The 63,666-nt window shown below is 39.3% G+C and overlaps 1 protein-coding gene across 3 annotated transcripts; it reads left to right on the top strand.

The window, feature by feature from the left end:
* The first annotated feature begins 15,940 nt into the window (after positions 1–15,940).
* On the top strand, positions 15,941–59,827 carry WARS2 (tryptophanyl tRNA synthetase 2, mitochondrial). 3 transcript variants are annotated; one of them, XM_090149875.1, is made up of 7 exons: positions 15,961–16,082; positions 31,583–31,796; positions 35,760–36,017; positions 48,931–49,011; positions 50,705–50,790; positions 53,201–53,319; positions 55,254–59,827. In XM_090149875.1, exons 2-7 carry the CDS (start codon positions 31,794–31,796, stop codon positions 55,700–55,702), a joined length of 996 nt encoding a protein of 331 aa, XP_090006001.1. In that variant the 5' UTR covers positions 15,961–16,082; positions 31,583–31,793; the 3' UTR covers positions 55,703–59,827. The 3 variants fall into 3 exon arrangements, with proteins under 3 accessions (XP_031468861.2, XP_090006001.1, XP_090006008.1); XM_031613001.2 differs by lacking the exon at positions 31,583–31,796 and having other exon boundaries at positions 15,941–16,082; XM_090149882.1 differs by lacking the exons at positions 15,961–16,082; positions 31,583–31,796 and adding an exon at positions 16,103–16,340.
* Positions 59,828–63,666: the final 3,839 nt, after the last annotated feature.

Consider the following 63,666-nt stretch of genomic DNA (forward strand, 5'->3'; position numbering starts at 1 on the left):
GGAAATTTTCAGAATAGGGAAAGAAAAAAGGAGTATCCTTAGATCTTAACATCATTACCCATTAAGGTCAGAGAAAAATGAAAAAAAGATAACATTAATTCACATGGAGCAGTAGTTGAGAAACACTATTTGATTGTATTTCTAAAATAATTTCTTGAAGATATACTATGTTCCTTAGAAATTTCACATATGTAGATTACAGCACAGCATGTATAAATTGCTTTTCTTTCCCAGATCCTTTAGAAAAGGTCCTTGGATTCACAGAAATCTGTGAATCAGATGTTGAAAATCACTGAATGAGGACACCACACTTAATTGGGAAAGATGAGAAAAACAGTGGATTAAAGATACAGAAAAGAAAGTTAAGGTGTCCCAGTTGTGTAACAGTTTGGTAATCACCAGGTTTACCTTCACATCAGGGTTTGCTTGTTTCTATGTGTGTGATCTTACTTATTTACTCAGAGAAATTGCATAGTACTTGTTAGCCCTCAGGTGTGGACTAGAGGGTCCAGTAATTCCCTCTTCAGGCATGGGAGTCCATTGGAATGGTGACAACTGGGATCAGTTTTTACTTGTTTGTAACACACTTCATTTTGTTACAACTAAAGCTAGGAAAGGCTGTATGATAAAATACTTGGAGGCTATTTTGGGCCTTTTACTCCTAGAACTCATGCACATAAAAGGCGATGTGCATGTGTGAGAACCTTTAAGGTGCTACATGCAAGGACTCTTGCAAGGACAGATCTGCTTGCACATTACTTGACATTAGACATTCTTAGCAGCTGGCAGTCATAGCCAGGAAAATTCATTTTCCTTGAACACTGAGTACTCAACCCTTCACCCTATTTACTGGAAAGGCCACAATAAGGAAAATAGGCTATGGTTACAGGAGCTTTCTGGAGAGAACAAAAGCATGTGGCTCTCCACAAACAGATCACCAAGATAGTAAATGTCCAGCAGTGTAGAAGGAAATCTCCAGAGTCTTTAGACAGCTGTACTGTGATTATTAATGAAAAGGAGAGGAATTTTTTCAAAGTGAAAATATGCCCAGATCTGTCCCTGTCCATTAAAGAAGTAGGAGGTATGAGCATCAGTTTTTAATGAAGCAGAGTCTGAAAGGAATTTCACATATGTTAGGTGATGTAAGAAGCATTCTGTCACAGAACAAAAGTGTTTTAACCATGCCTCACTACATGAATCAAATTATTAGAAATACAATAAGAATCCAAACGTGGAAGATATCTCATCATTGAAGTTTATTAAAACAAAGCATGCATTGACAATCAAGAAGTGGACAAAATTAGCCGATGCTTAGGTTCTCATTTATATGCATTTGTGTTTGCATGGACAGCATATTTCTAGACTAAATTTGTCAAAGAGCATCCTTTTATTGAAACTTCTTAGCATCTCAGTGTTTCACCAATGAAGATCAGTGTGATTCATTTATCCATGCTGCAAGTATGATGCTTTAAAAGCGAGTAAAGGATCCACTGCTTATGATCTTGACTGCAAACATTTCAGGATCTTGTACTCCAGCATGTTGCATCCTCTAGGAACACCCATTTCTCATTTACTGGACTCAAAATTAGATAGTCCATCTTAAGGGAAAAAAAAAAAAAAAGCAAAGTGCAGATGTCAGAGAAACAATTTGCCCAGTTTAATTATGGACATTTACTTCTTCATTCTGACAAAAGATGAAGTATCCAATATATTGATTGTACTGTCACTATAGGAGACTTCCCTGTCTGATTAAAAGCACAAGTGATTATACAAGTTGCAACAGAAGCCTCCAGCAGGGTCTTAAAATCTCTGGAGAACAGTATTAGGAATCAAAAATACTGAAGACATGAACTCTGGCTTGAATGGAAGCTGTGCAGTGTTGCAGCACAGCATTCCCATGAATAGCTGGTTGTAGATGTGCCTTACATTCACTCATGCAAACAACTGGAAGCTCTCCCAGAACACAATATTAGCATGGGGCAAAAAACAAAAGCAAAAACAAAACAAAACAAAACCTAATGAAAGAATTTATGGAAGGTGAAAATGGAGGGTGAGCACAGCACAGAGATACATTTCTCTTTCATACAGACCCCCAGTGGCCACACAGTGTTCATACCCAGCATCTGACCCAGACTTACAGCCTTATCCAGTTCTCAGAGGGAAGACTGAACACCAAAGCTCTGTTATTGCTGCAGCTCTGATGGATGTGTTACAGTATGTCACCAGCAGCCTGACAGTCCTGTTCCCTACAGGCATCCCATCTTCCAGCACCTGAAGGGTGAAAGGCAGCTGCCATTCACCCCAACAGCAGCTGGAGAAGCCACAGCAAAAGAGTGTGTAAAGACACTCTGTGTAAAGAGTGTCAGAAGTGAAAGCCTCAGGGGCGAAGAGGGAAAGAAAATGACGTCACTGTAATGGAAGCCTTTTCTACTTGTCTGTCTGTCTGTCAGCAAGGACTTCTGAGTCAATAAATATCAGTCAGAATGCACAATTCCTGCTGACCTGCAGTCCCCCCTTCATCTCTGGAGAAAATAAACATGGGTTGTGGGTGCTGAGCAGCTCTGCCTTCTTCAGAGCTCCCATTGTATTTGTGTTTGTGGTGTTTCAGCCAGCAGCACCAGGCAGCATTCATTTGGTAGTCCCAGGAACTTGGAGGAATTCCCCGGTTATTATGAGATTATCCCTTCACTGCAAAATAAACGATTCTTCACCAATTCCATCTCAGGGTTGTTCTCTCACAGATGTCTGGGAGTCAGGAGGGGTCAGGACAGGAGGGACTTGACTTGATGTATAAATCCTCCCCGTGCAAGCTGCAGTTCCCAGAACAATGCCCTTCACTGTCCAAAGCATCCATAGAGCAGCACCAGGAGCTGCCTCTGGAAAATCCAAACCCTACATGCCTAGAAACAACTCAAAATCAGATGCAGAAGGGAGTTCCCTGTCACTCGTGTCAAGAACAGAAACATCAGATGCCACACCCCAGCGTTCCTGGTAGAAAGCATTCTGCTTTGTGTTTCCCTCCCTCCCTTATTCCCAATATAAATATAGAGCAATATGTCCTTGCTATCAGTAGCTGTAGTTGCTGAAGTGCTGATAACAAAAGAGCCAGCATCCCCTATGCTTGCTATTTGCTTAGGGAAACAGAGACACAGAAATGTCTTTGCTGCTCAATTTACTATGATGATTATATGTAGTCTGACCACCAAAAGGGGGATGTGATGTACTTCATCCATAAGCTTCACAGGTACTTGATGACAGTGGAGTGACTCAAATTCTTCTGTATTGTATTCCACTTTCATCAATGGTGATAGATGGTGATGGTGATAGATCCTTCCAGCTCTGTTCTCTAGGACTGTGGTGCTGCTTGCTGCTAGCCCCATTCCCAGTTTCTAGTTTCAGATTTTCTCTATTTTGTTCTTTTGGGCTTAAAGCACACTAAAACAACAGCCATTTTTACACAATGCCTGGAAAACATCTAATAAATTGTGACTCTCCATCAGCAACTTATTCAAGATTATTTTCTCCTTCTTCCCCCCACTCTCTCCAAATACTTCGTTAAATGCATAAAAGATTTAGAGATATTTTTATCTTGAGGTTCTGGATTATTTACTTGCTTCTTCAGGCTTCAAGAAATAATTACTACTGACAATTTCTGACATCAGAGAACAGAGGGAATTTTCTTCAGAAAAGAAAAGGTTGTACAAATATTCTAGCAAGCTTCAGGTCACTTGTCTTCTGAACTACTTGAAGTCATTCTGAAAGCTATGGTTCCTCAAAGTTTGCAGAATTTGATTTCTGTGTTTTCATACAGAGCACTGTTTTTTACAAGGCAGTCTTACCAGCCTGAGAAACCATTTAAGCATAATGCCACAAGCCTGAAGATGGGTTAGTATGAAGGTGAGACGTGCTTCACCAAATGTTGGACAGAGGCCCAACAGGTCACAAGGGTGGAGAAGATGTGCACGAGACTGTGTGGCATAAGGTGTTCAAAAGGAACTTTTTGGAGGAAAGCGCAGGACAACAATCACAGGTGCTAAGATCTACATCAGGGGACGCAGTCTGTGCAGCTTTGTGGTCAGAGACTCTGATTCCCACAGCTCTGGAGCCCAGTCATGCTCTAGAAATCACAGTTAATGTTTTAGAAATCTTTTGGCAGTTGCAGCTATAGAAGTAACTGTGAGAACGTAAACCAAGAGTAAACCATTGTAGCAATGAAGAGCTACCTTAGAGCTGGAAACAATAGTTCTCACTCCACCTTCTCCAAGCATTTCAGTCACAGCCTCATGAACTCATTTATTCTGCAGCAGTGGAATTTGGCACTTTCCCAAAATGTGAAAATTCGGTATTTTATTAATAGCTGTGGTGAAGTATCCATTATCAGTTTTTTAGCTTGCAATCCAGAACAACATAAAGCCAGAGACCAGGCTCTTCACGGCAGGTGAGGCAGTCCTGACACATGGCAACAGCAAGGCTGAGAACTGTGATCTGATAAGATGTTGAAGCCATCTACAAGATAACTCCTTTCTGGGCACATACCAGAAAAAGAATGTGCTGGACTATGCTTCTTGAAACAATACCTCATTAAGCAGGGCCCTGACAATAGAGATAGATTGCCTGGAGACATTGTGGGGCCAAAAAAAGATAAAAGCTTTCTTAAAAGAATCGTTGAAAATATTCACTGCCATATTGGGATTATGTCTATTTTCAGCAGTGATGGACCGCAGCTGCACATGTTTGTGTGAAGAAAGGAAGACAAGAATGAAAGGATGTTTTTTATACCATTACAGTTTGGCCCCATCTCACTATACCATACACAGAAGCTGGCTCAGCAAAGGCTGTGTTCTTTTGAATCCTCTTAGTTTGGAGAGAGCTAAGGTAAACAGTTGTTAATTAATTTCATTTAAGCCATTAATGAGATTCTGATTCTAACTTGCTTCACAGGATAGGTTCTGGCCCATATGCTGTCCCAGGTCTATGTATTCTATAAGTAATACTATGTTAAGAAAATATTAACTTGCAAAGTGAAATATTCAGATGTTAAGGATCATCAGCAATAAGTCAGACCTTATTTCTGGCCTGTCTGTGAGCTACCTTACAGTCTTTAATTACATATTCACATAACAGTTTTCCACTGGATCAGTGCTGCAGATACTTTACATTTGAGATCTTTTTTTCTACTTGTAGGTGGTTCACGTATTACTGCACATCAACCAAGCTCTGCTCTGAAGCCTGCATCACTAATTATCTGTGGATTGTTTTCCTGTAATATTCAATTTTGAAATTGCCGACTTGAATTACCTACAGCATGGTCTACTTTAGGTAATAAGCATCTGAGGTCCCTCCTCTGTCATGTTTCCAGTCCTAACCGTAAACCCTTCCTTAAATATAGGACTGTCCCAGTGTCCTTTTTCCCAGTGTTTTAGTCCCAGTTCCTTACCTTAGCAGTCTTCTCCCATGCTCTGTCAGATGAACACTGAAAACAGAGAAGATGCAGCAGTGCTGTTCATTTCCTGTGACCTGAAACCAGACCATGTACTCCATTGTTCTGGTAGGAGAGAAGACTGTATTTCACTCCTGGATTTGAGAATACAAAGCCATCCTTCAGGGAATGTGCATTTCTAACATCTTTCTGCAAAGCAAATATTTCTGAGGCTCATAACTTGAGTAAACGCAGGGAAATCTTCACAGAAATAAGCAAGCACATCTTCCTGACATCAGAGGGATCCCCGCCCCAACTGCTGATGAAAAACCATGTCTTTCGTCAAAATTAGGTAGGGATTATGAACTCCTTCTAATACCCCTTCAAGGATTTTATTTTGTACATGAGAATAAAGTCTCCCTAATTTTTCTTTGAAAACTTGATTAATTATTCTTCTTCCCTTCCTCAAAGGAAGGGAAAAAGAAGGATGCAAGGCATAGACATTAATCCCTGACATGGGAAATTTCAGTCTAGCTACTTCAAACGTAACAAAGTTCAAACTTAACTGAAACCAAGCTATTATAATAATGTCACACAAATTATCAACATACGTAATTATAAACGTTTACTTTTATGTAACAATTTCCTCAAAACCTTTTATTCCTGCTAAATGGAAAACAAAACTCTGTTTTCCTACTATAATGACTAAAAAGTGCAGAAAAATCTTGCAAATATTTAGTAAAAAAAAAACTTGTTAATAATTCTTGCTGTCACACTGAAAATGTTTGGCTCTGAGCAACCTCTTCCGCTGAGTTCCCACAGCCAGCCCACAGTCATTATAAATGCAAATTTTTTTCCTTCTTGTCCCAATTTACATGACATGGATAAAAGCAGTCAAAGGAGGGATTTGATTTTGTATAGAAGCATTTAAAGGCTATAAGACTAAGCATACCTATGCAATGTTCAGGTTTTCTTCAAGGAGCCTCACTCAGACATAAATTTAGTATCAGGAAAGCCAGGTTGAAGGTAACAGGTATTTGCTGGAACTGCTCAGCAGCAAAGAAACAGAAATTTGCTTCCATGTAAACATTAAAACCAGACCAGTCAGAACAGTACTGCAGGTTGCCCAATACAAATTACCAGGGGAACATGAAAAAATCCAACCTATCAGCCTGAAGGCTTGCCTTCCTCTCCTCCTGCCAAAGCACCACTGTCACTTTCTCTCCACTCCCTGCCCTGCCACCATGGCACACTTCAGTCTCTACCTAGGGTGGGCAGTAGGCCTGGGGTGGTGCACCGAGTCCTGGCTGGGTCTGTGCTATGTGGTCTTACGTAGAAAATAGTCTGGAGTACAACAGGAAACCATCATTAAATGTGGCAAAGAATTGAGTGACCAGTAGAGAACTAGTAAAATCATAGAATCATAAAATAATTTGAGTTGGAAAGGATCTTTAAGGATCACCAAGTGCAACTCCCCTACAGTAAACAGGGACACCTACAGCTAGATTAGGCTGCTCAGAGCCCCATCTAGCCCAACCTTGGATATCCAGGGAGATGGTGCATCCACCACCTCTCTTGAGTATCCTCTTCCAGTGATTCACTACCGTTATCGTAAAAAAATTTTTTTTCTTATGTCCAGTCGAAATCTCCCCTAATGATTTAAAACCATTTCCCTTTGTCCTATCACAGTAGGCCCTGCTAAAGAGTCTGTCCCCTTCTTTCTTGTAGCACTGTTTAGATTCTTATAGTGTTCTATGCCTTGGATCATTTTTGTGGCCCACCTCTAGACATGCTCAAACAGGTTTATTTCTCTCTCATACTGAGTACTTCACCTTTGGACACAGTACTTCAGGTGAGTTCTCACCAGCTCAGAGTAGAGGGGCGGTAACACCTCCCTCAACCTGCTGACTATGCTTCTTTTGATACTGACCAGGATATGGCTGGCTTTCTGGGTTACAGTGGCACATGGCTGGCTCATGTTCTACTTACCATCCATTTGCACCCCTAAGTCCTTTATGGCAGGGCTGTGCTCTATCCTTACATCCCCCAGCTTGTTCTGAAAGCAGGGGTTGCCATGACCCAGGTGCAAGACCTTGCACTTGGATTTATGTAATCTCATAAGGTTCACCTAGGCCAACTGCTTGAGCCTGTCTAGGTCTCTCTGGATGGCATCCTATCCCCCAGGTGTGTCAACACCACACAGCTTGGCATCAACTGCAAAGTTGCTGAGGGCACACTCAATCTCACTGTTGATGCTACTGATGAAGATATTTAAGAGCATCAGTCCTAGTACTGACCCTTGAGGGACACCACTTGTCACTGAGCTCCATCTGGACAATGAGCCATTGACCACCACTCTCTGGGTACAAACTCACAACCAGTTCCTTGTCCATCTAACAATCTATATGTAAAATCCATCTCTTTCCAACTTGGGAAAAAGGATATCGGGAGGGACTGTGTCCAAGGTCTTACTGAAGTCCAGACAGTTAATAACAGTGGCTCTTACCTTGCTTATGTATGTCCCTGACTCTTGTGACACTGTAGTCAGGGTGAGCTCTGACTCATATTTGGATCAATCCTAACATCAGTGTTGAGGTCTGATTAGGAAACTGAATTTCTTTCTCCTCAAAAAGGGAAGAGAAGAAGGTCGTTTTTCTGACCTGAGTAAGGTGCTTTGAAAGGAGAGCCCAAGGCACTTTGATAGAGGAGCTGGCAGATGTGCTGCTTTGGTGGTACCTGTTTTGTGGATAAACAAATGACCTCAGTTTCCAAGGCTGTCAATCTGGAGTCATCAAACATCAGCACCAAATTAATAAAAATGTATTTAAAAAGTGAATAAAAAACATGTAAGGAGTGCTAAGTAGCCAGCAATCTGAAGCTTGAAGACCAAGATCGGATGGTGGAGAGGGAGCAGGGGGTCTCTTTCTCACCTATGTAATGATTATACGAGCCCCATAAGGACATAGTTAAATCAAGTATTAAGAAGACTGCACTTAAGAGGGGGAAAATATGTCAATCACACTTTGCCTTTGACAAAAGGAAATTCCTTGAAACTGAGAATGGGGAGAGAGAGGGAGGGAGAGTGTCTCGTCATGTGGGTGGCCAGGAAACTGGAGGCCAGAAAAGTATGAGAGAGAGAAGGGTAAGAGACAGGGGGAGGAAAAAAAACCCACCAGACTGAATTCTAATCCAAATGCTGTGAGGCGTTCACACCAGGCCTTGTGAGAATATTAACAAGGTTACAGGAGAGGGGCCTTTAGCCTCGGGAATTATTAGCGAATATGGAATTATATTTGCACAAACACAACCAGATGCAAGTAGCTAAATGCTCTGCAGATGTGAAAGAAGACGGAGTGTGTTCCAAATGGGCAGCAGCTTCATGTGTTTTAACCCTCCATCATGATGCCCTGTGGCCTGCCTGAGAGGGCTAATTTTTTGAAATGGCAACGGTACAGGAGAGACAGGCTCTTCCATTTCATCACAAATTCAAACAAGGGTATACCTTAGGGATTCCTCTCTTCCAGACCCACAAGCATCTCCCAGCTATCAAACTGAAGAATACGTACTTGATACATACTTTTTATCTCTCTGTGCTTTATCTGAGAGATTCATTTCCTCCAAGTTTTCATTTTTCTTCCATTTTGCCATTTCTTTTTCCAAAATCTCTCTTCATCCTCCCTCTCTGTTTTTCCTCATTGTTCTGTTTTCTGCGTTATCATGGCCTGAGCAGTCAGCCAGTACTCAAAACATAGCAGGCTGTTTCCATTAGAATGAGAAATTGATTACAAGGGCCAGGTATTTCTTTGAAGTAATCCTGTTTTACTACAAACAAAGTCCCACTTCTTCAAATACAGTAAGATGGAAAAAGAATCCAGTGCTTTGCTCATGATCCAGTTCTGCTTGCAGTCTGCATTTTGCACTAAATGCTTTCTTTCAAGGCCACTGTGTATTCACTTCATTTCTTGTATCATGATTTTTGTTTTGCTCCCAGTTTTCTCCTGCTTTTCACTGTTTTAGTCACTCTAATTAATTCACTCAGTGTTCACTTTGGGCTTTTTTATTATTAATTTATTATTAAACACATGGACACCTGCTTGTTCCCTCATCTAGCTGGCATGTAAGGCAGTAAGCACACCTAGCAACCTCTCCGGGATTGATGGCTGATCCTAATTCAGAAAGCTCAGCTCCCAGCAACACACTTTTTGGTGTATTGATCTAGTATACCTCAGTGTTTCACTTGAGAATGCAGCTTCATCATTCCAGATGAATAACTTGTTCTAAATAAATCTCCACTCTGAAAAGGAGAGAATATATACTGAATCTTTAAATATAAATTTTATCAGTTTAAATACAAAACAACTGAAATAGCCATAGTTCTTAAGTACATAAAGATCTTCAGTGTAACTATGGCAGGGTTAAGTCTTGTGTTCAAGAGGAAATTTCCTACTATGAAGAATAATGGAAGAAAAAGGCTACTATAAAATTATGAAACTAGGGAGAAATGGATGCGTGTGTAGGTGGGATTTTCACAGATTGCAGTTTGACTTGGTTGAGTATGTTTTTAATGACTTTAATGACTTTAAGAGTTCGAACTTCTATGAAATAGCATCTTGCCTATTTCTGTGAATCATAATGCTAATGCTTTTTTTTTCTTCCGCTGTGTGTAATCGCATTTTCCCTCCCAGCAAGGCCTGGAGGCTACTCAGAGGCCAAGGCCCTCCCTCAACATGGCTGCCACTCCCCAGTGCTGCGGACAGGCGGCAAGCGGCAGTAAGCCTCAGCTGGTGGCCACACTGAGAAGGCTTTTTCCCATTGTTCCCAACAGAGTCTGTGTTTTATGAAGCCTCACAGAATAGCCAGTCACCATCTCCCCCAAGGGCAATGGCAGTTTTTGTTTCACGGAGAACAATGAATGATGATGGGCAGCCTAAGAACAATTCTGCATGTGGAAAAAACAACAACAAAAATAACAGTGAGTGTGGCCATTCATAATAAGCATCTGTGAGGAAACAGCCTATTGTGCCAGACTATGGAGAAGCTGAAAGGGAGGTGGGAGGCAGCATGCTTGTTTGCCACAGTGAATGGGAGGCCAGGAGCACCGTCCTTGGAGGAGAGATGGAGAGGAAAAATGGGCACGTGCTGAAGGATGGCTCCAGGTTCACAGCACTGTGGGCAAAATACTGTTCTCTTGCTCAAAGGAGGAGGGACAATGGCCCTTCAACTCTGAAATGGAGAAATGGTGAACAGCTAAAGCAGAGGGCTCAGGGAAAATGTGTGGGGAGCTGAACAGCCACTGCCACTGTCACGAAGAGTACAGAAAAACAAGGGACATGGAACAAGGTTGCTTGGTTGAGCTACCTTCCTCCCTCAGCAGTGGAGGGGACAGAACATCAGGGATTCAGTGTGCAGAAAGAAAGGAGTGCTAGGGTCTGTCTATATCTATCTATCTTGCTAGCTAGCTATCTGTCTGTCTGTCAATCTCAGACAATGTTTTTGTTGCTCTGGTGAAACAAAGCAGCTTCCCATGGAAGTATCTCAAAAACCATAGGTGTTCTGTATTCCCCAGGCAGAAGCAAAATAGTCAGTGCATAACCATAGATGTCTGTATAAACAGTAATATATATATATATATATATTTTTTTTTTTTTAAGTAATTTTGAAAATCTTTACCTGGGGATATTATTTGATGTTACCCAGTTGAATTTATTTGTTTTTCAGAGATACTCTAACAACTTTGTCTTTTATGTACTTCAGTCTTTTTAGAATCTCAAAATACACTTGGCCATGCCACATCTACATTTTGATATTTTGGTATCTCACCACAGTCTAATTTTAATAATAATCAGTAAAGTGTATATTGAGCAGTACATTAAATGGATGCCAAATCACTAACAGTTTAACAGGTGTTAAGTCTCTTAGTTAAGTAATTAGTATTTTTATTAACAACATGGAAGAAAAGATGAGAACACAGTTAGTAAAGTTTGCAGATGATGCACAGCTCAGTTGAATGATAAACAGTACTGAGAAAGAGCCAGCTATACACAGATGGATTCTTTTGTAAGAAAGGGAACTATCAAGAAGCGTGTCTAAACATCATGTGCAAGTCACACACCTGAAAACAAAAAATTGTAAGTCACTTACAGGTTGGAATATTGTGGAAACCACTCACACAGAAAGTGGTAGACATGCCAGAAGAAACTGAGCTCTCAGTGCAGTGGAGAAGGCAAGGCTGTTCTCAAGATATACACACACTACTTATTATTCCAGCAATCTTCCTGCAAATTTTCTTAGCAACACCTCCTTTTTTTTTCCTAATGCAGATCATTGGAAGCAGGCAAATTAGTATGATCATATTATATTATATTGTACTGTATTATATTGAGTATTGTAATAGTATTGTGAAACATTTTGGTACTTAATACGAAGAGGTTGAAAAGCTGCAAAGATTAGGGAGCTACAAATAACTTAAAATATGTAATGCCTATTTTATGATGACAGTTATGAAAAAAATAGTCTATGCTACTTGCTTAAGAAAAAAGATATATTTCTTAATTATAATTGGAGAGAATTTCTGAAAGGACAAAGTGTTTCAGCTTAAAAAGCAATAAAGTTCCACGATCTAAAACTGAAAAGTGAAATTACACCAACTCAGATTGTTGGAAGTAGGGCATAAAGTTTAGAAATGGGAACAATTTATAGAAATGTATGGTAAGTTTCACATCAGTGACTTTTAAGAAGTATCTGATGCTAATGACTCCTGATTTAAATGTGAATTCGGTGATCAGATCTCTTCATATCCTACTCTCCCAATATCTTTATTCCAGAATCAGTTTAAGGGACTAATTTCATTTTCTTTGTAGCATCTTATTAAACTTTTGGATAGACATATTAAAACACAGGAGAATTACACTAATAATATGCTCTAGAGAAAGCAAGAGATATGTTATGCTAATCACCATTCTTAAAATAACAGCTTGGAGTTTCTCTTATCTGGAGAAGTGGAGTTACAAAGGAGCTTCAGACTGTGTGAATTCCATCCTTTTTCTACAATTTCCAAGGCTGACTAATTAAAAGATTCTTTTTTAATAGGTAATTAACTAACTTTGCCATATTGGTTTGAAGCTTTTAAGTATGCTTAATTTCTCTACTAATTCTAGTAATAATAGTTGCAGTATTAAGAGTCTTTTAATATATTCCCAAGTATGAAAATATCAATCACCATTAGCTGGGTATATCTGAAGGATGTTTTGCAGATTCAGGAAGTGACCAGGAGAGATAAGACCAATAACATTACGCGAAAAAAACACCAGACCATGAAGACATGTTTCTACTTCAGAAATCCTACTCCTTACCAGCAAAATCTCCACAGGGCCCAAGAACATTATGACTAAATAACCATTTCAGAGAATGATTTTATTAAACTGTTTCCCAGGTTTGTTACTGTTTTGCATACAATTGACCAGTTCTCTAAGTACAGTGGGGTAAGGAAATTCAGGAATCTAGTAAAATATAATCTGGGTAGTATTTGCATTGAATGAATATTGGTATACAAAGGTTTTGACAGGAGAGCATTTATGTATGAGATAGGAAGGTCTTGTGGCACTATCTAAACCAATAAATTTCCTTTTTTCCAAGGCTAAATTCCTACAGGAATATCAGGTAATATGAGAGCATACTGTATATTCTGGCCCCCTGTGGATCTTGCAACATCTTTTCTAGTCTTGTGTTCTTTCAAAGCAGACAGATATGGATGATACATTAGCACTAGTTTTTCCTTTGTGAAGTTCGTTGACACAGACTTTTTTTCTTCCTGTGGATTTAATTTAATTTATGGAGGACAAGAGCATTCCTTTTCCATTTCTAATAACGGTTCCTAAGAACACTATCTAGACAAGCAATATTTGCATACAAAACTGAGTATCACATTCAGAAGACATGAGTTATTAAAAGCACTGCTTACATTAAAATATGTTAAGCATTCAGTTTTTCTCTCAGATGTAAAATAAGATAGATCTCTGCTGGGAACGATGACAGAAGGTCTCCTCAGACATCCAGGCTGGATTAACCATCAGAAACAATAGCAGATTTGGGTTTTCTATTTACTGTAGTAAACCAACCTTGTCTATAAACTCCTTATTGCTGCAAACTAAAGGTGTGTGTCTGGGGAGGGCAAGCTTTTCCCCTTGATGTTCCAGGGCATGGAAATACAATCCTTTTTCAGACACAGATGTTTGCAATAGAAAACTTTCACTCTGCTCTTCTGTTTTTAATCTGCTCATGACAGGAAACACAGATTCAAAATGAATGTAAAGAACACAGCCACCACAACTGACAATAATACAAAAGAACATGTAGGAAAGATTTCTTTTTCCCAGTATATCATAGGGAGAAAAGGTTTACAGATTTCAGAAGATTCTAGGTGTTTTTGTTTCCAAGTGGCTACCAGTACAATGTTTTTCCATTAACTTCACAGAAAATAGTTCGTGATGTTATGACACTATCAGCAGATTCAGCACACGAAGGATAATATCTTTTCATTCTCTCTGCCAGATCTTCAGCGCGTTCAAATGGCTGTCCAGCTAAAGCTTTGTTGAGCAGGCAGATTTATAAAAATGGACAAACTCTTCCATAGCATATGAAAAATGAAAACGGTAAGAGTAGTGGATTCATTGAGGCTTTCCAAAATTTCAAAGATGTGCTTTGAAACCACACCAGCCTACATGTCTGAAGTGAAGGGGGTTTTTTTGCATAGAAATGTGAAGAGAGGGGCTGGACTCCTTGTGCTTTTTATTTGCCTGTTCCAACTTCACCTCTGATTCTGTATTCTCTGGATTCCACCCTATCTGGTCTCCCATCTCTGTCATTTCAGGTTTGTCAAAATGTCCTTTTCTTGCTTTTTTTGTTCATGACATATCTTTCTAGCATCCTTTGTTTAAAAAAAAAGAATGCAAATCACATTATGCAATGCACGATTTTGCATACAGCAATTTCTGCAATCTCATTTATCACCCTGTACATCATACGCTTGAACAAGGTATGTTGTGAACATTCCCCATTTTAGACAGTACCAGAGAAATACAATAGTAAAGTACAATTCGCCTAGCATCACACAAGAACTCTAGGACAAGTGGCAGGGAATAAATTTTGATTTTTGAAATGTATTCATTTTCTTTAATCACTCTTCCCCTTTACAGTCAGCTGCCACTGCCACCAAACAACTTCTAATTTCTACATTAAACAAGAGAAAGAGGCTGTGGACAAAAACCTTAGAAGGACTACACACATCCCTAAGTTTAGCAAGGCTGAATCCTGTGTAAAGCACTGCCTCTTAAAAGCTTTATGAAATATATTTTATTACCTACAGCCCTACTACGGGGTCCCTCCAAAAAATGTAGACTCTGTGTTCTGCTGATAGCACTATCATGCATTTTACTAATCACTCAGGCATATCCCTAAGTCATCTTTTGAATCTTTTGATGGCAATTTTCTTCGAGGTTTTTCCTCAATTTTTCAGTATTTTTTCCTAACCAAGGACACCCAAACTGAACTTTTTATCTACTGTTCAATACTCCAGTAGTGAGACAAATAACTTAATTCATCATTTCAGAAACAGGATTGCAGTAGATATAATTATTTGTCCAACACAAATTCTAGGTCTTTCAGCAAAGACTTCCAAGTAGTATTTCAGGCTTGGTTGAAGAGGAAAAAAAAAACAACTACCTGAATTCATGTTTTTACTCCAGTTTTTTTCCAGTTTTTATTCAGTTTTTTTAAAACATATTTTTGTTTTAACATACTCTGATTATCAGAATAAACTGAGTGATGGCCAAGTTTCTGCTGTTATTTACAAGTACTTGTGTCAAGGGCAGATTTCAAATATGAATTATTCAGTGTATTCTAGATCACCACTGACACTACTGAGTAGGGTAGAGCAAGGGCTGTGGTAGAAGTTCACCACAGACGTCCACTTAAGTGTCTCCCAATTCAAATTTGACCAGTATCTTTGGAAAGCTGTCAGCTAATCAACGCTTAGTATGTTAAATGTGTGCTTTTCTGGTAAGTTTAATTAGAATGCTCTGTGGTACTAATTCAAAGATACTGAAAAAGCCTGAGAAGTATTGCCTTTGTACAGCTACACATATTAACTCAAATTCATATCTATGATCTGTACTTTCATTCTTCAGTCTGTTACCACTGAAACCCACAGAGCTTTATTCTTCATCACTCTGCCTGAAACCAACGTCTGGTGCCTTGGTTGATAACAACATTAGAACATTTCTATTTAGGCGGTGCTGCAAAGCTTTCTCCTTGGTAATCACACTCTTGCAAAAGCAGATTTTTGACGTTTTACGTTCTAGTACCGTATCGGGAAATAAACCTAAGTTACGACCCAACGCGAGGTAAAGATACCGCTTTAAAACGTAAAAAGCCTATTAACCGCCCGCAGCGCTCCTGCACCGCTCCTGCACCGCCCCTCCCGCCGCCCTGCCCACAAACCGCTTCTCCAGGCCTGCGCATGCGTACTCCGCACAGGCACCACACTAGGACACATGCGCCGACATTTCCGCGCTTCAGGCCCGATTCACCCCCGCCCCTTCCCGCCTTCGCCATGGCGACACCGGGCGGCGTGATCCGGGCCCTGCACCGCGGGACCCTCGCACAGGTAACAGCCTGCCGCCCTGTCCGCAGCCCGCGCCGCGCGGAGCATTCCCGGCCTCTCAGGCTGTGCGTGAGCACGCAGCGCGGACCATCCGCCGCCAGCCCAGCTTGCGGCCGGCCCTCCCTACTAGCGGCTGTGCGCATGCGCGGGGGCTGATGGGCGGTGCGGCGTCTTCCGGCAGCCCGCCTCCAGCCGGCTGCTGCGGAGCGTTTGGGTCTCTACGGGGCCAGGAGCCCAAGGGCGCGGGATTTAGGTTTAGATGTAAGAAAAAAGCTTTTTACAATAGGTGCGGTGAGGCACTGGGACGGGTTGCCCAGAGAGCTGATGGATGTCCCGTCGTTGGAGTCACTCAGGGTTGGGCTGTAGTCTGAGCAACGTGACGTAGCTGTGGGCGTCCCCGTTCATTGCAGGGGACTTAGGCTAGGTGATCCTTAAAGGCCCCTTCCAATTCACGTGGTTCTATGACTGTGCTTAAGTTGCTTCACGTATTTTGAGCGTAACCATAAGGAATTTTCTTCTTCCTCCTGTATTAACTTGGTATATAAGAGTTACTGATTTATCTGGGAAAGGAGCAGTCAATTACATTGATTTGCATTTGGAGAGATTCCCTAAGCAGTATTCCAGATATACAGGAACGCACCCGATGAGCATGTAATTTGGAGGCATCCTCCTTCACGAAGTTTGCTTTCTACGAGCTATTTGCTTCAGCAGCCTGATTCTTTATGCATCTTGACATCTGACATGAAAACGAGTGGAAGAATTAATGTATTAAAATAATCTCGTGGGTAATACTAATGTTGCCTCATCTCAGGGAATATTTGTTTTCTCTATCTGGACACTTGCCTTTTTCATGAAAATCACTATCCAAATCCTGACTGATATTCTGTGTTTCTGAAATGAAACACTTCATCTAGAATAGATGTCAGGGCAGATGCATTTCAGGTTGCTTGTGAGGAGAAGTAGGAAAAGTGGAAGATGAAATACGACTTTCATTTTCTCATTGTTGATGTCTCTGTGACCTTGTAGAAACTCTGTATATCACTCTCAATCATAAAATTGTAATTCTGAAAACTTCAAGTGAAAAACACAGTAATACACAAAAAGGTTGTGTATATGTTGGTAGGTCTGAGTAAGTTACAAGTTGCAGGGCTTATGAATGATTTCAGAACTAGGAATTTTAAGGTTATACTTACAAAATGAGAGTGCATTTCAGTTGCTTATCAACACAGTTAAAGGCGTGCAAATGCCCTTGACTTCCCTATTTTATATAAGAGTATTTTATTTTATTTTTACTCCTATTTTGTAAAGGAGTAGTCTGAGGAGGCAGAATGGGATGGAAAGGAGAACCTGATATCCCATAGAAAACTTTCATAAGTAGTATTTCACTTAGTAACTGAAGACTTCCTGTGGTTTACTGGAGGTTAGTATGAGTGAGAAATAAGGTTTTCACATATATTTTAGATTTTTGTTGTTTCAAAAGTAGTTTATGTGCAAGACTACTCTGAAGTCTTGACATGGGATGCTCAATAAGCTTGTTGGCTGTTTCCATTCCTTTAGGTGTTTTGATTTTACATAAATCTTCCTAGGTTTGTAACACTGAAAGTTTTGAATAGGGTGTCCCTGTAATTTGCCAAAGCAAGCAAATGCAGATCTTGCAAAGATGCTTCAAATGATTCTTCATTTTTAGAACAGGAAACTCCAAAGTTGCATGAAAAGTAGTAAAAAGGCTTATATATCTTTCCAACTACTGGTGGTAGCTCTTTAGGATTCACTCAGTATCCTAGCAGATAACCTCTCCTGCTGTCATTCCTCTAGCAAAGGCTTCTACATAGTAGACAGATGTGCTCAGACCAGACTTGGCTTTGTGATAGCTAACCTCTCTGACTTGAATTTCTTCTAGTGCTCTAAGTAGCTCATCAGGATTTTTACCACCTGTTTACAGTTATCTAATTTACACGTGGTTTGTGTGTGAGAATGTACTTCCTTCGTATTATCATTTAAATCTTTTAATTTAAAAGCCAAGAAGCTCAAAGTTAGTATTGTATTACTATTTGTTCCCGGACACTCCCTCAAACAGCAGCGGAACTTTAAGTTGTTATTCTGCTTTCAAATTTGCAAGTCCAATATGCCCTGGGCTTTTGTCATTTTCTTCTCACTATAAGTGCCCTCTTATGGCTATCTGGAATGAATTGCACTCCATTATGAAGAAAGAAAAACTGTCTTCCTAATTTATGCTCTTCCTATTGCCAGACTTTGGTGCAGTTCAACTATTGACAGCTTGGAATGCATCATATATTTGCTGTGTGCTAATGAAGAATATTTAAATTTGATGCTGGAAATGCATTTGTCGTCAAGTTTCAGCAGTATGTACTTATTGTCGCCCTTAAAAATTTGATGTTTTAAACATTTGGCAGTCCTGTCATGGTTATTAGAACAATTTCTCTGATTTCTGCTGTGTTTCACTGGAGTGTGCAGTCCATCAGGCTAGATTTATCTGGCTGTAGAAAAAGTTCTCTACCTAGTGTTCTATTTATTTCTACTACAGAACTAGAATAAGCAACTAGTATATGTACCTAAGAAGAAAATACCATTTGTTGGAAAGATTCATTATATTTTGAGTATCTTGAATTCTAAGACCTTTTCAAATTCCTTGATTTATTCTTCATCAATAGGAAGTCATTTCATCAAGTTTGTTTCTTTGATGAGGCACTCCTGAAAATAGTAACTAATAGGTACAGTCAGTCAGTCAGGTGCTGGTGTATGACCAGATAACACATGAATTAGCAGAGATTTAGTTTGCTGTCAGCAAAGCTCTAGTTGTTGCTATCAATGTAAGTGTATATTGCCAAATTGCATCAAATCAAAAGAAATGGCCATTGATCAAATCTAAAAAGATCTTTAGACCTTCATTCCTAACCATAATGGCTACTGATGAAAAAATCTAAGTATATGAATGAGGTAAACATATGAACTGTATGCATATTTAGGTTAAATGGGAAGAAAATCTCGCTTGTCAGCATCACTACCAATGCCTGTAGCTAAGTGCCACGCATTTTTGTACAGGTGTGAACTTAAGCTATTGAACAGCTAGCTATCTCTTCCCTGTACCCCACAATGGCCTTCTAATTTAGTCAGTGATAAGTCCAGTAAGCATAGTACGTGACCCCTTCATATACTGGGGCCATTTGACATTTTGATCCACATTAATCTTGCTACAGAGTGTGTTTGAAACATCCAGTTTACTGCTGATGTTAACAAAGTTGAAGAGTTATATGGTCTTGCTTCTGCTTATAGGTTCTCATGCATCACTAGCTTCCATTCCAGGCTCGCAGCTGGAATCACAGAATGGTTTGGATTGGAAAGGACCTTAAGAGCCCATCCAGTTCCACTTCCCTGCTACTCATTAGATTGGGTTGCTCAAGGCCCTCATCCAACCTGACCTTGAATGGCTTGGGAGTGGGACAGCACAAGATTCTCTAGGCAGCCTATTCCAGTGCCTCTCCACCTTCTAGTGAAACCTACTTTTAGATGTTATTTGCCTTCCTGGAGGTGTCTGGAGCTTTTGGCACCATTTTTCTTTTCTAGTAGCAAGGCAGTCATTACTGCTAATGTTACTGTAAGAATACTGCAATACCTCTATGACCTTTCACATTGAGAGCATCATTTAAAGGAAATAGAAACATTTCATTTTGCTGTTTTTTCTCCTACCCTGGTCTTCCTTCTTTTATAGGTAAGCTTTCCCTGGCCCTCACACGTGACCTCTTACTATGGCAATATCATTACTTCTGAGTTGTATGCCTAATGTGGCTTGAGGCTAAAGTTAGACTGTCAGTCTGGAATGCTTTGTTGTTAACAAATCCATGTTTGCTATTGTTTTTTGACTGTTTTTGAGCCTGTTTTTGAGCCTGCACGTTGTTCTTTTTTTCTCTGTATTTATATTCTGGAGAATTACAAATTGATGTTAAGTAGAATACCTCCCAGGCTGCTTTTCTTCTCTTGTTATCTTGGAGACAGAAATGTTTGTCCTTTTTTGGTCTACTGATACTTTACTAGCCATTTGTGAACTTCAGCAGTTCTGACCATTATTCTTAGTAATTTAAGAAGAGAACTTCAGACTAGTTGCTGCGATGAAATATGATTCATTTTTTGATGAAGTATTGTTCCTTCTTTATTCAGGCTGCTTGATCACACCATTATTACTATACTTGTTGTGTTGATGATCGGTCACGTTTCAGATTTTTTTAATGAAGATGATGGTGAAAAAGGCATTGAAGATTTAAAAAAAAAACCTGGAGGATTGTTTTGGAGACAACCACTGAAATGCCTTTTTTCAGATTGCAAATTTAATCTTTAACATTTTTATCCATAGTACCGTATGGGTTATGGAGAAAGGCAGTAACTGAAATTACCACATGCTCCATAAGGACCTAAAAGGTTGAATTTAAAACTGTATTGGGATAGAGCATAATTTTTAGTATCATTCAGATTCTTTCTGAGTTAAACGTAAACTGTTTAAAGGCATTCCCATCTTGAATTTGTTGCTGTCACTCATCCATTGAGGAAAGTAGTCCCCAGATGCATGTAACAAGCTGTACTTGTACACAGGTTGCTGCAGCAGATCAGCTTCAGAACAGCCTTTGAAGAAGTCGTACTCAGGTTGATGGATGAGTGGAGGGTTGAAGTGCCCACTTTGGATTTGTGGTTGTGACAGTCCCTGGCGTAGCATCTGTTTCTTTTGGAAGCCTGGAGGCAGTAAAGTGCTTTTGACTCAGAAAAAGAGTAGTAAACACCCACACTGTATCCTGGAGTCCAGTATGAGGTTGTTCAATATGTTCTGATCTATGTGATTTTTTGAAAGATCTAAGAGACCTGAGAAATGCCTTCCAAATAGGAGTAGCTTCTATGTGGATAGATGCACAGAAATTGCTACTTTTTTTTTTTCAGTCTTATTTCCCATCTTCCTGAGTTGTGATCTGTTGACTATTGCTGATGGGCATAGATATTTGAAGTTCATTTCCTCCTGAAACCTGGATTTAGCAACATGTTTAATCCAGGGGCTGAAACCTTTAGCATCTCCTATCATGTTTGGAAAGGAAGTCTTTCCTAATCATTTGTTTTAATTTTAATCACTAGGTAAGTTGTAATGAGTCTTCTAGGAAAACCGACTTACCTTTCAGATAGTATTGGAGGTGTTCTGTACGCTAGAGCGAAACATTGAGGTTGCATGCTGTTTTCAGAGGTGAAAGGAAGTTAATATTCAGTGAGCATTTATTGAGTCTTCACTAGATTTGAGAGAACTCAGATTTCCACACAAAGCTATTAGGAATTCCTATTGTAGAGAGACTTTTCCTAATTTGCCCTGCTTAATGCTTTGTCTGTAGTAGATTTTGGCTACTGTTACAGCTGCACAGGAGAGAGCCCCCCCAATGTAGACAAAAATGAAGGATCTTTGAGGAGTGAACCAGCCCTATTCATTTCCAGAATAGAATTCTAGCAACAAAGTCTGGCAAATGTAGAATGTTTTAGCAGGAAACAGCCCTTTATTCTTGCGTCTTGGCAGAGCTTGGGTTGAGTCCCACCATTCTTTCCCCCTCTGGCTCTTGCTTTGAGTCTCTTGTTTTTTTTTTTTCTCTTGAGAGACTTCTGTTTTTATTAGCTTGTTTTTGCAGAGTGACTTTAATGAAAGATGCTGCACTGGTAGTCCTGGATGTTGAAGTTGTGCATAAATTTTTCTGGTGTATATTGGACAAATGTTTTGTGAATTATACAGTCTGTGGTGGATCACTTCTGTCTCTAGATCGCAAACAGGGGATCTTATTTTATTGCTATTTCTTTGATGTATTGGATTTTCATTTACTAATAGGGCAAGTGCTGTTCTAGACCTTCAACAATTACTTTTTCCATGACACAAGTTGCAGTTTATCTTAGTACTCTAGGGTTAGATGAACAAACATTTTGTGAACTCAAATTACGGCAGAATCAGAAGCTGAAGAAAACTCCAAAACATGAAGTCAGTTAAATCACTTTAGATCATTGGGGTTTTTGTTTGTTTGTTTGTTTGTTTGTTTGTTTTTTAGTTCTGCTGAGGTTGTAAGCAGTGAATTGAAATTGTTTTCTTTCTCATTATTTGAGCCGTTGACTGTCAGTAATTTTAACAATGCCATTCCTGGAGTCCCTAGCTCAGACAAACTGTGTAGCAGATTTTATCATTTTATGTTATATCAAGCAAATATATGAATCCACTGGACACGCTTCAATGCAGTTTTGCCTCTGAAATTATCCACCTTGAGCATATGATGCAGTTCTACCTGCGATGGGAAGGAGGGATGTGAGCCATATATATGGTCCTACTAGAAATAAAATGTCTCTTTTTAACTTCTAACTTCAAGGGTTTTTTGAATTGTGGAAGCAAGCCCTAGCAAAGCCTGGAGCTGTTCACAAGCAGTGCAGAGTTTCTGCATGATGTCTGAATAAAGAGTTAGTGTTAGATGCAAGGACTCCTGAGAGAGGTTTCCTCATATTTTGTAGATTGCAGAAGGGTTATGTTGGATGAACTACGAGTATGATGATGATTTCTTTGTAACCAAGCAGAAGAAAACTCAGTTATTCTCCCTTTGTATTTAGATGGCACTTTCATAATTGAACAAGTTAGAAATGTTTAATTACCTTCTTTACAGATAAGGAGTTTGGAGCCATGCAGTACAAGTTAGAAGGTGACTTCAGTGCTTCTCACTGAGCTTTCAAAAAGGAGTAATCCCACCTAGCTGTGTGTCAATTATTTAGTTCCTGTACAAAAAGTTCCCAAGGCTAGGTAGTGATAAGTTTCCATTTCTGAGACTCAGAGCTCCTGTATAACTCTTCTAATTCCCAAAAGTATTCAGAAGATTCAGAAACAAGAGTGAGATGAGGTTGTATCTGTACTCCCACTCTGTCAGTTGGAGTATTAATATCTGATTCTGAACCCAATCAGTGCAATGTTCTCACTATTGCTTCTGGTCACATACTGCTTGTGACAATCAAACATTGTTGTACCTTGGTTTTCGCAGTGTTATTCTCACAGTCCAGTTGCTTGACTGTTGATCTCACTTGGAAGGTTGTTGGCCAGCCTTCAGAAAATTTGAGTTTCTAGTATCTTCACAACTTCTCCTTTTGCTGGGTGTGTAGTTTCACATTTGCCATGTAGCTGTGCCTTGGAAGCAATACTTCAACGTTTTCATGTTAGTAAGACTCAGACTTCCAAGTGATTCACACAAGTATTTCTGATGCTTTTTTCATGCTTGTAGATACTCTGACCTTTGGCAGCAAGATTGCTAAAATGGCCTGGTTTGAGCTTATACAACAGCAGATACAGTTCTTTCAGGGATTCTTCCTTAATCCTAGAAGGTCTCATGGGCATTCTCTTTTCTGCTTACCAGCATTGCTTGTTACATTAACATCAGCAAAGAATTACAGGGAGTTACAAACTTCTGATGACAGAACCACATTATTCTATCCTTCCTAAATATAATCTTTTTATAGCCACATCAAAGTTCCTTTCAAAGGTGGTCTTTGACTTCTGCTTGAATTGGGTTATCCATTTACAAATATTTTTCTTGAAATCACATACTTGCCAAGATGTGGAAAGACTTTAGTTAATAGGCATCCATAGGGTGCTTTCCTTTTGCATGGAAGAACAAAACAGTTTCAGACATTTCAAAGCCTCTTTGTTGCTTATGCAAGGGGAATGAAGGGTCCAGCCCTCTGAATTCCTAACCGAATCTCATTTTGCATCTCTGCTGGCAACAAATTAGCCCATGTAATTGCTACCACCGAGAATGCGTATGCTTTCTGCTCTCTACACATTTATACTGTTGTTTTCTTTGTTCTGTTTTAAGAATATGTCTACATTTGACATCTTTGTGGAGTTAAAGCAATGTCAGCACTTTGTGTATTCATCAAGCAGTAAGCCAGGTCAGAGCAACCAAAGGTAGCATCTCTCTTCAGAGCATCTTTTTTATGGCCATGAAACATTGGTTGTAAGTCTGTAGGAGAATACATACAAGAACTCAAAGAAGAATGGATAGCTTCAGTACAAACAGTCTACTTCACTAACAGTGATGTATGAAGAATAAATTTGAATTGGAGAGTTGGCAATTTGTCTGGTTTCCTATGGGCCAGCTTGAGTAATACAGTTTAAGTCAACGAGGGAGATAACATCTTTAAAACAAGGGAGTGTCACACAGAGCTAGGGATATTCTCATTTGATGTTTCTGGGCTCATGGTGCATCACAAGCTGGATTGTGACTATAGTATGCTGCAGCATGTGCTGCAGCTATTCTCATCTCAAAGGCCGTGTTATGCAAACTTCTATGTGCTATTGTACTGCTACAAGTCTTTATTTGTATTGCTTTTGTTTCACATTCTTTAAATGGTTCATGACCAAGGGCAGACTGTTTTTTAAACAGCATTTGATTGTACTAGTGACAAAAAATGCTACTGCACGTTGGATATCAGTCCTTCAAGAACTTCTTGTAAGCAAAGAATATGCTCTATATACTGAAATTTTCAGCAGTTCTAAATTCAATAGATGCTTGCCTGCTTGTTCAAGCATAGGCAGTAGCAATCCAGATACTGCGTGCATCCTATTTTCAATCCAAGCTTAAATTCCTTAGGAAGAGAATACAGCTTCAACTGAGCACTTAATCTCCAGGATCAGCATTAGTGTCTTAGCTGAAGTATCCAGATGAGCTTCTATGTTCCTGGACACAGGAATGTGCTTTGGCTGCATGCTCTTTGAGGGCTAAACCTGAGAATGAACGAACCTCCCTGGTTTTGATCTCTTCGTCCATTCTTCATTTCTTGTTTGTCCTTTCTGCAGCCAAACTTGATGAGCTTTGGACCAAGCTCCACTCATAAAAAATCAGTTTAAATGAAGTCTCAGAATACTACCTTTCTCACTTCAGAAAATATATTTTTTTTTAATGCTGTCAAAGTCCTTGGTAAGAGTGATCATTAAGTCTAAAGTAGTTAAATTGATAAAGTTCTCTTAAGCATAGGCAAGGAAGGCCATTTATGGCATTTTCTTCGTGCATTTGTGCACCATTATGGAATTGACTGAGACTCCCATTTTGTAAGGCTGCTCACTAGTCATCTGGTGGTTTTAAAACCTTGTTTTTCAGCCAGTGACCATAATGTGGAAGTTTTTAAGCATGTGAAATGAAGACAACTTTTTCCTGCTGTAGGTAATTGCCTAATAAAATAATGGAGATGAAATTAACAGCTCTTTGAGTTTCTAGGTCAATATTCTCAAGAAACATAGAGATTCCAAACAAAAAATATTTTTTAAAAAGTATCCCTCTAGTTGTAAGTTGACAGTCTATTTGTATTTCATAGGGCAATCTTGGTAGCATGCAGACTCCTCATTCAAGCAAAATATGTAAGAGATATAACACACTCAATTTCAGCTGGAGGTCAGAGGAGGAAGAACAGTGATCATATGTTTTTAAGCCATTTGGATACTACTGTGATCAAAAACATAAAACTTCTCAGTTTTCTCTGAGAGGGAAGCATTTAGTTATGGGGATCTTCTTTAGCTTTTTTATACTGTTTTTTATACTTAAATTTGCACTGTTTGATTTATTAAAAGCAGATCAATGTTTCATATATCTAATAGCCTATATTTGTAAATACAATATGACCTTACATTTTGATCTTGATGCCTGCCTCTTGTGGAAAATCAAGTGCTAGTTCTTCACTGGTTATCAGTTTTATTCTATTAAAGCAGTGCACATACAGCTATCTATTAGACTACAAGCAGTAAATGATAACTGGTATTTGGCAGCTTTCAACAATACACATTGTTTTTTCAAAGCATTTCAGTGTTTAGCTGCTACTTGTGACAAGGCCTTAATTCTCGAATTTTGTTAAATAAGAGTAGAAAGACTTAAAACTTGAACTACCATGATATTGCCATGATTAGCCTATCTAAGTAGAACTCCCTGCCTCATTGGTCGTCTAACTTCAACGTTCACCATCCCTATATAAAATAATAGACTCAGAAGACTGGAAGAGACCCACCTAGAAATGATCTGGGGATTCTCCTGTATCAAAATAAAAATGAGCTGCCCCTACGTCTTTATCAACATATCTCATGTAATATTGTCTTACAAAGATTTCACTACTGCAGGCAGTCAGAACTTTTGTAAACACTCTTGTGAAATGTTTTCTTATATTTAAATAGATATAGGCTTTTTTACATCTGGTCTGAATCATTCTTACTGCAACTTAAGCTCATTTTTTCTGATCCTATTAACCATGATCCCGAAAGTAATATGTTTAAGACTACGTATTTAGGGCCTGTTTAAGATCTTGTCTATCTTTGCTCTTCCTTCCATTGGAGTAAACCTCAGTTCTTATAAGCTTTCCTCCTTAGTCTTATTTTTGAGATCTCTCATTAGACTTGGTCACACTGATGTGGCCTTTTTTTATCACTCTTTTGAAATGCAGACTCAAATCTTGTCCCGCTTGTCCAGCAGCTGGGGATTAGGGACAGGTTCTGCACCAGAGGGTGGTGGGCATGGAACAGGCTGCCCAGGGCAGTTGGCACGGCCCTGAGCTGTTGGAATTCAAGGAGCATTTGGATACTGCTCTCAGACATAGGGTTTGTGTTTTGCTGGTCCTCTGTGAAGCCAGGAGTTGGACTCCATGATCCTTGTGGGTCCCTTCTAACTTGGGATGTGCTATGACTCTATATTGAATAAATGGTTTTAAGGCTGATAGGCTGCTGCCTGTCGTAAACCATTTAAGCCAGTCTGCAGCTCTGTGCCTGTCTGTTCAAACCAGACAGTGCAGGAGCAGTGCTCTCTAACTGTGCCCTTCCAGAGTCTGCCTCTACTTTAAACTGGTGCAGTGGAATGCTATCCTTCTAGTAGGAGAGTCATAGGCCACAGCTGAAAGAAAATAGACAAAGAAATAGGACTCTAATCAAGCACTGTCCTTGCCAAGGGAGACTTTGAGGGTGAGATTGGTGACAGCAGTTGGTGATGTAACCAACATACACTGAGCCAAGCGCTCATAGAACTTTGCAGTTCTGCCAATGACAGACTCCATTTCTCACCCTCAGACCTCCGTGGCCAGCTCTTCTGTTCCGTAGGCTCAGCATCCCCCAGCTGGAGTTTGCATCACCTGCTCAACTCTGTGCTGGAGGAGAGGCTCTGTGAGTGCCCTGGGCCCAGGGGTACCTGCTGTGGAGAGGCGGTAGGAGCTGTGCTGCGGGCAGTCAGTCCTTGTGTCTGCCAGTACAGCTGCTGTGAGCACGTTGAGTGGCACGTGGGGCTCATAAAGGCAAATGGGAGAATACGGCTGTGGGACGCAGCGTACCACATGAAAGGATCTCTTTGCTTAGTCATCTTTAACGAGGCAGCATGAGAGGGCAGCCTAACCCCAGCACAGTCATGCGGCAGTCTTTTGCTAGCCCTAGAGGGCAGAGTTAAATTTATGGAGTGGGGTTAGTATATGCTGTAAATGTTTCTCCATTAAATGTGTTTCTCATTTTAAGTATAAATATTAAAATCTTACTTGTGTTTAAATATAAATACGTTTGACATTCATGAAAAGGGTACCAGGCAGTGCTCTTTAAATCTTAAATTTGTTTGGTTTCTGTGCAGTGAGCTAATCCCTTTTTAGAAGATACATATCTGAAAACTTGCCCTGGCATAAATATGTTTTCTTTCTGATTTAGCGTTAGCTCTTTAATCCCTAATTTTAAGAATTAAGCATGATGAAATGGCATTTGTACCAGATGAATTTGATGTATTGCATTAAGAGATCGAGATAAATACATTTTAACGGCTTCTGCACCACGCTTGTGGAGAAGTAATTGCTTAAGAGGCAATAAACGAAGAAAAGCTTGTAGTATGTAGTGGTTGTAAGGTTCCCTTTTTAATTTTTTTTTTCTATCTCTAATAACATTAACACTTAAATAGACCCAATTAGGTTTTAAAATATATGTTTTAGCTAGTAAAATCTGACTCTTCTGGGTCTCCTGCTTTTTGCTGCCTAATAGCTGGCTGTAGACAGGTTGTTGCTACGCCAAGATTAACAGGCCAGCGTATCGCTTCAGAAACGAGAGCTTTGAAGTTGCAAAGTATTAATGAGAGAGATAAAAAATCCTAGACAGATGCAAGAGTTGCAGTAGTTGGGAACTTGTGTCAGCCAAAGAATTTCTTTTGTCTCCGAGGCTGAGGCAAGCTTTTCATTTTTCTTTCTTTTCCTCCCTTTTTGATCCCTGTTGGGAGGATCTTCATGTTTGAAATTTCCAAATACCTAATTTGTGTGTTTAACTTGAGTCTGTGTTTACTTAATACTGCTCTTTCTTCCCTCTGACTTTCACGTTTGCTTTTCCTCTGCCAACTTTGAACTTGCTGCAGCTCAGGAGAATGAGAGCTAAATGAACCGCCGCAGATAAAACTGTAACAAGAAGAGCAACGTCTGCGAATGATCCTTTGCTGTTTCCTGAGTCGTTCCAGCCTCATTAATCAGTGCTCGCACTGAGGCGGCTGTGCGGTGTGTTATGTCGCCGGCACAGCAGCTTCTCCGTCCCTTTCCCCCACCCCCTGCGTGCCAACACAGTGGGGAAAACTAGAGAGGGAAGCCATCAATCTTGCCTGTCGTTCGTGTCAGCAGTGATTCTCCTCTTGACTTCCTGTTCTTGCCGTCCTGCCCACCACCTGTGTTTAGAATTAGCTCGGATGCTGTGGGCTGTGCTTGGCTCTTCACCTGTTCTGCCCCGACGGCATGGCTATCAAAATAAAGGAGGGGGCTAAATGCTATAGCATGTGAATGGACATCATTCACAGCAGGGTGGGTTGCAGAGGGATTTCTGCTGCAGCTGTTGTTGTATTATAGCTATTGTAATGCTGCCATTGTCTTCTGTGATAGTGAAGTTTATAGGTCTGAAATCTCTTGCTTCTTTTTCAGCCCAAAGGTGAGCATGTGAGCAAAACTTTTTTTTTAATTAAACTAAATGGAAAATATTTGTTAAATACATTATATAGCTGCAGAGGTGTATCTCCCATCAGTTGGTTTCCTGGGTTAGAACTGTGAGTAGAGACTAAAGAAATCAATTACTTAGAAGCTTTGTTCTTACCTTCAGTTACCTAGGGAATAGAATTAGCAGAAGATTCTTGAGGAGTTGATTTGTATCTCTCTGTATCTGGCCAGTGGGAGGTCTTGAAAATGTCCAACTCCCCCCTCACTGAGTACCAGTAGACTGAAAAGCTGGGATGTATTGCCTCCATCATTCTAGGTTGGAATTAATGTCATAATTTTATGGTCTGTTGTATTTCCCTATACTGAATGAAAAGGGAAATGCAGTCGTATTGGCAGCCTTCTCCTATCTCCTTGAATGGATGCTAGCTTTTTCAGTTTTTAAACATAAGTAAAAGATGAAAGTAGTGTGAGCTTTCCTTATCATTGTAGCTGTGTCCTATCTGATGTCATTTCAAGCGTGTGATGGCAATATTTATGTGGAGTTATAAAGAAGCGGGTCTTAATCTCTGTGAATGCTTTTATTGATTTTATTACATAACTCCTTTGAGAAGCAGACGAACTGTGTTATGACTGATTTTACAACATATGTGAGAAGCAATTATCTGTTGACCACGCCAGATAGGTATATCTAACTTCAGTCCAGTTCTCTTTGAATTCCTCAAGCTAAACATGACAGATATAGCCAGGATACTAAGAACTGGCTTACCAAAATTTTGTTTATCTGCTTGAATCTTTTCAGTATCATTCTCAGCATTTTCAGAGGTTTGTTTTCTTCTTTTGAGTGGGTGCAGTTTGAGGCTTCCCAATCACTAGTTCCCTTGCTAAATCGCCAGATTCTGTGTCCATGCTTTTTGTCTTCTAGTATGATAACAGTTCATATTTGCCTGGGTCTTATCCTGAGCAATTAAAAAATAATAATAATAAATTCTTCCTGGTGCAGAATCTTTAAAATAATAATAATAATAAAAATTAATAAAATTAGTAACTTCCTTTAATTTTAAAAGAGATAGAGGTGGCTTCTTATACTAATAAACAAAAGAAGAATTGCCCTTTTAAGCGTTGTAGATGTGGTGCTGAGCTCATGGAAAGAACCCTTTATAGTTATGGTCAATCACAGAATGAAATGTTTGCAGCGATGAGCTCTTTTGTTGCTTTCCACTGGATTTTTAGTTTGGTAAAAACAGCTTTAGGTTTTGGTTAGTTGTATATTTTCATAACTTTTAAGCTCTTTTCAGAGTCTGTAATGTTTAATTCAAGAGAGATGTTTCCACAGATTCTTTTAAAGAGACTACAAAGTATTTAAATGTAAAATTCTAAGTTTGTAAGTTTCACGTGGACAGTTTAACTTTTTAAAAGATATTCTGTAACTGTCATATTGTCTAGATATCACATACACATATATCTGAATAACACAAATTTGGATTGTACAGATGTCTAAATTAGAGGCTATTAACCAAGTAAATTTGAGTCAGCTGAAAGTCATGGAGTGAAATAGAGAAACTTTTTGTCAATTTTCTTCTACAGCTGCAAATAGTTTAAGGAGCATATGACATCCTGCTCTGGAGGTTGCAAAATGCTTTTAAACACAATTGGAAAAGCAATGTGTGCAGCTACTAGCATCCAAAGCACTGCATGGCTGTGCTGAGAGGTTGTAATGCTGGGCTGCTTGAAGAGTTTGGAAGTGTCTCTGTGGGCTCATCAAGAGAGGCCTGTCTCTGCTTTCTGAGGTGTGCAACTCAGCCTGGAGAAGGAAAAGGGGATTTACTAGAATTGTAGAAGGGATTTTGCTGAGTTCTCTAGTTCTGGCATGTTTGTCTGATACATGCAGGGAATGAGGGTGGATTTGACGGCCAAAGTGAGGCCTTGACTCCTTACTGCGGCGTGGCTTACTGAGAAAAGCTGAGCTTTGGCCCAAGACAGGAGGACTGGAGTTTGAAACAACTGTCTTTTCCAGTATGGCCTTTTGCTTTCAAAGTAGGTGTGGGGCATTTGGGTCAGCATGCGCTGGGACAGGAACACAACCCTTAGTCCTGGTAGTTCAGGAGCATTTCCATGTTGCCAATTTTCCAATAAGAGGAACAGCAGTGTTCATTCCCTAGTGAAGAGGTAAGAGAACACGTGAACTTTAACAAGTTTTAGGCCAAACTTATTTTAGAAATGCTGCTAGGAAAATCACTGCAGTGTTTTGGAGTTGCCATGCGGAAGTCTTACGGAGAGAAAACAAGTAATACATGTTAAAACACTTGTGGATACCATGCTTTTGACAGGAGTGTGGATTTATATAAAGCATTAAATGGTGTAGGTGCACACACCATACAGAGTTAAACACAGGACCAGCAGCTCACATTGTGCTCACTACGTATGTCTACAGATATCTGAATGAGTGAGTGTCTATGGGCTGAAACTTCATGTCTTGTGACTTTCGCTCTGCCCCTTGGGAAGTCTTCACTCCTTTTGTTTTCATCCCTTTCCAGCTTCAGTGCATGCAGCTCCCATCTCCTGGCATAGCAGCTCTGCTGAACAACATTCCAGTGCTGTGATTTCATGGTACCAGGCAGCCCTCCCCTGCCATGCTGCTCTGCTGCCTGCTGCTTCTCATGGGGTGAACAAACAGTGAATGAAACTCTTTCCAAAGGAGCAATGTTCTCTGTATATTTTTAGTGCTAGAAATTCAAGATTCATTTAATGGTGGGTATTTTTGTATTTTTTAATATAGACTTCTGCTAATGCAATTTGCTGAACATCTCATGTTTTATGTTGTTGAAGAGAATCAAAGGAGTTAAAGATGAAAGACTTCTAGTCAACTGGTCCCTCAGCTGGGAGCCAGTGTGGATTTGTTCTTTGTAGTGATTTGCTAGTGCAGCCTAGCTCAGTTTTTATTATTGGATTTACTTGTTTCTGTAAGTTCCATACTTTAAGTTAAGAAATTGCTGAGCTTTGACTTGCTATAATGCTGCTACTGTTTGATTCTCACACTTGACTGATTATTTATTGCCCATACACTGAACAAACCTTTTATAAGTGGTTGTTTACCATTTGAACACAGAGGCACCATTAAAGATGCTGTGCTTGAGTTCACAGGTAGACTGTTTCCTGGGTAGACAGAAAACTTTGTTCTCTGTTTATTTTAAATTGCGTCCATTTTACATTGTGCATGGATGTTTTCTTTCCAACTTTTAGTGTGTCAGCAAATATTAACTTATAGTTTTACCCATCCTTAGTTAGCTCATCGTCACCCTCCAAATATTTTGAGTTAAGGTAGAACTTGAACGTGCAAGGCATACTGAGACACCAATGTTTTAGATTTGCTTAGTGAAAAATGATTTCAGACTGTCTGTTAAAATGTCTCTGTTGCATTTGTACCATCCATTTGAGAATATTATACTCCACGCAGGGGACAGTTTTGCCAATACAACTGATACGTTTGTAGTGACTTAATCTACAAAGTGGGCAGTGATCTGGGAAGATCCTGACCATGTTTTGGGAAGCATATGTTGCGGGCACTGAGGCAACAAGAGCTCAGAGACTGAAAGGCTTTGGGCCTGAGGAGGTTTGTGGGTAGAGCTGTCCTCCACAGTTTTAAAGTGCCAGCTGTGTTTGAGTCAAGGCACTGGCACATAAGCAGACCTGTGCGGAGTGCATCCCAGCTTTCTGGTACAACAGACACTTACCCCAAGGGGTAGAGTTGTTTGTGCTCTAGAGCAGCATGAGCTTCAGAGTCCCAAGGGAAATGAAGCAATAAGAAGGGGACATTTCACATGATACTGTCTTTGTCTATGCTACAGTCAAAAGATGTGCACGTTTCTGCACCATCTTTTAACACAGTCATCTAAATGTACTTTATTTGGTGCATGTCCACAGTAGATTTCTACAATAAAGTTTCTTCAGTATTCTAACAGTGCATCTTGGAATCATCCTTTGTAAAGTCAATGTGTTCAAAGCAGTAGTAGCCTCCTTACTCAGTGCCTCCTTACTGTCTTGATGTGCTGTGCATTTGGGCAGCAGGGCATGGGAAAGAGAGCAGGAGAATAAAATACTAGGAGAACATGGGAGGTTCAAGGCTATGTGGAGAAGAGAATGAGAGGGGCTGTGGGCAGCTGTAGCTTGTGTAGAATAGTGTGGTTAAACAGGCATATAAATGTGGAAAGCAAGCAGTACTGTAGATAGAACGGAAAGAGGGAGGGAGCATCAAGATTTGAGCTGAATGAGTGGGGACAGGAACATGAGAATAGGAAATGTGCTCTGAGAAACAGCTAGTTGTTCCGAGATCCCTGTGGGTCCAGAACACTATCTCAGTAATCATCTGTTTATATCTTGTGTTCTTTTCTGACCTCTTATTCTCTTAGTGAAGAACTGGAATATGGGAAGCAAAAGACAAATTTTATGCCTGTTTAATACCTGTTGCATTGCTTCACAACTGCTCTATATCCTTAACATCATAGGATATGTTGTTTTACCCATCCTTAGTTAGCTCATCGTCACCCTCCAAATATTTTGAGTTAAGGTAGAACTTGAATGTGCAAGGTATACTGAGACACCAATGTTTTAGATTTGCTTAGTGAAAAATGATTTCAGACTGTCTGTTAAAATGTCTCTGTTGCATTTGTACCATCTGAACACTAGTGAATCTTGAGTTTCTGGTAAGTTTCATTTCATTTATGCATGTTGGTTTCTTGCTCTAGGTGAGCATCTGGCCTCACTTGGCCAAGAAGAAGTTACCTGCAGTCCTTGGGCCAGGTCATAGCTTCTGCCAATGGTGATAAATGTGCTGCTCTGGGTTCCTAAGTAAACAAGAAGTGTAAGGATTGCATATTTTGTAGTGTGGAGAAAAGGAGTATGGTGGTCAAGGACCGCAACACAAGAGCTGGGAGTTAGAATTGCTGTTGGAGGAAATAGTGTGATTTTTTTCACTGCACTGACTACCTGACAGCTACAAGGCTGGAGGTCCTCCAAGAGTACCTAGAAACTGACTTAGAAATACACCTAGAAGTCAAGCTGTTATTTGGGATGGTGTGGGAAGGTTATTGCCTGGATTTAAATGTGTGGGCACTTATGAGAGAAATTAGCATGGCTGCCAGCCCAAACTTCCTCTTACCTGTCAGCACAAACACTAATACATTGGATAAGAAAACTGTCTTGATTTGAAAAATTGGCTTACTTTTAAAGCAGGGAGAAATTTTCAGCAAATTCTGAAGGAAATTGACCAGGCTTTTCTGAACTATAAATCATGTTTTTAAAAAGTTCTACTTTGCAACACTTTCTCAGTCATTTTTCTTGAGTCTGTCTGAGTCAAAAAGAATTAAGGGAATGCAATCAATTTGGAGTCCTGTTTTTAATAGTTAAAAATACTGATACTTGTCCTTAACTCTTACTGCCATTTTATGTGGTTTCATGGTTGAATTACTACTTTTTTTTTCTCTTGTCACTCCCCCAAATCCCCTGGCCAATACATTTATAACAGATCCACAGGATTGGAAACAGATTATATCAATAAATAAATAATCTATTTTTTAATAGATGTTTCTTATAAAATTAATCAGGAAAAAAATGATGCAGCCAGAAGTACAATGAAATTGATGTTCCCATTGCACACCTGAGTCTGACAATTCGTATTGTACAGCTTTGTAACTGGGACTGCCTGTTGAGGTTGCTGAGACCCTCATGTATAAGTTGAGCAGTCTTGCATACTCTTATAACTTGGCACGTTGCAAGCATTCTCTTATAAAACATTGCAGAATAACTTTCTGAATATGGTGGAATTCTTTGGAAAGGTCAGGAGGTAATTGATCATACACTGACAGCTTAGGGCTCTGAGAAATGGTCAGATGGAGTGCAAAGATGCAGGAAAACAAACTTTCCAAGATGGTAACTGTCATTTAGCCAAGCGATACGTTTTTTTTTTTTAAAGCTTTTTAATCTCTGTTCACAACCTCAGCTTCGTAATCTTTTTTTCTTAATTTCTTTCTTTCTTTTTTTCTGTGAACTCCCTTCAGATTTTTTTGTTCATTTTTTACTGGTACTGGTGTATTCATGTGATCCTAAGCCATGGTAATGTTTCTTTACAGAACCCTTTAGAAACTCACCTGCTGCCAAGATGGTTAGTTTCAAGACTTTGATGGTCTTGACTTCTGAGTCAAGAAGTAGTTTTCTTTAAGGAACCACTCCAGACATTCTTTGTAGCTAGCATAAGGTTGCAGTGTTCATGGGAGTTAAGATGGCAATCAACTTGGATATTATATATGTTTATGATAAAAATGTTCTCTTTGTTATGATCTTAAGTATCAGTATCAGAGTGGACAGTGTATTAAAGAGAAATGCAAAACAAAAAAAAAGTGAAAAAAGGATGAATATACCACTTGATTTCTGAAACCTAGTATTCACCAATCTTGTTTATAGCTGTGTTTGTTTGCATATATAGTCTGATTTCTTAAAATTGTGCTAGTTGTCCATCTCTGGGGTAAGATAGAGTATTTTGACTGACTTATTGCTCTTACTTTTATGCATCCCTAGATAGGACTTTCTAGTACATTGGGAAGCAGAAAGAAGGGACAAGTGTAAGCAAGGCTTTATTAATGAGTTAAAATATAAAAGAGCCTTTAAATATGTATATATATTTATGCTTCTGTTAATTTTACCACTACTTTCTAACAGAATGTGGTAATGGATCGGATTTTCTCTGGTATCCAGCCAACTGGGACACCTCATCTTGGTAACTACCTTGGAGCTATTCAGAACTGGGTGAATCTGCAGGAAAAGTACAATTCAGTGTTATACAGCATTATGGACCTGCACTCTCTCACCATGCCCAAGGAGCCAGCTGTCCTTCGACAAAACGTACTGGACACCACTGCTGCCATCCTTGCCTGTGGGATTGACCCAAGGAAGTGCTTCCTGTTCCGACAGTCACTGGTTAGTGCTCGTTATGTTAAAACTGTTTCTGATTAAGTGGCTTTCCAGATATGTTAATGAATGAACATAGCATGATTACCAAATTCCTCTTTCTTGTCTGCGTTCATGGTCCTAGAAAATGTTAGCTGAAACTATGATCAGGAAGTCTATTTGGAGAGAAGTATGTTTTAAATTTCTCAGTCAAAGTATGATGCTTGTGCTTGTGTGATGGATACCAGGTGCCCACCACAGCGTTCTCTCATTCCTCTTCCTCCCAGCTGCTGCTACACAACACTGAGTTTTCTCCTTTCTTAAGTCTGCTTGTCTAGAGACACACACAGTGTCACTTATGGCTCAGCTTTCGATATTTTGCTCAAGTTCCTTTTGGAGCAACTGGAGCTGGCTCTGATCTGATGTGGGGCAGCTACAGGGCTTGGCTAATAGAGGCCATCCCTGCAGCCCCACTGACACCAAAACTGTGCCATGTAAAACCAGTACAACACATTATGAATAACACACTGAAAAGACCAGTTAAGCATTAATTTAGCTCCATAGGTTTCACTTTGGTCACAAAAGGTTAATGCTTAAATGCATAAATATAATCTGTACAACCGTCAGGGCAAGTAAAACACTCTTCTGTTTTTATACTGGCATTTACCACTCAATCTGCTAGCAGCACAATATCTACTATGAGTGGTTGGCATGGAATGCTTTGTGTCAGTTCCACATCATAAACTGTAGGAAGTTGAGTTGCTTTTTTCCCCCCACTTTTGATGTAACCTCCTTTTCATACGCATCTTTTTTTCAACCTGATCTAGGTAATTCCTGGTGAAATACTTGCTTCTTCATCTAATCACCCCATGGAGTACTGAACTTACGTTCTTTCTTGGTACATGTCAGCTTAATCTATCACATGCTGCGTTTTCCTGGAACATAACTTAATTTCTTGCCCTGTTAACTTTCCGTAAACTGGCAAACTTCTGCAGTTTCCCACAGAGGCAGGCAAGTCATAGCTTCTGCTGTGCTGAAGACATCTTTAAACAGACATCCAACTTGCAATAGTACTGCAAAGGTGATGTCTGAATTTTATCAATGAGAGATGAAACCCAGCCATTCCATTTCTCCTTTGAACATGGTTCTTTACCAACAGTTTTCTGATGTTGTTAAAGTGCAAATGATAATCATGACTCCATCTCCTTGATGGATTTTGAATTGATGAAGACAGGTTCACTTCCTGCTTTGCCTTTTCCTTTGTATTAGAAAATAAATCCCAGTACATTAACACAGAATTCCAATAGAGATATGATTAATTCAACCTTTGTTCAAATCTGTTTGTCACTTTAAATTAAAAGTTTGAGTTTTAACTTGTCTATAATCTGTCTTAATCTCATCCACTTTGATGCTGACATTAACTGGAATTTCAGTATGAGTTACAAGCCAGTAAATAGTACAGTAAAACCAGTCTGGATTGTTTTTTCTTTTTTCTTTTTTTTTTTTTGAAAGCAGCTGAACAATTCCTTTAGTTATTGAACTAACTGATCAGTAACTAAATACACAATTGAGGACTGTACAATGTGAAAGTGAGAAGAGAAATGATTTGCAGATTGTGGTTAGAGAGGAATGAAAAAAGGTTTATAAAACTGAAGATGGTATGGAGAAAATAAGTAAGGAAAAACCTTTTTATCCACTGAGGCATATAAACTAACATATCAAACTGAAGTTATAAATACAATAATGAACAGGTGTCAAAATAAGTGAACATCTACTCAATTCAGCACAAGCATAAAAATATTGCATTTCTTGAAGCATGTAATTGGGCTGTGGGACTTCTTGGCACAGGACACAGTGCAGTCTGAAATGTATTCAGGAAAGGACTGAATGAATTAACTTGAAAAATCTGTTGGGCTCTGTTACGTACCTGAAGTGCTACTTCTATAGAAAGTGCCACCAAAGTTGATCCTGTTTTATGTGTTGGTTGGTCTTTGTTAAATGTACTACTGTTTGTCCAGATATGTTTTTTCTTGTTATGTAATGCTTCAGATTAAATATTTGCTTTCTTATGGTTTGATGTTTTGAACCATGTTCTTATTAGTACCACGAGTGTCTCAGTACAGCTTTCAGAAGTGGCTGATTTTTGCAGATTTTTGTAACCTTTCTGTCATACTGCAAACAGCGAGACTATGGCCAGTTGTTCATGAATCCAGACCATTCTGTTAGGTTCAGGCTGCAGTGAAGGTGTCTTCCCAAAAACAACTCTTGAAGCTGTATGAGGGGGTCAGGTATACACAGAGATGTGTGTTACAATTGCATTAACAGGACGAGACATGGCTCTGGAAGCAATTAAAAGGAATATCTGCATGTAGCTGCTGATGCGAGGAAAGGAGACAGGAACGTTGCTGATGTGATAATTGCATTAGTATGATAAAGAAATAGTAAGTTATGGAATGACATAATACTAAAATGATTATTCTGCTGCATAAAGTTGTGAGATAGGTTGTAGCTATTGCTAATTAAGAGTTTATTGCTTGACTTTTTGATTAGTAATTACTACTTTAAAAACAAGGAAAGAAAAATGATCTCTCTTTTTCAGCAGCTGTAGCAGTCCCTAAAGATGGTCTAAAAAAGACCCAGTTTTGTTAACAAGTATTTGGCCTAGGTGTAAAAACAAAATGACCAAAACTGACATGGCTGTGCTTTCAGAGGACAGCAAAAAGAAAAAAAAAAAAAAAAGAAAGAAACACGTCTGCAAATAGAGAGCTGCTTAACATGATTGGCAGTGTGGCTTTCTGTTTTATCAGTTCAATTCAGTATCAAAAAGAGTTCTCAGTAGATTAGCTGGCCACAGTTCTTGCTGTACTTTCTGTTCTATCTTGAAAATTGCACTTCTGTAGATCACAAAGTGCTACCACAGTTACTTCTGATTAAAACTTGAGTTCATTTTTCAATAAGCCCCATGCAATTATGTGATTATGAAATGCATACTTGGTTTTAATCACTAAAACAAGCTACAAGTAATGACTGGAAGCGCCGTTTTTTATTAGCATTAAGAGCAGAATGAAAATCTTGCACTGCAAAAATATGGCAGTAAGGGCAAGCTTCTATTAAGAGAATTGATCATACAGTTACTATTGCAAATTATCCTGCATCCTTTTATGTTCTCTGGATCAAACTGGACAGGAATGGTCTATTGCTTCTGAAGAGAGTTTTTTGTTTTAGCTTACTCTTTCTTTTCTTTCTCTTGCTTCTTTTGTTGCTTCCCAGGAATATGTTTGCCATATGTGGAAAAAAATATTGATTATCTTGCTTCTCCATAAGCTTGTGCATTTGGTAAGGTTGCACTGTCAGTAGCCTTTTATTTACAGCATAGTTTGTGCAGATCAAATCTCTAATCCAGAGCTATCTGAAATATCTCTAAAGTTTTTCTGTATTTTATCATAATTTCCAACCCAAGCAGGAGGCAAAAGGCTGAACAATATTAAACACAAATTGACTATTGGGGAAAAAATAGTATAAGGAGAAGAGAGAGCTCTCAATTTTACAGCAGATCTGAAAGGTACTGCTATGGTGAGGTAACAGATTACTTCTGAGCCCCAGAACTGATTTCTGTAATGTCCATGCTTTGCAAGTAAGTAAGAGGAATGATCAGCTGATTTTTATATTACTTTGAAGGCATATGGCATCTGTTCTTGTTTGTCATGTATACAGCTCAGTTATCTCCAAATGAAAATTAGCTTCAGGATTTTGTAAATTACTGTTTTTCATGACATACATAAACAGAAACTAAATGGCTGTCTGAATATTGGTCTATGTATACGTACATATCTGTTCCCTAAATGCCTCCTACATTTTATGCTAATTTGATCTCCATCTTTTGGAAGCAGTGGCTAGAATGAACAGGTGATGAGAACTTGAAAGTACTTAGAAACTATAAAGATGATGGTGAATATTTAGGAATGTGTTTGGAGCTGTGCTATCTGTGAAAAGTTATAAGCTAGCACATCTAGTTGAAATGTCAAAGAAAACATAATTGTGGCATATGTTGAACACTAGAATGGCCTCCCAGTGAGCAAAGCATCTTCATTATTGTTGTTGGATTTTTTTGTTAATTACATTTTCCTAGGTGGGAAGACAAGTCATGGAAGAGGGACAATTTCTGTAAAAATTAAATTGCATATTTCAAAATTACAAATTTTGATTCGGACCACTGCTGCCAGATATATGAAAGCCTCTTTCCTCTTTAAGAAAGCAATGTCAGGATAAATATTGAGTAGCTGCCTTTGCCTACCAGGCATGGAAGAGAAGTAACAGAATAATGACTTATGCAACATATCCCAAGAATACTATAAAAAAAGAAGAAATTTATTCCTTAAATTGTACCATAACTGATAAAAGCTGTAACAGTCTTCTTTCATAAAACATAGAATGTTTTAATAAAAACAAAAAGCATAGTGAGGGGAAGAAAAAAAGAAGACAGTAAGCAATCTGCACACATGGTAAGGTTGTATGGTATAATCCATTTACTCTGATTTCTGGTGGATACCATACACATTTAAGTTCTTACCCATAACCATCTTGTGTCTCATCTGCTTCACAGTCAAAACAATTTTAGAAACTGCTGTTGCTTTAATGTGGTCTCAGACTATTCTTCCTGTCCACCTACCTATCCTCATCAGCACGTGCTAAATATCCCAAGGGAAGCTAAAATTCCATCAGAGTTGATTTAGCAGGCAGAAGTTGATATGCTGCCCTAGTGCTTCTCTGAGAAGTCCTTTGAGTTTCTAGACAACGTAACATTCAATTTCTGGGCGGAAAATTGCAGTTTTGGATGGGGTGATTTATTTTTCTAGTATAACAAACTGAGTATTCTTGCAATATGCAAGCAAATTGAAATAGTAACTCTGGGAGGTGGGAATTTGCCAATTTGTCTTAGCCTGAACTCCAAAAGTCAAAATATGGCAGTTTAAATGTGTGCGCTAACTGTTGTACTGCTATTATTTTCCAGAAACATCCATCTGCTTTGTATTGTGGGCAGAGATTGAGTGGATTCAGGATACCTCTTGTCCAATTTTCAGAAAGGCTTAAAAGCTTCCATTGCATCACAGTTTATAAATTCATTAAAGTCCATTTAGTTTAGCATAATCCATTGAAAACTTCCTGTCATAAGAGGATGTATGTAACTAATTTAGAAAATTATTCTGCTTCTCTCATTCCTCCATTTTCTCCTCCATAGGACTGGGCTAGACATAACTAGAGCTCAGTGGAAAGAAATCATAGTTCAGTTAATTTTTTTTATTTTTTTTTTAAATCTTCTTCTACCTCTCTTCTCTCTTAGTTTACCTGGTTTATTTCGTGGAATCATAGAATTGCTCAGATTGCAAGTCTATCTGCAACCTCACCATACTACCCTAACTCTAACAACCCTCTGCTAAATCATGTCCCTGAACACCACCACTGCATCCAAGTAGTTTTTAGCCACCTTGCTCTTGCCTATTCCAGTGCTTAACCATCCTTTCTGTAAACAAGTGTTTCCTGATATCCAACCTAAACTTACCCTGGTGCAGCTTGAGGCCATTTCCCCTCGTCCTGTCACCAGTGAGACCAACCCCGCTCTTGCTGTAAGCACCTTTCAGATATTGGTAAAGAGCAGCCTCTGCTTCCTTTTCCCCAGGCTAAACATTCCTAGTTCCTTCAGTCACTCCTCATAGGGCATATTCTCCTAGCCCTCCAGAAGCCTTATTGCCCTTCTTTGGACCTGCTGCAGCACCTCAATGTCTTTTCTGTATTGAGGTGCCCAAAACTGAACACAGTACTTGAGGTGACGCCTGAGTGCTGGGTACAGGGGCAGGATTACTTCCCTAGTGCTGCTCACCACTCCATTCCTGATACAAGCCAGGGTACCACTGGCCTTCTTGGCCATCTGGGCACACTGCTGGCTCATATTCAGCTGACTGTCCATCCGTACGCCAAGGTTCCTTTCCATCAGGCAGCTTTCCAGCCACTCGTCCCCAAGCCTGTAGGGCTGCCTGGGGTTGTTGTGACCAAAATGCAGGACCTGACACTTGGCCCTATTGAAACTCATACAGTTTACCTTGGCCCATTGATGCAGTCTATCCAGGTCCATAATGTAGCTGTTTATACATTCCTGTCTCCACCAGTTTTATAGACACACCAAACTGATTACTCAGACAGCATTGCTGGTTCAACTAAGAAGATGTTTCTAAAAACAGATTTGTTTGGTAATGGACAAAGTGAGGAAAAAGGTTTTCTGAGCCAAGTAATTGTGTTCTGTCTGATTTTATAGCTGACTCCAGTGGGGATATTCTTTGTCAGATATTTGGGACAGGAGAACCAGATCTTACTTATATCAATTTTAACCAAATATAAAGGAGGATAAGTTATTAAATCGGTCGAAAGTAACAATGACAGCCGTGACAACTAATTGATTTACCAATAATAACTAATCACCTCTCCCTCACAGTTTAGTATATTGTTTAGCTTTTCTTCTTTAAGACATCTGTTGCCTGTGTAACTGTGAATTTATTCTACCCTATAATTATTTCTTTGAACGGAAATTTGGGATGCCATGTCATGTTTTTTATCATCTAAGTTTCTCAGTGGGTGCTTCAGCTGCTGTGTGCCTTTGATTCAAGAGCAGCCTAATTTGTCTTTTTCATGGCTCCATTATGCTCCTTAACTGTACAATATAAACGTGCATTACCAAGTATCTTGAACGTACTGCTCTCAGTGCTAGGCATTAATAAAATCTTATCTCTTCTTCTTGAAAAACAAATGTGGGGAGCACTTCCTTATAAAAGACCTCTTTAATTTTTTGGGAGCACTAACTGGTATGTTATGGAGTGATAAAAATTCTTAAAAATATTTCCTTTCTTTTGAAGTTTATGTCATGTTCTGTCCTCTGTCCACACTTCTTTTAGTACACAGATATCCAGATTACCTCCCCAGACCTATTTGTTTGTCTTCTGCACTGTCAAAAAGACATCTTTGAAGCTCAGTGCAAATTTCAAATATAGCTTTTAGTGAAGTTACACTGTTGCAGTGTAACAGATATGCAGCAATTTTGAAGTCCCTTTCAAAGAAGGGCATAGGTTGAAACTTAGTGAAATCTGTATTCAAAATGAAACAACGAATCTCTCTTTGCAGGAAGGCACTTAAGCTTCTGACACACAACTTTCTGATGCCCACACTCCACAATGAATAAAAGCTAAGCAGGAATTGAGAAGCTGCAGTAATGCACTTGGACCTTCTCCAGAATTAGGTGAAAATTAGAAGGGAAGTGCTTGTTAAGAGCTTTTGTAGTTACATCTTTTAGCCAGATTCTCTGGATTTCACTGTAAGTAGTGAATCATCTTCTGGAACGGTCCTTCTTACCTATTCTTCTGCTGAGTGTCCTCATTTGTACCTCATTGACAAACACTCAGTGGTGGGTAGCCAATGAAGAGTCACAGGAGACTTTAGGAGACTGTGCTGGTAACTCACCTGGGCCTGAATGGAAATTAAATGATCACATGGAGTGGAGAGTATTTACCAACTTCTAGAGTTTTTTCAAGGAACAGAAAAAAAATAGCAAATAACAGTCTATAAAGCCAAGAAGCTATAAAGATGCAACAGGAAACTGAGGCAAGTACAGTGCCCAATAGGATTACCTTATGAGCTTTTCTTCACTCCTGAATCACCACACTCCTAAGCAAAACTACCAGACAAAAGCATAAGATGAAAAAAAACCACAAACATATAAATCACCTTGGATTGATGAACAGTAGATTTTATTCTTTTACACAATGAAGGCTACATTATCAAGTTGAAGTATGTCACTTAATTGCCAGCTAAGTTCTGCAGTACTGTTCCAAAACTGAAAAATAAAATAGAGATGTTTTTGGCATTAACAGTGAAATGTCAGCTAAAAACTGCAACTCTGCTGTTAATGAAAGCTCGGCAACAAAACAGAAAGCATCCAGAAAAGGCAAGTTATTTGCAAGAGTTGTTAGTGCTATTAATTAGACTATATCTAGCATTTGAACAACACAATCACACTATCCTTTGATGAAAAAGCCATACTCTAGAGGTAGAAGGCTGCCCATGCAAAAACACAGGCTACATCCCGTCGAGACATTATTTTGTCTACTGCCATCCTACCAACATCCACTTCTGACATCATGGGACAACATCAGAAAATAGAAGGCACTGCTTTCGAGGCAGCCCACGTAACAGCTACCCTTGCCTGCATTTTTGCATGGCTCAGACTGGTAGGTGTAAGGGCAGCATCAGTTGCAGACACACTGCTCACAGGCTCAGCAGCGGCCTCCTGTCCCTGTGCTACCATGGCACTCACCCACAGAGAGCAGGCAGGCAGAGGGATCAGGCACTTCGGGTAGCTCCAGCTGCACACCCGCACACCTGGTGCTCCCATCATTCCGTGGACCAGACTTGCTTCACGCAGTGCCTGCTCTGTGTTCAGCACATTTGGCAAAACCTACAGGGCAGGGATTGTGGAAATGAAGACTCCCTGAAGGCAAGCCCCGCTCTTGGGAATAAGAAGAGCAAGGGTAGCTGTTACGTGGGCTGCCTCGAAAGCAGCGCCTTCTATTTTCTGACGTTGACCCATGATGTCAGAAGTGGATGTTGGTAGGATGGCAGTAGACATACTTCTCACAAATGTACATAATCTCTTTCTGGACCTTGTGATACTGCCCGCTCCACAACATCAGCCTTCTGCTCTGCAAACTGAAGCATTCTAGCTTTATGTCTTTCCTTTCAAGGAAGCTGCTCTATCCTTTTACCATGCTAAATTCCCTTTTTTGAATCACCTCACATTCACCGCATCCTTCTTGAGGAGTACACACTAAACCTCTACTCTGTATTCATGGCTCAGATTGGTAGGTGTAAGGGCAGCACCAGTTGCAGGCACGCTGCTCACAGGCAATATCACATGGTTCAAAATGTCATTATATACATTTATCAGAAGAGTGGATACTAGTAGGACTGAGCCAGGTATAATAGCTTCTGATATTTCCAGCTAATATGGATGCTAGTGAAGTGTGAGGGGAAGGCTCTTCAGGAAGTGATGGTCTGTAAAGCACAAATGTTGCTGTGCTCTGCTGTAATCCAGTATGGTATTTCTTATATTCCTGTGTTTCCATTGCTTAATGAAGTCCTTCACTCAGAATTTTAAATTGAATTAGGGGTAGCAGGAGGCTAACTGAGTTTGTCCAAGAAAGTTGTTTGTCATAATTGTAATGCATTGCTATTATTTTGTGCCAGAAAGGAAGGGTTAGCTGGGCCTTTAATTTACTCATATCATATACATATTCACTTCTTCCAGTTTCTTGGTATACAGAGTTATCCAAATCAAACTGGTTGTAGTTCAGTGGCTCGAGTAACCACGTTTAAACTGATGCACAGTGACTGACCAAACACACCAATTACCTGCCCCTCTTGCCAAGTAAAACACAGCAACTTAAACCATGATTTAGCCTGACAAATGATTTGTTGTTTAAGCCTAATACCTCTTGATTCACAGACTGACACACATTCAGTTACTGCAATTTGGGTGATGAATGTTTGCCCATTAGGCTTCAGTACTTAATTTTTTTCCAGCTGAAATCTTTTCCCTTCTGAGCACTCTTCTGTGTTTTCTCCCCTTTTATTAGACTTTTTCTTCACGGTAATCAGCACGCTTCTAGCCTTGCTTAGGAAAGGACTGTGTTGTGTTTAAAGATTGTAAGTGAATATAACTTGCTTGAACACAGAACTGCAGATTTGACTGAACAAATGTTACTTAGATCACTTGGTGTTTTGGTAACTTGTGTAATGTCAAAGCCACTAATGCAATGAAATACACATGCAGTTTTGGCTGTGGAAGCAACAACTGCCAGAGAGGGATCAATGACAGCATAGATTTTAAAGGGAGTCCTTGTCAACACAAGTGCAACAGAGCACCATCTCCTCTCCATCCGTGACTAGAAGAAAGGAATCAGAAACCACTTTGAACCAGATGGTGATTCCTTCTAAAAGAAGTGGAGGTCTGAGGTTAGTATTTCCAGTTCAGCACAGTTTACTTCTTTGTGAAATACACATTTGGTGCATCTTGATGCACTTTATCTTGTACACAGAAAATAGCAAGTCTTATAAGCATGGGGAAATTCATATTAAAAAAATCACTGAGCTTTTGTCTTGATGTCAGATAGCTTTATGCAACATTGGCAACCAAAATAGTCTAATGACTGTTAGCCAGGAAATGACTAAATATAAGATGTGACAACAAAGGAATTGCCATTAATAATGCTAATTTTTACTTGTTAGCAAACACTTCTTACTGTCTTCCATCTGGAGCAAGCATGATGACTTGAACATTTTTGAGGCCGTTCACATGCTCTTAAACATCCAAACCTGGCAATAGGAGAGAATAGATCATGTAAGCAAAGGAGCAGAATATAGACCACCTTGTTCTTTTGATGATTATGTCATATGTAGCTAATTAGCAACAGAACAAAAGGGCGAAAAGTAAATTGAAAAACAGAATGTACATCAGCAATGCTTGCCTGTTTCACTAACTTGAAATGAATATTGGAAAAGCTGAATAGTGTACATCAAGGTTATTTCATGGCACATTTCTTGTCTTGCCCTGTAAAAAGTCTTCCTCATATCAGGAAGAGGGGAATATCCCTCTGTCTAATTAAAATTCATTTGTTGTGGCGTTTTCTCCAGAATGAATGTTAAATGAAGAGCTTGTTATACAGAATTACATTAGATCATCTTCTTCTCTCATCTTTTCATCAAAGAATTTTAGAATGGCCTCAAAGATTATTATGTTTCAGCCTTGCAGAAAGTGGAGGCCTGAGGCCTGATCCTTCACTTTCATTTTCAGATGAGCATTCATTTTGGCAGGACTGCAGAACTGCCAAGCCAATCTCTGTCATATCTGAAAAGTCATGGCTGTCAGGTGAAGTCCTTCATGACTGGAAAAAGGGAAACATCACTCCCGTTCTCAAGAAAAGGAGAAAGGGAAACTGCCTGGGAAACTAGAAGCTCTTGAGTAATGTGGGGAACTGCAGGCACATGTCTATACATGGGAAGACCATGGTGATGGTCTTTGATGATTTGGAAGCTAAGTTAAAGCACTTATAAAACAAGGAGGTGATCTGTGACAGCCAGCACAGCTTCACCAAGGGCAGACAGTGCTTCACCAACCTTGTGGCTTTCTATGACAGCATTGGTGGACAAGAGAAGAGCAGCTGAAGCTGTCTAACTGTATTTCTGCAAAACCTTTGATATGGTCCCACACCACATCCTTATCTCAAAATTGAAGAGATGTGGATTTGAAGGCTGGACTGTTTGGTGGATAAAGAATTGGATGTTGCAGCCACTGGACTGTGATCAGTGGTTCTGTGTCCAGGTGGAGGTGAGTGATAGGTAGGTTCCATCTTGCTATCAATACTCTCCAACATCTTGATCAGTGACATAGACAGTGGGATGGAGTACACCCTCAGCAGGTTTGCAGATGACACCAAGCTGACACAGTGGAAGGAAGAAGGCAGTTGACACAGTAGAAGGAAGGGATGCCATCCAGAGGGACCTCAACAAGCTTGAAAAGTGGGCCCACATGAACCTACTGAGATTCAACAAGGCCAAGTACAAGATGTTGCTCTTGGGTCAGGGCAGTCCCAGATATGTGTACAGACTGAGAGCAGAACACATGGAGAGCAGCCCTGTAGAAAGGGCTTGGGGGTCCTGGTGAAACAAAAGCTTGTCATGAGCCGGCAGAGCGTACTTGCATCCTGGAAAGCCAACTATATCCTGGACTGCATGAAAAGAGGGATGGCCAGCAGGGAGAGGAAGATGATTGTCCCCCTGTACTCTGCCTTTGTGAGGGCTTGCCTGCAGTACACTGCATGTAGACCTGGAGCCTCCAGCACAAGAAAGATGTAGAGGTGTTGGAGCGGGTCCAGAGAAGGGCCACGGAGATGATCAGAAGGCTGGAGCACCTGTCCTGTGAGGAAAGCCTGTTGGAGATGGGTTTGTTAAGCTTGGAGAAGAGAAGGCTCTGGGGAGGCCTCATTGCAGTCTTGCAATACTTGAGGGTTTGTTTGTTTGCTTATTTGTTTTAACCAGGTCTGATAGTAACAGGAGAGATGGAATAACTTTATACTAAAAGAGAGGAGATTTTGGTTAGGTATCAGGAAGAAATTCTTTACCCAGAGGGCAGTGAGGCACTGGCATAAGCTACATAAGGAAGCTATGAATGCCCCATCCCCGGAGGTGTTAGAGGCCATGTTGATTGTGGCCCTGGGCAGCCTGGTCTAGTGAGTGGCAACCTTTCTGTGGTAGGAGGGTTGGATCTACATGTTAGACTTGCTTATCTGATATTATAATTTCAGACATGCTGAAGTATAACATAGTTCAGTTAGAGACATGGAGGTCTGAGTTTAAATGGGGCTTCTGGGCCCATCGTTGGAGGGCATTACTGAGACTAGGCAGGACAAGTAAGGGAAGCAAGTACAAGCAGGACTGTGGTGCAGAAGAAATTTAGTTTGGGTGACTTTTGGCTTTTACAGTAAATATGGACTGGAAATGAGAAAAAGACTTTGATTATCTGAAGATGTGAGGAAGCTGTGGCACAGTGACTGACATGCAGCTAATTTTTATGCAAGTTCAACGCTGTTACTATTGTTCAAGCAATTTATTTCTTTATTATAATGTGAGTTGTCAGGATCTAGAGCCTTGCTCTGCTGCTCAGTCTGCGCTGCATCCAAAACTTTCAGTTAGTTTCTCACTGCTGGCCTTACTATAGAATATATATATACATATCCACACAAATAAATGATTTTCTGATCTCAGGTATTATCTGTATTGGTTTAGAGAAAACAGACATAAAAAACGCAGAAGTTTAAAATATGTTCTGACTTTGTGCTTTCAGGTTCCTGAGCACACAGAACTTGCCTGGATTCTTGGATGCTTAACTAATGTGCCACGGTTACTACGTTTGCCCCAGTGGAAGGTATGAACAGTTTAGTAAGTTAAAATAAAGTATATGAGAATTCAATACAATTGTTGTCTTTGAAATACTTGTTATTTGTTGAGTATAAACTGTATCTTTGTTATCCTTGGTTTAGGGTTAAGAATTCATACAACAGTAAAAAGAAGAAAATACATTTTCTTGGGCAGAAACTACTTGCAGTAGCTGTACCCAAATGGGAAGAATTATTTAATTCATTTTATTAAACTGATTTTCTTAACATGTTTGGAGTTATTTTGATCCCTGTATGCATAAAACTACAAGCTTCGAAACTTCGAGCCATGCTGATTAAGGAGTTCCATAAAAGGAAGTGGCTGTTCTGTAAATCTTATGGAATAGGTGAAAAAGAAACATCGCAAGAAATGTATGTTTGGGGAGGAGTATAGACTTAAAATGCTGAAATTGTTCTCAATTATAAAGTTAATGAACCTTGATTGTTTGCTGTTATGAGTTTCATGCTCATTTTAATCTTGGTACTGTATCAGCATTACCACATCAACTGCGTAGATACATTTCATTTCCTTGGATTTTATTTGGCGTTTAGTAACAGAAAAAAACAAAAGGCAGGAGAGAGAAGTATCAAAAAAGGGAAAAAAATCCTTAAGAGCAGTTTGGCTTGCAGAGTTCAGAGAAGTCTTAAATACATCCAGATGTTTTCTTTTTTCCTGTTTTTCTTCTTAATTAAATAAAAACAGTAAAACTTAAATACAGCAACCAGTGTTAATGCATGGCATAAATTAAAGCCAACCTTTTCAAACCCAAGGTTCTAAAGTTAAGCTCTTAAATCCTACTTAGACTGGATTGACTTTCCAAATCTGTAAGTAAGTGTTACAGGTGCTAGGCTTTGCACAGTAAGTTTCCTGAGCACTTGGGATATAGAGAGAAGACAGGATCTGTATGATAGGGTGAGAAAAATTGAAAGTTATTTGTATAGTCTTAATGAACTAATAAAGATTTTAAGAGTTTTAATGTAGTTAACTATTGTTAAAAAATAGTTATATTGTTGCTGGAACAGACTAAATTATCTATCGCTAGAATATATTGATTTAAGTGATCCATACCATGTGATGGTAAAGGAAGTGAATGGACTGGGACAGTGAGACAGTGGGAACCAATGGAGAGAATGCTGGACCCTGCCTCTGCAGTTCTGGATTCTCCTCCTGGTTGTCACTGACCATTTTGAGGACTGTGATCTCTATGTTTTGATCTCTCGTCAGTGAAATACAACTACTAATGCCTTTCTATATCTTGATTATAAAGTGTTTCAGAAAATTACTTTCAAAAATACTGTTTTAGAGGTAGAGATTATCATTATAATAGTCCAGCTTTAAAAAATACTATTTTAGAAGTAGGTCTTATCATTATAATAACCCAGCCTGACTATTTTGTATTTGTAATCATTCTGGATTCCAAAGAGGAAGAAAAGCTTATGTTTTCTTGCTGCTACTGTATTAGAACAGTGTAGGAAAATACATAAACATAGAATATAAAACAAAGAAGCAAGATTCACAAGAAGCAGATTCTACATAGCGTGCTTTTTCTCTAGAGTTACATGATGAATGAACACAGTAGCTGAACCTACACTCAAATTAGTTAGAGCTCTAACTAACTAAAATCACGGACTTTGACACTGTTAGCCAAAAATGTGATTTCTCTCTTTTTCTTTTCCAAACAGATGAAATGTGCCAGCCAGAATAACGATGGAAATGTCGGTTTGTTGACTTATCCTGTTCTTCAAGCAGCAGATATTTTGCTGTACAAGTAAGAGACAGAATGTGAGCCCATGGGCAATGTCTATTCAGCTGCCTTAAAGTGAATATTCATCAGGTCAACATGCCAACTTACTAAGTGGGGGAGCTGGGTGTGATTAGATAAGAAAATTGGAAATGGATGACAGCTTTTTACTTTTCCAGTGGCTGGTTGAAATCTAGCCTGGGTTAAAAGCAACTCTCATGGCTATAAACAGAAAAAGCTGGTCATCTCAGAGCAATTCTCAGGGAATTACAGCACACTGATTTTAATGATACATATTGCATATGCATAAACATTTGTACAGGTTTGTTTTTTTTTTTTTAATTAAGTATACTTTATCTTATGCAGTATACTGTAGAGATACTTGAGCTGACTACATATACCCCAGCTGATAGATCTTGTTGTATTTCATGGTACATTTTAAACTGTCTCAATAAGTATCAGGGGCAGTGTATTGTGTATTAGTTATTTTTATATTCCAAGTGTATGTATTTTGTGGAATTTCTTGAAGTGAAGTTGTGAATGCTTGTTGGGACAGCAAAGTAGCACGGAACTACGAGGACAGAGTGATCAAGAAGTTGCAAGTTGTTAACTCCTCAAAAATGTATTTAATCGTCAGTGCTCGTTAGTAGGAGAGGACAGTAATGTAGGAGGACTAGTACATGATACTTCTAATTGATGTGAATTTTATCTAAAAAAATAATAGATTAAAAAAAAATAAGCAAGCAAAAGGAAGAATCTGAACATTAAAATGATCTTTTGAACAGCAAGGCTTATTTGATTATAAAGCAGTATTTTAAGTAGACAACTTTATTGGAAATTATGCTACTTTGGGTGATTGAATTCAACCATGTATGTCTCTTCTGTCTCTAGTAAGATCATTTGATTCATCTTTCTTTAGTGAAGCCTGTGGTTTGTTTGCTACTATGTGTATTAACAGCAGGTTGTCCAAACAGAGCACAAAACAAGGAAGTGAAAGAGAAACAATATCTCTTTGAAGAAATTTCACATAGTATCTTTAATAAGGAGTGTTTAAATGTAAAAACATAATATAGGGAACAGGAATCAGGGAGAAATGGAAACACAGGAAGGGAAGAGTAGTCACAAAGAGGAATTAAGAGCAGGAGGAGGGGAAAAACAGTATGAATTCAGATGAACCAAGGATCAAAGAAAAAGGAAAATGGGCAGAAGGTAAATATGTGACAGAAAGGAACAAAAATAGCAACAGGACAGAAATATTTTTAAAAAGCAGCAGAGACATTTATAAAAACAATATGTTTTCTGTTTAGTGGCAAACTTTGTGAATATGGAACCGTTTTGTCATATGGAAACATTTCTTTTGACCTGCTTAAAGTATATTGATTATGGTACCTTATTTTCTTTTTGTTAGTTGTAGGCCACTGTGATTTCCTATTGGCTACTGTAACTTTTTAGGTTGCCTTGCTGACTATTTGATGGGGGATAAAGGTGGACAAATTGATTTCTGGATGTCTACCCAGTAATTTAGAGTTCAAAGGAAGAAGTACCATGTTGAACGAAAATTTTCTGGGAACATAAAAGATGCACAGTGAAGTTCTTTACACTGGAACATGTCCAAGATTCAGAGCTGAATACCCTACAGGCTTTAGGAAGGAAAAATCTGCTTGGAGGGAGGGGAGAGTAATCAAAAGTTGGCAAAACTTCAAGTCAGCTTAATCTATAAGAATCACATATTTTTAGTAAGTATGATTAAGTGTGGGAAAGAATCACCAGGGGAAGTAATGGAATCTTCATCTTCTCATGTCCTCAGATGCAGATTGTATTTTCCTCCAGAACTGCATTCACGCTGTAGAGCTTAGTACAGAAGATCAAATGATCCTTTGATCCTAACAATCCTAATCTAGGAAAGATAGTACTTGTGGGTAGAAACGCTGGCCCACATTATATTTATATAATTGTGAACCATGAGAAAGAGCCACTCTCTTCTTTTCTTCCATTGGTAAACCCACAATACTAACTTAACAATAGTTACATCTTGCTGGGACATGACAAGGAAAGTTAGGACATTATGCCTGGCAGATCTTAATTGCTTTGTTCACCAAATCTAACACAAGCTCTTTGATCTCTAAGGATACAGCAGGAGATAGGACCAAAACCTTTCTTTGGGCTGAGTTTAATTATTTGCTCTTATTGATATCTTTACCGTACATGTTTTTGAGAAAAGTTATTTTTACCCTTGGAGATATGCTTCAGTTCACCACAAAAAAGCAAATTCATACTGGGATGAGTATGAGCAATCAGTTAAGGATCTTGTTCACACAGCACCTCTACCTAGCTGGCTGAGTATTCAGCTCACTCTGGCCCTTAGTAATGGCAGAGTAACATTTCAGCAGGACCGAAGAGCTTTGTTGAGTTTCCTGTATCTGTCTTTTATTAAAAGGTCGACACATGTTCCCGTTGGAGAAGATCAAGTCCTGCACCTGGAACTAGCTCAAGATATAGCACAACATTTTAACAAGAAATATGGAGAATTCTTTCCTGTGCCTAAAGCCATTTTGAGTAAGCCAATCTTTATGGGTTTTTTTGTAGTTTATTTTTTTCCCTAAATTGCTCTTCAAGTCTGAAGATAAATTTAAATATTGTGGAAATAATTTCCAGGACTAGGAAAAGAGAAGACTGATGCTAAAAGAGTAGAAAATGAAAAAGTGACAAGAAACAAGAGACTGTGAAATTGTACTCCCAAAATGGACATAAGGCATTACAAATCCCTGTTAGAGGCATGTATGCAGCATCTATTATTCTAGTGTAGGGGACAGTTATGCTCTGATCTGTCAGTCAGCCCTGCTGTTCAAGTTCTAGAGCTTTTAGGGATGGACTCTCTTCTACGTTCAGGAGGTGTATAAGGAGCAAGTCAAAAGACCTCCAGCATGCAGAATTCTGCATTGTCTGAGTAGTAATTTATATTAAGCATACTAAACAGCATGTTGGTTTATTGCTACAGTGCATGAAAATCTTTTAATTGTGTTTAATTCATACTTGCGTATTTCACTAAGGGTCTCTTACAGACCTCAGACTTTCCATTTTTTACCCTAGACTCAGAGAGACTTATAAGTAAAATCTTCTCAGCCATTTTTGAGCTATAAGGTCATAGGCCGGGGGGTGACGGAGAGTCAGATAGCGCAAATGGTGTGTTTGTTAAGAAACGTGAAAAATTGGGCAAGGAAGAAGCATTGCATCTTTGTTGTAAGTAATGTAGAGGAATGCACAGCAGAGACCTTCGGCCCCGAAAGGGCAAGGAGCACTCACCTTAGAAAAGACAGACAGTAATAAACCTTTCTCAGTTTTCAAGCCTCTGTGACAAAAATGGTGTTAGACCCAGTTAGACACAGAGTGGGGCTTATAAAATACTGAGTTTTGCAAGCTCTGCAGTTTCTAATGAACAACTAAATAGTAAATACTGTAAAGAGAAGATGAATGTAGTCTCTGCTACTGGTGAGGCTGTTTACCAGAAAATAAAAAGTTCAAACTGTAAAAAGAACTTTTCACTTTCTTCACAAGAAGCATAAGTGAGCAAGTACATACAAACCAAAGAATTGTTCTAGATAAATGGAGTGGTTAGGAAGCTATTCAGACTCGCTAGCTATAGACAGCTACATTGTTTGGGCTACTTCAAATTTACAGGGAAGTAAATTGGAGGAATAGACTCCTCCAAAAGGTGTATCAGAACAGAGCCCCTTCTAGGGTCATCTGAATTGTTCTTTAAGTAGATACATGATCAGTCAGTGAAGAGTATGTGGAGAATTTAGTTGAATTTATTAGATGTCAAAAAACATTTAGCATAAGTATACTGTCAGAGGTACTTCTGTGTACTCCAGGAATCGTTTCTTGGTGAAAGATTGAAACAGTTCAGGCTGATTCTGTTAAATAAAAGACTTTGCAATATTCCTTTAATGTCATTATTTAATTTTGTGTATCTTAGGAATTTGTACAATACCTACACTTGTTTTATCTATACTGTGCCTTCCCTGTGATGAAGCTGATTATTGTTTGGTTAGGGAAAACTAGTGTCTTTATTGATATTTGGGAGAGTTGACAAGAAATTTTGGTTGATAAAGCTTCCTACCTAAAACAAGGTAATTATCTCCTCTGGACTTCTTTTTGCCAATGAATTTAACCTGTTTCCCCACTGTTAGGGAGTCTTTCTTTAATGTTCATTCCATGCTCTCAAGATAACTAATTCCTGTGTCCCCACAGAAGTTTCCATGTAGAAAGGAGGAAAAAATGAAGTAAGTTTTGATTTAGTTAGGGGAGGAGAAAAATTACTTACAAAGACAGGGAATGCAAATAGGAGGCTTGATAATTGTGCTTACAACTCCTTTCTAAGCATTTGACAGAGAGTTCTGTCATTCTGCTACCAAATATTCTTAGCAATTCTCATAATAAACAATTGTCTATCCATGTACATAATTAATACTTTTCTTTTTTTTCTTAAGGTACAACAAAGAAAATAAAATCCCTCAGAGATCCAACAGTGAAGATGTCTAAGTCAGACCCACAGAAGTTAGCTACTATTAACATAGCAGACAGCCCTGAGGAGATAGTGCTGAAATTCCGAAAGGCCGTGACTGACTTTACCTCTGAGGTGACTTATGACCCATCCAGTCGCCCTGGTGTCTCCAACCTGGTGTCCATTCACGCTGCAGTAACTGGACTTAGCATAGAAGAAGTGCTGCACCAAGCTGTTGGTCTTGACACTGCTCACTACAAAATGGTGGTAGCAGAGGCAGTTATTCAAAAATTTACACCTGTCAGGAATGAAATCAAGAAACTCCAGGAAGACAAAACCTATCTGATAAAGATTTTAGAGGCTGGAGCAGAGAAAGCCAAAGAACTGGCTACCCCCATCTATCAAGAAGTAAGAAGACTGGTGGGATTTCAGTAGAAACTGGCAAGCAGTTGCAAGGTCTTCAGTCATTTGCTCCTGGGACAGCTATTTTGTTTGAAACAAACAGTTTGAAACAAAAACTTTTTTTTTTCTCTGCAAAATCCAAGTAGAATAGCTAAGCTGTTTACATCAAAAATGTGCGTGAAGCCAGTTCCTTCCAGTAGGACCAGCTCTGAACTTGTCAGGATGGTCAGAGGACAAGGGTGCAGGCAATCACAGTTATGAAGAAATTATACAAAAGCAGGATACAAGGTTGCTCGGATGGTGTTTTGGGTTTTTCTTCCGACCACTACAAGAAGCTGAGGTATAGGCAAGATGGTTTTAAGATAGTTGAAGGAGTTGTAATCTTCTCAAGAACACCCTTAGCTGTTTATGTGATCTTGTTAGAGCTGGATTACTTGTGGTTATTCAGCTTTGATACCATGATGGTCTGCTCTTGGATAACCAGACAGCAGAGTTACAAATCAGAATGACTGGGGCTTTGATGATGAAGAGAGAACTTACTGCTTCTTCCTGTCATTTCTTCAAACTCAGTGTAATTTTGTATCTACATCAAGTTTGTGTGAGGTGAGTTAGTCAGATACTGATATCCATACAGTAGAACTCACTGTGGCTGCTAGTGCTAGACGGCCTCTTTGATAGTCTCTCCAAAGAATGCAGAGCAAATGTGAATTTCACTTCTGCCAGCACCGCCATCCTCCTGATCGATTCTGAAGTTCTCTGTCAGGAAACTACACAGGCTTCAACTCATCCTTTTCCACCTTCTTTTTGGTTTAGCAGGGAGCCCTGAGATTTTCAGTTCAGCACCAAGTCTAGGATTGCTTTAGGAAAGGTTCAGGGAGAAAAGATGTGTGAAAGAGATCTTATGCTGATCTGTGAGAGAACTTTCTATATATTTTACAAAATTAATTATTTAAAAATTATGCTCAGGTCATAGCCAGGACTGTGCTAAAATAATTTATCAAAATAGAATTAAATAGATCTTTGTGAAATCTCACTGCTAAATCTCACCTTCCTGGGTGTCCGGACGGAATAGGGACTTGAAAGACAATCAAAAAATCATGTGGATGATTGTCCTTATATGTTGGAGAAGTTGCCATGGGCAAGTCAGCCGACTGCCTGCATTACAGCCATTTCCATAAGAGAAAACAGTCATTATTGTCATTGGTGACTGGGAAAAGAGGTCCCAATACAATGACTAGACCCATTTGATGGGGAAGTCTGCTGCACCCCTGTATTAAAGATGTTACAAGAAAACTTCCTAACCTAGTGCAGCCCCCAGATTACTAACCATTAATGGTTTTTGATGTAGGCAACAATGAGATCAGGAGAGGCATTGTGGGCAATCAGAAGGGTCTGTAGATTCTTGGGACAATTGGTTAAAGGTTTGGAAGTGCTGATAGTGTTTTTCTTTATCCTTCCAGAATGATATCAGAAGAAATATCCAGGCAGAGCTTATCAGTACATGGCTTTTAGGCTGGAGTCACTGGCAAAATTTTGGATTTTTTTATCACAGTATGATCAGTGCAGCACCAGGCCTGCTGGCACTTGACAAGATGTACCTTTCTCAGAGAGGGAAAATTGTTTGGTTTTTTTTTTCTGGGCTTATTGAAAGAACTTTTAACGAGACTTGAAGATGAAAAGGGATTAAACGAGGCTTGCCAGTGATAAGCTGGCAGTGAGATGACACACCAGAGTTTGTAGGATCATGTGCAAGTGAGGTCCTTCAGTCTTCTCTACAAGATACTGGGTACACTAGAGCACATGTGAAATTTTTCTGCATTAATGCATACAGCATGAGGAATAAGCAGGAGGAACTAGAAGCCTTGGCTTTGTTCCAGACTTACAACATTGTTGGTGTAAGCAACCCTTGGTAAGAAGAGTCCTGTGACTTATGTATCATGTTGAACGATTATAGGCTTTTCATGAGGGACAGACAGGGCAGGAGAGGCAGTGTGTGGCACTGTATGTAATGGAACAGCTTGGTAGTATCAAGCTTACAATTGGCAATGATATGATTTAGACCTTCTGGCTAAGTATTACGGGACAAGCAGGCAAGTAGATACCATTGTGGTAGTCTGCTATCACCACCCAGCCAGGACAACAACACAAATTAATTATTATGTAAAGAAGGAAGGGATATTTCTAGATCAGCCACCCTTGTGCTAATGGATGACGTCAATTTGTTAGGTGTTACCTGGGAGTACCACACAGTTGATACAAACAGGTCCATAACATTCCTGAAACACTTTGTTGGTAACTTTTTTAACACTGGAAACAAGGTCAGGTGATGTCAGTGTACTACATAGGTGCTGTTCACCACTGTAGAGAGAAAATTTGTACAGCCAAAGCTTATTTAGGGTTGAAGTTGACCAGTACTGTGGGGAACGAAAATAGTACTGTGGGGGACAACAAAAAGGACTTTTTAAATGTATGTTTTCAGAAAAAGGAGGACCAGAGATTACACTGATTAGTTACTTGGTGAGGATGGTCGCCTCACAAATAGGGACGTAGACAACACAAAGACATTTAATGCCTTCTTCACATCTGTCTTTAACGTTGATGATAGGCCTTGACTAGAGCCCTGAGTTGAAGAACTATGACTGTGATAATGATAAACTCCCAACCAGCTCTAATGTTATGCCAGATTTGCTGCTCCAGTAGATGTATTATATGTCTACTAGGCCTGATGGGATTCATCCCAGGTTATTCAAAAAGCTGGCTGATGTCATCTTGAGACCTCTCTCAACTAGTCTTCAGTGATGTTGGGAATCCAGTCTGGAAGGTAACAAATGTTACAGTTTTCCAGAAGGGCAAGAAAGACCCTGGTAATTATAGATCTTTCACTTCAGTGCCTTGAAAAATTATGAAGAAGATTATTCTGGGAGTTACTGAAAAAAAACCTGAAAGACAATATAGTTATTGGTTACAGATAACACAAGTTCACAAGGAAAAAAGTCCTCTTAGGACTAGTTTGCCTACTTAGCTGAACAAGGGAAGCCAGTCAATCTTTCTGAATTTCCGCAAAGCTTTTGATACTGTTTCTCACAGTATCCTTCTGAGGAAATTGTCCAGAACACTTATAGACAAATAAATAATAGAATGGCTGAACAATTGGCTGACAGCTGGGACTCAGGGTGTTAAGGTAAATAGAGTTACATCAGGCTGGTGAGGGTCCATAGGGCTCCACTTGAGGGCCAGTTCTCTTCAGTGTTTTCATAAGTGACTTGGATACAGGACTTGAAGCTGTGCTCAGTAAATTTGCAAACTATTAAATTAGGAGAACCTGCTGATTCCCTTGATGGTAGAGGCCTTGCAGAGAGATGCTGACAAATTGGAGGGCTAAGCAATCACCAACCATGTGAAGTTTCAATAGAGCAAGTGATGGATTCTGCACCTGAGACAAACTGTATGTACAGACGGAAAGATGAGATGCTGAAGAGCAGCCCCACAGAAAGAGATCTGCATGTTCTGGTTGATGGCGAGTTGAATCTGAGTCAGCAGTGTGCCTTGGCAGCCTGAAGGGCCAGCTGTACGCTGTGGTGCATCAGGCCCAGCACTGCCAGCTGGGCAAGGGAAGTGATTGTCCCAGTCTTTGCTGTGCAGCCTCACTTCAAGCACTGAGTGCAGCTTTAGGTACCACAACATAAGAAGAACATAAAATTATTAGAAAGCATCCAAAGGAAGGCTGCAAAGATGGTTCATTCAGCCCAGAGCAGAGGAGCTGAGGGGAGGCCTGATGACGGCTGCAGCTCCTCACAGGGAGCGGAGGGGCAGCACTGAGCTCTGCTCTGTGTGACAGCGACAGGGCCCGAGGGAACGGCATGGAGCTGCGTCAGGGGAGGGCAGATGGGGGTGAAGGACAGGGTCTGCACCACAGGGCGGTGGGCATGGAACGGGCTGCCCAGTGGGCACAGCTCCAAGCTGACAGAGTTCAAGGAGTATTTGGACAATGCTTTCAGACATTGGAATTGAATTTTGGGTGGTCCCTTAGAGCCAAGAGTTGGAGTTGATGATCTTTGAAGATCTCTTCCAACTCAGTGTACTCTATGATTCTATGATAAAATGTAATGAAAGCCTTACCTGTCCTGTGCTAGCATATTAAATGGTGCTATGTTTAAACTTTCAGAGTTTCATACTTTGTGAGCTCGTAACCATTATATGCCTGTGGCATTTGTCATGGAGAACTGCAGTCTTATTTGACTTGAGTTGAAAAATTTGGGAATTTCTATGTAATGCTGATTTCAATAAATAAAGCTGTTTGGTTTTTAATTTACTTATTAGCAGAGTGACATAATTCAGAAATAGTTAATTTTGCAAAGCAAGAAGTAGTGGCATCTGGCAATCTGCCCTGAGAGCTGTGTTTGCTTATTAATGATCTGAAGAAAGAGAACCACAAGGCAAATATTTGATAATGGTGGAGTTTCTAAAGTTAGTCAGTGCAAGAGAAGCAGAGTGGATGGTGAGAATGAGGGGAAACCAAGTACAATATTGACAAGTCCTCTAGAAATTACGAATGTATTCAAAACAGTCCTTGGTTTCAAAGTAACTGTAGCAGACTACAAAGGGGACACATTTCTGTGGTTATGTAGGTATTTCATTAGACTTTTATCAGTGTTTCATAACATATTAAAAGAATATATCAGTCTGCATAGGAAACAAGGCAAAAAAATAAGACATACCTCATGATTAATATTATTGATTAATGTCAAGATTAACTTGACATTAATTTGTTTAACTCATTTCTATTTGTATTACATCCTTAACCTGATTGACCAGAGGACTTGTGCTACTTTACTTTTACATTCACTTTATCCTGTTTTGAGGCCCAATCTTGGCACACGAAGGGAAACAAGAGGAAGAAGATGACAGGAGTAAATTAAAATAAGTGACAGAGAGTAGCTTTGTTTCTTCTTGTGTTGTCAAAAAAAAAAAAAAAAAAAAAGCAAATTAATAAAAGTATTAAAGATGTTGTGTGTACATGGTATACAGATAATCAGCCATTAGCCAAGTTCACAGAAGTTTAGCTACATTTGATAAATTAGATTTGGTAGACTAAAAAACTGAATGCTTCATTTAAAGTAAATCTCTACTTTTTAATGATTTTTCTTTCACAGTAATTCTCAACCTCTGACTTCTGTACGTTGCAAGTCAAAGCATGTAATATGAAAAACAGATATTCCTTCCTAAGGAGGGAGGCTTTGATGCTTGGATTTGGCCAAAGGTGTCACCCAGAGTTGGTTCCTTAAGAGAAACTGGTACTGTGGTTGTGGATGGAGATGCTAGAGATGCAGAGAATCTTTAACAATAATGGATCTGATTTCTACCTTTTTCTTTACTTTTTCTTTTTATTTTCTTTTTTTTTCTTTTTTTTTTTTCTTTTTTCCGGTAACAGAGATAGGAACATGTATTCAAAAGACAAATTGTAGTTTCACTTTCTTTTTATGCATATGCTACTCAAATCACATATCACCTAGGACTGGCATTCAGCACATCTCATTTGCAGTAAAAAGGAAGTGGGAGTATTGTTACATCTTCATTACAGTTTTAAAGGGGGTGTGTATGTGTGTGTGACACAAAGAAGCAATTCTGGCTTGATGCCTGAACTTTTCTGAACTATTGCACTTCTATAAAACTGTTAAGTTTTTCTGAACATGACAAAAACGGAGCAGAAATAAAAGTTTCAGAAAGGCCCTTTTTTAGGTGTAAGGTTAGGATATTTAGCAATGTTTCAATCTAATTCAGTTTTCTCATTAATTTAAGAATAGATTGTGTGGACTTTTTGCTTCTCTTTCCCATCTCCATCAAACAAATCTTGCTTGGCAGTCTTATCTTCTTGGAGTAAGGAAATATGCCTGTTTTTTCTTCAGAAAAGTTAGACTTCTATAAAATGAATGAATATGCTCACCTACAGATTGTTGGCTTAGCCTCTTTATTTTAGTACCTCCTGTGCAGGAATTCTCAAAACAAAAGTTACATTTGCCCAGTGCTGTAATCCCTATACTGCTAACAGTCATGATCATTAGACTCCCCTGAGTCATGACCATTAGACTCCCCTGAGAGAAGACAGCTATAATGTAGGCGTTTGATGCTTATTTCACTTTTTGGGAGCATGCCTTTTCTGGGATGTTAACCATCATGGCATTTGGCTGGACCTAGCCTGGCTACCTCTTTGCATTCTTTGAGCACTCTAAAGGAGTTTGTCGAGAAGAAGTGAGCATAAAGCAATGTGTACTTGCTACTACCAGTAAAAGTTTTTTGATACCAAGCTACTGTGATCTCTGTTCTACTTCCCTCTTTAGAACATTTTTGTAAGCACACATTCTAGATGGTGTTCTGTGACAGACAGTATTTACTTTAGTAAAGCAGTGCAGATGAATTAAAGCAGCTCTTCGGAGAAAATGGCTGTTCCAGAAGGCCTGATGCTATGTATTCTCAAAAGGACTTGCTTCACACTAACTTTAGTCTTGTCCCATGGATTTACTGCTTAATTACAACTAGAGATCAGTAGCGACACTCCTGAAATGCATTTTCTTGTTCAAGTTCAATCCAATTCGTGTTCCATGAAGCCCCTTTGTAGTGCCTGCTGAGGTGCAGTGAGTAGGGACAATGAGAGTTCCCACGAAAGGACATTTCTGTTCCCAGTCACCTTGCTGGTGCAGACAGTCCTTGTGGGGCTGTGGAAGTCAAGATGAGGCATTATCCCAGATTGGTTGTTAGGAAGAAATGAAATTATATCTTTCCCGATGGAAGAAGGAAGAGTTGAAAGTGGAAGAGGTATGTTTATACCCTATGCTATCTGTGTTGCTCTTAGTTTAGCTTCCCATTCTTCAGTGATTTTCCTTGAATGTGTAGTAATGTGTGGTCATAGTACCCAAATCTCTTCTTTTCACGTTCCTGAGTGTTCATTCACTCAGGAACATACACATGAGAAGTACATATGATAGTGATTGGGATCAGAAGTATCACAACAGAGATAGACATAGCATCTCTAGGTAGATGAAGATGTTCACTTACACCTAGAAGTTAACACCAACTCCACTACAAATAGCTGTTTATTAAGATGTAGCTAAAATATTTATACACTTGAGTCTTTGCCATTAGTGGTTCCAAGGAAATCCTCTTATGACTGGCAAGAAGATGTTGTATACAAGTCACAGTTCTGTGCTCCCAACTTAAGGCATAGAGTTTACTGCAAATTTCAGATTCAATCTTCCTCAACAGAGACTTGTGAGGAGGATTAGCCTCACAATTAATTCTGGCTTTAACTCTGATATCTTCATACATACATGCCTCAGATAACTGGAATTTATGCATATTGTACAGTATCCTGCAGTTTGTTTCTAACTATTAAAGATGGGCCTGAAATATGGTTTGTTTTCAGGCACTGTATTCTGGGTTCTCAAGATCTCCCAAAGGGCATTGATTCTAATGAATACTCTCTTTTAGAGGTCCGAATTGTCTATATTTCCATGAAGAATGACAGATGGACCTTCCACAGCATTTATATCTTCACGTTTGAGTAACTAGATGCTGGTGATGCTGGCTACCTGTTATTTTACGACCAATTGCTTCACAGAGAGAGTACCATAAGGAGTCAAGTAGAAAAGGTTTTCTCTTTAAGAAAAGATTTTCATCCTAAGAAAGCAACAGCCCTCTACCTGCCATATTGGTTTATTTAATTACATAGAATCACAGAATCATATGATCATAGAATTACAAAATAATAAAAAGATTTCGGTTGGAAAGGACATTAGAGATAATTTAGTTCTAAACCTCTGCCACTCACTAGATCAGGCTGCCCAGGGCCACAATCAACAAGGCCTCAAACACCTCTGGGGATGCAGCAGCCTGTGCCAGTACCTCACTGCCCTCTGGGTAAAGAATTTCTTCCTATTACCTAACCAAAATCTCCTCTCTTTTAGTATAAAGCTATGCCATTTCTCCTGTTACTATCAGAC

This window comes from Phasianus colchicus, chromosome 1, assembly GCF_987193195.1.
Source record: "Phasianus colchicus chromosome 1, bPhaCol1.hap1.1, whole genome shotgun sequence".
NCBI classification, from domain to species: Eukaryota; Metazoa; Chordata; class Aves; order Galliformes; family Phasianidae; genus Phasianus; species Phasianus colchicus.

What these genes read in the sequence shown, in the direction of transcription:
- WARS2 (XM_031613001.2), top strand. Translation starts at nt 16,029, where the DNA reads ATGGCGACACCGGGCGGCGTGATCCGGGCCCTGCACCGCGGGACCCTC. An exon ending in ACCGCGGGACCCTCGCACAG is followed by an intron (nt 16,083 to 35,759) that starts GTAACAGCCTGC and finishes ACTTTCTAACAG; the next exon opens with AATGTGGTAATGGATCGGAT. An exon ending in TACGTTTGCCCCAGTGGAAG is followed by an intron (nt 49,012 to 50,704) that starts GTATGAACAGTT and finishes TTTTCCAAACAG; the next exon opens with ATGAAATGTGCCAGCCAGAA.